Below are 67,920 nucleotides of genomic sequence, written 5' to 3' on the forward strand. Positions count from 1 at the left end.
TATACAAAAAATGTGTATAAAATGAATTGTATAAAAAAATTTATGTGTACCAAAAAAATTGTACAAATAAGAGCCTATATGTTCAGGGTTCGCTCTCACAACTGTTGGAAAAAATTTTCAGAGCATATTGCCGATGCATTTTTGCAATCATATTCTACTTAATTCTGATATTTTCTGATTGCAAAATATGCTCGATGTACCCTATCATGAACATACCGCAACTGACACTATCATTCTGTCGATGCACTTTAGCTTTTGGTAAATGAATATCCAATGACATCGACGTCAAATCCTGTCTCTTCCTACGTATGTTGTTGAAATAACCGGCTTGATGGCAGATGAATGGCATCATTGTCGTCAAGGGTGTCATCTGACCCGCACGAACTCCGTTATCCTTAGCATCTAAAGTTATTGCTGAGTCCACGACCTTGATCGTCCACCTCACCAAGTCGATCTTCGCAACCACCCAATGCCCACCAACGTTGCAAGGCGCGAGGATGAAATCAACGTCTTCCCCTTTTTTGGCGTACGTTGGCCTTTCACCCTCCACATAGCCCCGCAACTCATCTGAAATTTGCATTTTGGCTCGGGCATCTTCTATTGAAAATTCGGTGTGTAGCATACGGATGGTGTCCTGTGAAACATGTAAACATTAGCTTACACTTCATGCAATCAAAAACTTAGTATTTATAGAATTGAACAATTTTCAAATAAACTTACGAAGAATATTGTGTCAACCATGCATGCACGGGTAGTGTACAGCTTCGACTTCGGCCCTGTCATTCGCTTGCAGAGTAGGCTGAGGCATGCGTCGATATGTTCACTTGTCATTTCCTCATTGGGATCCTCTAAGGTTATGAAAAAGTCAGCCCCTTGATCCCCTAAGATGCCGACGTTACGCCTGCATATGTAAAATAATTAATTTCATAAGTCTTGGTGGATAACTGTTTCATTAAAAAACAATATTTACAATTTTATTTACGAGCTTACCTCGCGAACTCCTATTTCTCGAAAGCTTCGTAGTCTTCTACGATTTTATCCTTCACATCTTGACGGGTCACTAAGGGGTCGACGAATCGGCTTGCCATGTATTTGCTTGCCATTTTCAGCCGTGCCCGCTCAGTTGGGTCTGAAATTTCTGTTGCACCATGATGGACAACAGATGACTCTGGTGATGACAACCGTATCTCAACTGCATCAGGAGTGCTCTCACGATAAAGAACAATAGCTCCTGCTGCTTTGTCGCTGAATGCATCGGCCGAAGGAAGATGCTCTCCTTCAGCATCATCTGACTGAAGGGTGACATCCACTGCCACAGCTTCTTCGATGACGTCATCTACATGAGTTACGTGCTCTCCATCAGCACCAAGAACGTCATCGTCAATGTCAACACCAGGTTCATGATGCTGTCCATCATCAGCATCATCGTGCTCCAGACCAGCACCGTGAGATGGACCACCCTACAAAATTGGAAAAACAATTAGTTAGCTTATAAAATACCACAACCCATAAATAGTAAAATGTTTATAAAATACCAAGTAAAATGTTGTCACACGCCATACAAAACAAGTAAAGTGTCGTGACATGCCATGCATAACAAGATAAACTTGGTGACACGCCAAGGATAATGAGGAAAATGTTGTGACACGCCATGCATAACAAGATAAACTTGGTGACACGCCAAGGATAACCAGGAAAATGTTGTGACACGCCATGCATAAGAAGATAAACTTGGTGACACGCCAAGGAAAATAAGCAAATGTTCTGACACGCCATGCATATCAAAATCAAACGTTGTGACACGTCATAAATAACATATATAATGTTGTGACACGCTAAAAATGACATGGCAACAACTAACTATAATAGAAATGTCCTGAGCCGCTAATGAACAAAAACCAGTTAAAACCATCAAGAAAACACAATCTAAACAATTGCTAAACGTAATCCATCAAAATACAAGCGAAGATAGTATAGCGTACTTGTGATTTAAGGTGGTCAAGAATCCGACCAACGATATGGTCCTCAATCGTCTGCATTGCTACACTCAATGACTGAATTGAAGCCTTCAGCTCCAACATATCTTTTTCATGCTTTCGCATGATCCGTTGGAGCTGACGGGTTGTGACTGCTCCGTCATTGACTGTTCTCGATTAAGTCAACTACAATAACATATATAACTGTGTTATTCAATAATCATATATGGAATTGTTGAACATTAACAGTTACAACTTTAATATCCTCACTGGCGACTCGTTAGCAGTCTGCGATGGAGCCGGACCGATTGGTGCTTCAGGACCTATTGTCGATTTCGCCTACTGTAATTACATATTTAACTGTGTTATTCAATAATCATGTTTGGAATTGTTGAACATTAACCGTTACAACTTTAATATCCTTACCGCCGACTCGTTAGCTGTCTACGGTTGAGCTGGACCGATCAGTGCTTGAGGACCTGTCGTCGCTTTCGTAAACTGCAAGTACATAAATTACTGTGTTACTCGATAAATATATGTGGGAATGTAGAACACAAACTGTTAGAACCGATCTTATCGACGGGTCATTTCCACTCTGCATTTGAGAAGGACCGGTGGGTGGTTCTGAAGCTACCGACCCATGGTCCAACTGCAAACACAAAAATGTTATTCGATAATCACAAATAGAATTGGAGAACACAAAACCATTACAATTGTCCTTACCGGCTGTTCACTGCCTTGACCATGGTCGTCCCTTTCATCCATCAACTCATCAACTAAAGCAGCGGCGGTGCGCATCCGCTTCCTGCCACCAGAGGCTCTTTTATCCTTCAAGTTTCTCCTTTTTTGCCTCGTACCTAAGCCCCAAGCAGACCGATCCTCCATGTGCCCTATTTGCACGTACTCGTTGCCCTCTGATAACCGGACATCAAGGTCCATAAAATACTCCCGGAGGGCCTCATCCGTGGTGGGTTCCAATGTCTCCAGTGCCCACAACTACAAATAAACAAATAAAATATTATCATTATCGAATAAGAAAAATTATTTTACAAATATAACGCAAAAATTAGCAGCTGTTCACTCACTTGGTCAGATGACTCTAACTTCTGAATTGTCTTGTAGAAGTCTTTTAGCTTCTGATTGTAATCCCATCTGCACATTCGAGGGTGGACGTTGTCCTTCGAACCAAAGGGGGCAACTATTTTTTGGAGGGCCGGAATTACCTCCATTACCCAGAATTGCATGTCAAATGTAACCATTATCAGACCGTCAATCATAAACGACTGCACCCATAAATTTTTTGTTCGAAAGGAAACTGAAAAATGTTACGTTTTAATACTTGTATCACCCATGTGAATCCGTAAATGTTGTAGCGTAACCGAGTTTCCTTTGTCACGCTCAAGTCAGGAACTTCGAACCCCTTCAAAAGGTAGCCCAAGGTCAGTTTCCAAACATAGTGCCCCTATGGGAAGACATTCCAAGCATCGATGTCCTCCACCAATGACAGCAACCAAGGCGTCACCCGTCTACGGTAGTCTTGACCAAATACAATGTTATTCGCGATCAAGACGAGTGCCATATTGGTCGCGTCTCCTGGTCGTTGAAAGTTGCCCCCGCGAAAGGTATCAAGTAAAGCCTGCAGCTTAACGCTGTCTTCCCCGTTCTAGTATCTTGCATGAATTTCATCTGCAACAACCTCGTACGGTCGTCTAAACACATCGGGCATTGGACCAAACTTCAGCCCGGTGATGAGGCAGAACTCCTACTTTGATAGCCGTGCCTTGCTCTTGCCAATGGCAAACCATAGCTCGTGGTCCATTGACTGCCTCTCAGTGATCCGGCGAATCATGATGCTGTGCAAGAGACCGGTGCAAAAGTACCCCTGTGGATATACGTCCAGGAGCATTCCGAAGCAGGTACGCTTAACTGGATCGTACTCCCCCTTCTGTTGGAGAGTCTTTGTGATGTAATGCAGCTACGACCACTTACAGTGAGTGTTAATTGCGACATTGAACGCCCACTTCTCCCTCGACACGATCAGCAAACTCTCAAGATCCTCATACTGTCTGCGCTGGATCTGTAAAATATGGCACACATACACTAGTGAGTTAAGCATTCATGTGCAACAAGGTACACTGAACACATATGTAAGGAATAAATGTTGTGACACGCCATGCATTGCAATCAAAATATTGTGACACACCATGCATAACAAGTAAAATGTTGTGACACGTCATGCATAACAAGTAAAATGCTGTCAAACGCCATGCATAACAAGTAAAATTTTGTGACATGACATGCATATCAAGTAAAATGCTGTCAAACGCCATGCATAACAAGTAAAATGTTGTCAAACGTCATGCATAACAAGTAAAATTCTGTGACACGACATGCGTATCAAGTAAAATGCTATCACACGTCATGCATATCAAGTAAAATGCTGTCACACGTTAATAACTAACTATAATAACAATGGCGTCACACGGTAAACACCCAAAATCGCTAAAACCACTACGGCTTAACCACAACAACCATCAAACCAGCAAGAAAACACAGTCTAAACATTTGCAAAATAAAACAAAAAAACCAAACATATCAAACAAACCCAGGAAAAAACCAAAAAATTAACGAACACAAGAATATTACGAATTTGAGACTCACTGACCTCTTCATTCATGGTCAACATTTTTGCTGGTGCTGTGGTTTCGTTCCGCTTGCAAAGAGCCTTCTTGAACACTCCGGTACCGACGGGAATGAGAAATGACTCACACAGACGTTACGAATTTTGAATAATAACTGTTTAAAATGAAAAATGGCTTTCTAATATTCTTATTTATTCTGAAAAAGGGAAATTAATACAGTGAAAGTCCAAAGGATTATCACATTAACTGCCCATTTTTTTTTCTCTCTCTCTATTTCAAACCATGACGTGTCAGTTGCTCAAGCACTGTCGTGTCACGCACTCTAAACCATGACCATGGCGTGTAAGCTTTTCAAGCAATGTCGTGTCACACACTCTAAACATGACCATGGCGTGTCACCAACTCTTAACTCTGGCGTGTCACAGATTCCCTCCATGACGTGTCACCAACTCTTAACTTTGACGTCTCACAGATTCAATCCGTGGCATCTCACCAACCCTAAAAGCTGGCGTGTCACAGATTCCCTCCATACCGTGTCACCAACTCTTAATCTGGCGTGTCACAGATTCCCTCCATGGCGTCTCACCAACCCTGAACGCTGTCGTGTCACACATTCTCACCATGGCGTGTCACCAACTCTTAACTCTGACGTCTCATAGATTCCCTCCATGGCGTCTCACCAACTCTGAGCTGTGCCGTGTCACACATTCCAACCATGACATTTCACAAACTCTAAACCCTACCCTGCGACAGCCATCTAACATATGGCCTGCTATAGCAAGACCATTTCCTGCTTTGGATTCACATCTTTCTCCTTTCAATTTACCACCGTATCAAGGATTTCTGGTTTCACATCATTAGCCAAGCTTTTCATTCATCACGACCGGTTCCTCGTTCGATTTTAATATCCCTCTTCTCTTATTATCTGAATGTCATGTCCCAAATCTCTCAAAGCCCATCTCATGCAACATTATTTTGTTTTGCACAACCTTCAGGAAAAAAATTTGGGTACTTTGCACAATCAATCTTTGCATATTTATTTTTTTTCTCACATTTTTCGCCTGTTTGAGAGTGTACGCTAACGAAGACAGCTCATTAAGGGCATTTTTGTCCCAAAATCTTTTCTGATAGCTAAAAACAGTTAAAAGTATCCTATTGGACTTTTACAAAAACATGTTATTTATAAGGGCTTAAAAAAAATCCCCTTATTATTTTTTTCTTTCTAAATTGAAAATCATTTCATTTTCGTTTATCTTTGGATCCTTTCTAGGAGCAATTTTTTTTTGGTAGGCAACCACAAGCTTAATTAATTTTAATCCAAATTCTAAATCTTTTGGATGTGATTCATAGTTTAAATGTAAAACTATATTTGTTCTTAGAATCAAATACTCACAATTAGCCCATGATTTTAACTAAACAATTAGTATTGTTAGAGAAATATTTTTTCACTAATTAAGTTTTTAATTTCAACTAAATTTTCTATTTATATTTAGCTCAAAATGAGATATATTTTTCATTTTAAATAATCTCTCTTTCTTGAAATTCTAAAATCAGCTAAATGAATATACAAGACTTAATTACACTAAATTTACACTAAGAAAAATTTAAACTGACATCTAATAATAAAATTACTAAAATTTGAGTAATTAAGAGAATATGGATCCCAAAAATTTATGGGCATTGATAGTTACCAAAATATTCATATCCAATTAAATACATAATAATAATAATAATAATAATTCTCTATAAAAAATTCAAAAGATTCATTGATTAATTTTCATTCCTTTAATAAGCACCTTAGCTTTTATAAATACAAAAGGTATAATATTAGATGAAATTATCATTCTTTGATCATTTAGCAAGAGTATCACGGTAACACCAAAACATATATTTTTTTTTAATTTAGCACTAATACTTTGTCGCTATATAAATGTGCATTTAAATATCTTTTTTGTTTTATATAATTGTCAACGAAATACTAAGGAATAGATTTTACATTTTTTAATAAAATGATGGTTATTTCTAAGCGTATAAATTTGTATTAGAATGTAATGCAATATTAAGATTGAATAATATCTGTAACGAATATTCTTTTGTTATATTACAAAGTTGGAACAATAATTTGATTATATACTGTATGTTAAATTATTTTTTTAATTTATATTTTTAAAGTAATTTTAATTATAACTTTTAAATCATTAAAGATTGATAAACTTTTATGTTCAGTGCCTCACACGAGTTCAAAGCTAGTTATCTCATATATATATATATATCAACGGTGGAGATTTAAAACTTTATAAACGAGATTAAAAGATTCACACGTGTAGGGTCCTACCCAACAGGAAAATAGAAAGGCAAAACTATTTGGGTTTTGGGCTAAAAAACAATCCACTTGGGATGTCGGGCCGCAAAAGAGCCATCTTTATTTCTTCATTATCGAAACGAAGATGGTGCTTCAGTTCTTCCTCGGCAGCTAAAAGTACCAAAAAGAATACAAAAATTACCAAAGCATAGCAGTTCTTTTGCCTTCATTTTGAATTTCTCACACCCAGTAATGTTAAAAGTTAACAACTTTCTTTCCTCAACAAGGAAACTATTTCCAAATCCCCAAATTGGGCATCAACAATGGAGAAGTATAGTTAAGGTGAGGCTGAAATGGGTGAAGAACCGGAGCCTTGATCATGTCATCGACACTGAGACCGATCTCAAAGCGGCTTGCCTCTTAAAGGATGCCATCAAGCGGTCGCCCACCGGTTTTCTTACAGCCAAGTCTTTTGCCGATTGGCAAAAGCTCCTTGGCCTCACTGTCCCCGTTCTTCGCTTTCTGCGCAGGTAATTTTGCCTTCTTTGCTTGATTTTTGAATACCCTTTTGTTGTTTGTTTTTGATTAGTCAAAAGTTGTTTGCTTTTCTGTCCAGAGGCAGAAGCAAAATGCAATTAAGGAAGCAATAACCAAACTGTACCTGGGGGTATGAGAGTGACAATGTAGGATTTTGCATTGTTAGTGGATGATAATTAGTGGGTAATTACTGTACTGTTATGTACTGCTGGTATTAGGCACTGGGAAGAAAGTGATTTTCCTTGTTTTTGGTTAACTGGAATTGAGTTGAATATATGATATAGTGGTTTATAGTTGCCAAATGTTTTCGACTTTTGTTTCAGGTACCCTACTCTTTTTGAAGAATTTCCACATGCCCGTTATGCTAATTTGCCTTGTTTTCGACTAACGGGCACTGCACTCTTGTTAGATTCACAAGAGCAAAGCATACACCAGGCACATGAGAGTGATACTATAGAGAGGCTTTGTAGGTTGCTTATGATGATGAAAAGTAGGACTGCACCTCTTCAGTCCCTGCATCCTTTGAAATGGGATCTTGGTTTGCCAGATAACTTTGAGAAAGTGTTGATCCCAAAATTTCCAGATCATTTTAGATTTGTTAAGGCACCAATTGGAGTTGCAGCTGTACGACTTGTGCAATGGCGAGAGGAATTAGCCGTTTCAGCATTGGAAAGAAGTAATGAGGTTGGTGAGATGGGTGATGAGTACAGGCAATTTAAGAGGGGCCAAACCACATTGGCATTTCTAATGAATTTCCCAAGGGGTTATGGAGCTCAGAAGAAGGTGAGAGCTTGGATGGAGAAGTTTCAGAAGCTTCCCTACATATCCCCATATGATGATTCTCGGCATATTGATCCAAATAGTGAGCTTATGGAGAAAAGGGCTGTTGGTGTATTGCATGAGTTTTTGAGCTTGACAATTCACAAGAAGACCAAGAGGAACTACTTGAGAAGCTTGAGAGAGGAACTGAACATCCCACATAAGTTTACTCGATTATTTACTAGATATCCAGGGATTTTCTACCTTTCCTTGAAGTGTAAAACAACAACTGTGGCTCTCAAGGAAGGATACAGGCGAGGAAAACTAGTAAACCCACATCCTCTTGTTCGTCTAAGAGAGAAGTTCTATCATGTAATGAGGACAGGGCTTCTTTATCGTGGTAAAGGTGTGAATCTGATACCTCGGGAAGACATTTTGCTCAATGACTTGGAGAATAAAGTGGAAGATGGAGAAGAAGAAGAAGAGACAGAGGAAGTGGAGATTGGATCAGGTGATGAATTCTATGAGGAAACCTCAGATGTAGAAGATGAATGAGGTGAAGAGAAATGATTACCTGACAGAATTATCCATGTTGCAGCTACATTAAAAGGGGAAGATGATCAAAAGCTGAGGTTTTTACTGTTAATAGGATGCACCAAACATGGATTCATCTCTTACCTTAGTATGGGAGCAAAGTATCACGTTTTGATGATATAAGTTTATCATAGCATGTTTGACTTGTCTTGCTGCTTATGTCAGTTGACACGTTCAGATTTAGAAAATTTTCCAAATGTTTCAACACTAGCTTGACTTAAAATTAAGTCCTCTTAAGGATCAGTGGCCCTTTTTCTTTGATTAATTGGGTCAATTGTTTCGTATATGCTTGTTTTGCTTTCATGTTAAAGAAGTTAGAAATGAACAATTCTGCATGGAGATCCACATTAATGCGATGTTGCAAGAATTCAAGCCGTAGAACTAAGCACTGTCAGAGTGTAGTCAATTGAAGTTTTCCAATCTGAGAGAGGAAGGTTTTTTGATTCAGTTGTCAGGTCTCTTCTGTAACTTTTTGCTTAGACATTGTCGTTATGTATCTATAGGATCCGTTCGACATAGAAATGCTGTGCAATAATAGTAAGCATTAAAGTCCAGTTCATACTAGTGTAGGATTTTGGCATTGTCAATTTTCATGCCAATCTTTGTATAATTCGTTGTCGTTGTCAACGGAATGCAGATTCTATTTGTTATGATTTGATAGTATAACTGCGCTAAACCTGCTCAGGACTACAGTAAACAGCCTGCTTATTTCTGTCATCTGAGCAAATTCCCCAATTACAGTCACCTTTCGATATGCAGATATTTTACTTACTACTTCACGCTTGATGTGAGAGTTTCCAATTCCATGTCAAAGAAGCTTCTTCCTCGTCGTTTTCCAATTTCCACCCAATAATTTGAACATTATAAGTCAAGTTTTTAAGTAAACAAGGATTTGTTTGGTAATCCAAAATTAACCTGTTGGTGGAAAATTTTTTATAAAAAATATTTTATAGAAAATTTTAATATTTGTTATTATTTAGATAAATTATCGAAAATATTTTTTATAATTTGAATTATTCTGTGAAAAATATTTTCACATTAAAATTAAAAATGAAAATAAAAATAAAAAAAATCAATAATAATTATTTTCAAACATTTAATCACATATCATAATGAAACTAAGCTTTAATTTTCAAAAAGATTTTCATTTTATCATTTTTTTACCATAACACTACAAAAATATAAATATTCATTAATTTGTGTAAAAAATCCAAACCTTATATTTGTAAATGTGTATTCATTAAATAACCATCATTGAAATATTTTTTGTTATAATTATTATTAAGATTAATTCAATTATAAATAAAAATATTAAATTGTATTGAACGATTTTATTAAAACATATTTTTTAATTTTAATAATTTTGAATAATTTAAATATTAATATTTTAAGTTAAAANAATAATTTTGAATAATTTAAATATTCATATTTTAAGTTAAAAAATTTTTAAAGTTAAATATTAAGTTTTTTAATATTTTAAATTAAATATTAATATTCCTTAATTTTTAAACAAATATTAATATTCATTGAACCTATATTATTGAAGTTTAATATAAAAATATTTTTGCTACCACGTGATCAATAGGTGCTTGTATTTTTCCGTAAAATGTTTTATAACCGAATAAATTTTCAGTCCCTTAGTTTGTTTGACGCTACTGAACTGTGGCTAAAGCAGGACCATTTTCCCATGGAACAAGGAAACATCAGTGTCCTTTTACAAGAATCATTCTCAATTATTATATCAACATTTATACGCCAATTCCTGTAGAGTGTTGATTCCTAGTTACAGCTTTTATGCTATAAGCAAACGGCAGCCATTCTCATATTTATGTAGTTAAACACAAAATTCCTCAACTGATGTTTCAATAATCAATCTACGATGCAAGTCCAAGTTGCCTTTCAAGTTCAATTCAGCAGACGGTACGCATCCATGGGATCCTTATTGTTAACCAAGTTAATATCAGAATAAATCAAGGATACAATGGTATGAAGCACTCTTTTTATTTTCCAGCCAGCGGCTATACCTTATAGAACATCAGGAACATGGATTGAATAATAATATAACAACGGCAAATTTGCTTCTCTCAGAGCTTCACATCAATAGGACAGACATAACCAATGGGCGAGATTAAAACATGTTGAAGATGTCAGAGTTCATTCCCACCTATCCCAATCTCTGATATACATGACGAAAAAAAAAATTATCATTTTATCAGCAGAATCATGTTAACAGAAAGGCATGCACATGCCTATCTCTTCCTTCATCACCTTACCCTGTTATAATTGGGTTGCAAATGTACCTACACACACGTACTACTACATTGCATCCTAGGCTCCTAGCTATATTCCTCCAAAAGGAGCATGTGAAAGCGAAGATGCACCCACGCCTACATGGTTAGTTTCCTATATCACCATCCACAACCTCCTTCCCGGTGACCCGCAGACAGCTAACTGGTTAGTTTCCTATGTCACCATCCCAACCACATGAGTGCCTCCTTATCAAAAAATAACTCATCAATTCTACAGCCCTCCACAGAACTCATTAGTGTCCTATGTTAGAACCCATATGCAAATGGAAATAGTAAACGAGGAGACAAAATAATCCTTCAAATCTGATGGAAAATATATATACTCAAAAGAAACACAAAAAATAAATCCATATAAAGTGGGACCTAATCCCAAGCACTTGTCACGCCCGGAGCATATCCTCCACCATAATTGCTAGGAACTCCATATGCACTCCCACTATTCCCTCCACCATAGTAATCCAGATTCCTACTGAAGGAACCCTCTCTTCTGAAATCACGCCCGCCAAAACGCCCTCCTCCAGATCGTCGATTTTTGTTACCACTATAAGGCGCCCGGGATGCATAACGGGTGAGCCATGCAGGTACCTCTTGATTTGCTTCTTGCATTAGCTCAGCTAGTGGCCTTGCCAGTGACAGATTGCCCTCATTAAAGAAAGCTGTAGCCAACCCTGTTTTACCAGCACGCCCTGTCCTTCCAATCCGATGGACATAATCATCAATGTCATTGGGAAGATCAAAGTTGACCACATGAGCTACATGGGGTATATCAAGACCACGAGCAGCCACATCAGTTGCTACTAAAATCGGGGTCTTCCCGCTCTTGAAAGATCTCAATGCTAGCTCCCTTTCCTGCATACAAACCCAAAGCATTTATGTGAAAACATAGACCTGCCAAATTAAGGTAAATGTAAAGCATATGGCATGAACACTGCAACACAACTCAGAACAGCTTTCAACTAAAAAACCCCTGGTCCTACTAAATGGTGGATGCAATAACTTTTTCCCAAAACAGCTTAATCTCCTAGTATTTTAAATCAAAAGGATATAATTTCAGCTTGAACAAAAATAAAAGCCATCCCCAACAAGGATGGCTTAAATAGTCGTTAACTCCCTCTCAGCTCAAGTTGCTCAACTAGCTGGCAATTGGCATAGGCGTTTGTACCAGCTTAGCATCAGCTATTTAAAGACTCCTAAGCTAGCCCTGTCTAGAAAACCTATCCACAATGCTTTTGGAACAATGAATGGATCACTAAAGATGTGATTCAGTAGAAGAGAGAATGAACGCAAGATAATGTCATTAAAAGACATGGATTAGTATATTAAACAAATACAATAATGCAAAATCGAGATCATTTCTGTAACTCTGGCTTCCAACAGAGATCTTGATCTTCAAGATTGCATTCTAGAGTCATTGGAATGAGAGTAATGCTCAATAGAATACATCAGACTTCAATATAACATTGGCCAAGAAGAACATAGGATAAGTTGTCATATCAAGCAACACACTTAATGAACAAGTATATAATTCCACCCTAGCACAACAACCGTATTGTTTCACTTCTCTTTAGCAAATTTATTTCTTAACAATCACCTGTTGAGTCCTATCACCGTGGATGGTCGTTGCTGGGAATCCATTCATGCACAACCAATGTTCCAATGAGTCAGCTCCCTTCTTAGTCTCCACAAAAACTAATGTCAAAGCGTGCTGCAAAGTCAAAGACACACAACTATCAACAACTATTAATCATCTCCAACCTATCAATTCAATAAGACTAGATACCTGAATTAGCACCCTGAATAGTAAATACTCATCAAAACAAATACAACCAGTAATTAACTTCAATTGAAATATGTATGGACAAAGGAACTTCAATAAGCAAGTCCATACATGATGTCTCACATTACCTTGCCATGAATTCCATTTTCCCTCTGTGCATGCAGAAGATCCATGAGATGGCTTCTCTTATCCAACTCATGAACAAATTCAACCCTTTGAACAATCAACTCTGTACTTGAACCAACCCTCCCAACAGCCAAGAATATGTAATTTGAAAGAAAATCAGATGCAAGTCTCTGCACAGCCACCAATTTACAAATAAATTATGAGATGTACTTTGGATAGTCTTTTTTTTATTATTATTAGAACCCCTGCTATCATCTTAAATGCATTTGAAAAATTATTCTAAAGCAAATTTTAAGGCAAAAATACATTTTTACTTCTTTTGGATTAGTAAATTTTGAAAGTGAAATATACCAAGCCCAATCAACCATTTAGTGCTTGAGCAAATGCCAGGGCAAAATCAATTTTACCACCGAGTAAAAACAATTTCCATTTCTTAAAAACATATATAGAGGTAGCAAAAAGAATTCAAACCAACACCAAGATTACATAACATGAAATCAATTTACAAGTTGAACATTTTGCAATTTTAAGCGCAAAATATGAGTGAAATGTCAAGAAATACAGCTTGGACACCCAAATAACAGAGAAAAAGGAAATCAACAAAGGAACGATATTTGAAAATTATAACTAACCTGTATCTCTCTAGGAAAGGTAGCACTGAACAACATCGTTTGTCTCACACCTCGATTCGGCATGTCCATTTGTTCCACTATCTTTCTGATTTGTGGCTCAAAACCCATATCCAGCATGCGATCTGCCTCATCAAGGGCCAAGTACCTAATCATCTGCAATGACACTCTAGCCCTCTCTAGCAAATCAACCAGTCTTCCTGGAGTTGCCACAAGAATATCAACTCCTCTCTCCAGCTCTCGCAACTAAGTACAGAATAAAACATTAGTAAACAATAGAAGTAAGAAACAAAGAAATATCAGATATTGAGAGGTTGGAATTTGTAAGGAGACTAGTAAGCCAAAAGTCACTGGAGATATTTAAAAAAAGAAAAATTCCATAAGAACATAAAAGTGAAAAGTCAGGCAACACAATTAGGTACAGCACATGAACTAAGTTCCTTGATACTTAATCTAAAGAAGTTAATATCCCTCTTAGCACCATATTTGTCACCCACTCAACCTAACCACACCTTCCAGGGAGAATCTATCCAATACCTTATGAAACACAACAGACACCTTTACACCCCAGCTCAACGAGGATGGAACTGTAATTAGACAAAAACGTAAAGAAAACTTCAATCCATTTGAAACAAACCATGAACTAATTACATCAAAAACAACATTGTATCTGCACTGCTGCTCCTCTTCTCAATAAGTAGACCTCTTAAACTTATTAGTTGCATTTTACTTAAATTTTGTAGAAGATATACTAAAACCAAATCCAATTTTGTGATTAATCTCAAAATATAACAAATCAAAATTGTAGTCAAAATAGATATAATGTAGAAAAGTAAAATAGTCTAGCATTAGACACAGTTAACAACAAGAACCATACATATCAAATAATATACAGCAAGAATGATATGCAAAACCTAATTTGATGCAAAAACAACCTGTTGGTTAATTGATGCTCCTCCATAGGCAACTACCACCTTGACACCAGTTTGATAGGAGAACTTTTTGGCCTCTTCGTGTATCTGAAAATGTATTATAATCAGAACAAAATTAGATTAAACCATTCTAAAAGATTACCTGTTCTAAGAATCTCACCTGACCAGAAAGCTCCCTTGTGGGAGATAGAATGAGAGCAAGAGGATAAACAGTTCGTGCTACACGCGGTCTCTGTACATACTGCTCCCGCATAATTCCACTAATAATTGGAAAGCAAAAGGCAGCTGTCTTCCCTGACCCAGTTTGAGCACAAGCCATCAAATCTCTTCCTCCTAATGCTATAGGGATTGCATGACGTTGAACTGGAGTTGGTTTCACATACTTGCACCTCCTAATATTTTGATTCAACACTTCCCCTAAATCTATATCAGCAAATGTATTTACAGGTGGTGGTACATTTTCCCCACTAGTTTCCACCGGAATATCCTCATAAGCATCGAAATTGATCCCCGTATTCTCTTGTTCATTAAAAGCCTGTTCCGTATTATCAACTACATCATCATCACCAAATGGGTTTACTTCCCTTTCTCTCCTATCCCAACCTCCACTTCTATTATTCCAACCGCCGCCGCCGCCGCCGCCTCGTCCAGCTCCAGCATACCCCTGACCCAGACGCCCAAATTCGGGCTTAGGCCCACCGCCGCCGCTCCATCGGGACCACTGGGACCCACCAGCGGTGCCGCTAAAACCAGTCCTTTCAGTGGCCGGACCTGACAGGATGGGTGCGTCGGAAGCTGGGCGGTTACGAAGGTGGGGTGGGACATAAGTGGATCGAGTAGGACGAGGTACGGAATTGTTGTCTGAAACTGCAATTTCAGATGCAGAGTTTGTTACAGAATCTGCCCATGAAGTTCTCATAATTTTCTCAAACCTAAAAAACACCCAAAAAAATCCTAACAAAAAACTAATCCAACCAAACCAAAAATAAAATGAAACCCAAAATTTTAAATCCTCCAAAAAGTCTTCTTATCCTCTCCTTTTTGTAGATCAGGCCTGAACAATGAAAATGCCAGCAGAGTCAACAGAAAAGAATTGAAAAAAATGCAGTTGAAATAACCCAAAAAATTGCTAGGGAAAATACCATTTAAATGCAAAACGACTTGCAAAGAGAAAGATTATTAAAATAAAAATCACGAGAATTGATGAGAGAAACAGCAGAAACCTTTGTTGGAAGTTCTTTTGCCGATGGGGCCAGGAAGCGGAAAAATCGGGTGTCTCGATATTTTTGCTGTTTGCTAACTTTATGGTTTTCAAAAATCAGATCAAAGCTTTTCCTTTCGTGGTATTTTCTTTTCTTTTCTTTGCTTTTTCTTTGGCTTCGGTGTTGCGTGCAGGGTGCAGCAAGAAATGAGAGAGAGTGAGAAAAAATCTACAAAAGCTAGTTTGGTGACCGTACAATTTGGGGCTTGCGTCATAATTAATAGCTACCCCTCAACGGCGTCCTAAATCCGCGTTTCGTTATCAATAGTAATAAATTAATATAACAATTTTAATAAAACTCTTAATAATAGAATTTCACTATAGTTTTTTAATTTCTTTAAGTTTTTATCCTAAAATTTTTATTTTTTGAAATTTTTATTTTTTTTATATTTTTTTCATTTTTGTGTTAAACTTTTTTAATTAACCATGTTATGATAATTATTAAAAATATTTAGTAATTAAAATTATAATACAATACTATATCTAATTAGTTAAAGGTGTACTACAATATTGTTAATTAGAAATTATATACAAATTTTAGTAACTATAATTATGATACAATACTATTATCTAGCTAGTTAAAGTTATACTATAATACTTTTAATTAGAAAGTATACAAAATATCTAATAATTAGAAGTATAATATAATATTATTATCTAGTAATACTGTTAGTTAATTAGAATTATATTATAGATATATAGAGAGCTCTCATTCATTTATGTAATAATACACAATTAAAATTTTTATTTAAACATGTACAATTTCATAATACAAGATTTTTTTTAATAAACTTTAAATGTACTATTTGTTGAAATAAGAAAAAATCAACAACAAAAGTGGAAACAATTAGAAAATAAAATGATTTGTTGAGGATTAAAAGATTTTAACTTTTCTTTTACTCTCTTTTATTAAAAAAATTTAGATTTTTTTCTTTAAAGAATTGTGATTTCAAATAATTCAAATATAAAAACATCATAATTTTATAATAAAAAATATTAACCCAAGCGGATTTCCTAGTAATAAAATTAAAGATGACTAAATATTCTTTAATAGTTCTCTAAATTGTGGTAACTGGCAATTACTGTCGGTGGATTGCATTTTTCCGCGCGTGTAAAGGACGGATGATGATGATTCGCTTTAACCTTCGTGTGGGTACCACATCAGTTTTGTTAATTCTTGTACTTCACTCAGCTGTGACTGCCGACGACAGGACAACTTGAAAATCTTTGCTAAATCTCCTCCGAAATTAACTTTTTGTTTTTCATTTCGATTTATGCAAAATTTTGTCATCTTATATCAAAAATTTTTTTAAAAAAATTATGAGAAATGACATTTCATAATAAAAATATTTTAAAAATAACCATAAAAATAATTTAATTATATTTAATCACGACTTGATAAAAATATCCTTTAAACTATTTCAAATAAATTAAACCATTCATTACAATTTCTTTCCATTTGTGTTTCGGATTTCTCTCTCACCATCCTACTATCTCAAATTTTATTGATTTCTCTGTTCGGCATTCGTCTGCTATGCTTTCGATTCTCTCTTGCTATTTCAAATTTCTCTTTCTTATGTTTTCGAGACACCAAGAAATGATTTTGACGTACTTGGGTGGGTAGCTATTTGGGAAATTCGATTTTTAAGTATTTTGAATAAAACTAAAATAGTAGAAATAATCACAAATGTATGAAATAACTTTTAATTGAATCAATTTGGTACCTAGACACCAATAAACTCAAAATTTTAAATTTACAAACTTAGGTTTTCAAAGAAAATTTTTTTATTTTTAGTCAAAATTGGTGTTTTAAATAAAAAAATTTATTTTTTGATTTACGAAAACATGTTAGAAATACTTTAATAGGTGTCAAATTGTCAAGAAAACAAAAAAAATGAAAAGAGTTGAGAGGATTTGAAGTTTTAGTTCGTAAGTAACAACAATATTTTAAGCATTAAAGTATAACAAAATGTTTTTGAATATGTCGTGTAACAACAATATTTTTTCAACATGTAACAACAATAGTTTTTTTTCAACATCTCATGTAACAACTGTAACGATCCCTCTTTGGTCGCTATTGGCGTTCGAGACTTCTAAAAAATTTCAACTAAGTTGTGAATAAACCTCATTTAAGACTTCCACTAGTTCATTAAATACATATAATCAAATCATGTGTGTAAGCAAATATTAATAATTAAATTACTATCTACTTCATTCAAAATAATAATAACAATTCACGTTTATAAGTTAATAACATTTTCAACATTTGACAATTTTCGTTTTGACACAACCCTAAACAGCGAAGCGATTAACAGCGAGGTTAGGAGATGCTTTTACCTATTCTGCTGTGGTCTGTATACATTGATAGTTACACGTTAGACTGATATCTATCTGCAAAAAGAAAAAATAAGAGGGGTGTGAGTCTTATAGGCTTAGTGATCATTATTGACCCCATGAACAGGCGAGGCGTGGAAACAAATATAAAGGTGGAATGTTTATAAACCCAAGTAAGCATAGAAAATACATTCCATAAAACCAAGAGATTTGTTTTTATACCTTACAATTCTTAAAAATAATAATTCTCAAGTAAACATGTATGAAAGCAGTTGTATTTAAGATACTAAAAAATCTTTCAACCCCGACATCCAGTCAACATTAAATTTAATGGCAAGTGAAAAAAATGAAAATTCTTAAATATAAAAAAAGATGAATTAATTGATCACCAATAAATAGATAAATTTCACTTGCCATTAAATAAATAAAAATTTTCAAGTATTAATATCATACATAGTAAAATAAAAATCCACAAGGGAACATCATCCTCAGGTAAGTTTAATATAACCCTTAGGCTTGCTATCTCAAACATCATCACCTACTCGTGGGAAACTGCCCACACCACTATTTATAAATCGGGGCTTCAATTCCCTCTTTTTGCCTACTCGTGGGATCTGCACACGCCATCATATATAAATCGGAGTTTCAGGTTCCCCTTTGCCTACTTGTGAGAACTGCCCACGTCACCCAATATGAATCGGGGCTTTAGGTCTCCCTTTTTACCTACTCATGGGAACTGCCAACATCACCCAATATGAATTGGGGCTTCAGGTCCCCCTTTGCAATCAAATATCGAAAATCATTGCAATTTAAAGTATTTGCAAAACATAATAGTTTGTAAACAATATAATCATAAATCAATGTTATGCATATTTTATCTCAAAGCATGGTATATTTACCAAATCAGCTTGCTAAGTAAAATAAATAATTTATCATCAAGCTTTATGAATCGATACAAAGACCATTGGCCTAAACATCACACAAACTTGCAAGGTACGATTTTTGAAGTGAAAACCAGTTAAAGGTTTATTTTTTCGTATTTAAAAACATATAGATATATATATATATATATATTTATATATATATTTTAAAGAAAAGCGTATATAAAACCCTTGTCACAAACCCAAACAACCTAAAACTTTCTATCAACTCATGCTCTCCACAATTTCGTCAACTATCAAATGCAATATATATAATATATTATAGAGAAATAATTTTAAAATCTAGCACCCACTCACCTCACAATAGCGGAACGCTACTTCGCTATTGGTTCTTGCATATATTTGGTTTTTCTTTTTTTTTTCTTTATTCTCCTCTACCGCTGCTCATTCTCTCATTCTTCTTCTTTTTCTTTCTCTTCTTTCTTCCTTCTCCTTCTTCTCCTCTGCCGCTGCTCCCTCTCTCTTTCTTCTTCTCTTTCTTTCTCTTCTTTCTTCCCTCTCCTTCTTCTCCTAGTCGTTGTGCTCCCTCTTTTTTTTTTCTTTTTCTGCTCCCCGAGATGCTTCTCCCCCTCTTTTTTTTTTCTTCTCTTTTTCCTCTTTCATTTCTCTCCCTCGAGCCCCCCACTCTCTTCCTTCTCTTTCCTCTTCTCTTTCTTCTTCCCTTTATTTCTTGTCTTTTCTCCTTTTTGGCAACTTGACTTTTCTTTTTCTCTTTCCTTTCTTCCTTCTCCTTTTTGGCCGGCCTCCCATTTTTCCTTCTTCTTCTCTTTGTCTTTTTATGAGTGGGGCATCACAACAATCTTTTTTAACCATGGCGTATAACATGTTTTTGTACATAGCGTGTAACAACAGTATTTTTTTCAACATGGCATGTAACAATCTAACCATAGCTTGTCACATGTTTTTGTACATAGATGTAACAACCTAACCATGGCGTGTAACAAGCTAATCATAGTTTGTCACATATTTTTGTACATGACGTGTAACAACCTAACCATGATGTGTAACAAGCTAACCATGACTTGTCACATATTTTTGTACATGGTGTATAACAACCTAACCATAGCGTGTAACATGTTTTTGTACATGATGTGTAACATCATAGCGTGTAATTTCATTAAAAGTAATTTTATCTAACTTGACTAAAAATAGTTAAAATTATAAAGAATATTATTTTTAAAAATATATTATATTTAAGGGTTATTTTTTAAAATATCCTTTTTTGAAACCTCGATAATATTCAAATACTGAAATATTAGAATTCGTTGGCGTATTATTTTAAAAGATAAATAAAAACTATTAAGTATGATAAATTTAAGAGTTCTTTTTAAAAATACCCATCATACATAAAGTGTTTTTAAAAATAACTTTATTTATAATTTTAATTATTTTTAGTTAAGAGAAATTAATTTTGAACAAAATTACTTTCAATGAAACCGACCTATATGTTTAGGTCCAACTCTCAAACCGACTCATATTCTTTAAGTTTTTCACACCAGACCATTTAACTTTGAAGTATTCCTTACCAAAAAGAAAAACGTTTAAGTATTTTGAGCATTTTGGAGTAATTTTTTGAAACACGAAGAAAAGCATTTAAGCGTTTTGAGCATTTTTAAGCATTTTGAAGTGATTTTTGATACATGAAGAAAAATCTTTAAGCATTTTGAGTATTTTTCGTCAAGTAGGCATATTCGTTAATTATGTTGTTAAACGGAATAGAGTGTATCGTTTGAAATTGTTGTTTTTGTTAAATAAAATTCAGTAGTTTTTGTGATTTTTAGGCATTACGTAATTAATTTTTGGGCATTGTGTGACAGTTTTAAGGCATTGCTTTACTAATTTTTGGGTATTACATGGCTAATTTTTAAGCATTGCGTGACTAGTTTTTAAGTATTACGTGACTAGTTTTTAAGCATTATGTGACTAATTTTTAAGTATTACATGACTGATTGATATGACATTACGTGACTAGTTGATAGGTATTGCGTGACTAGTTGATAGGCATTGCGTGACTAGTTAGTAAGGAATTGCGTGACTATTTGCGTGAATTGTTAGTAAGGCATTGTGTGCTTAAGCATTGCTTAAAAATCAGTCACACAATGTCTAAAAACCAATCACGCAATGCCTAAAACCAGTCATGTAATACATAAAAACCAATCATGCAATGATTAAGTCACGTAATACCTAAAAATCAATCTTGCAATACTTAAAAATCAGTGACACAATGCCTAAAAACCAATAATGCAATATCTAATAACTAATTGATTTGCCTACTTGCAACTAGATTTAAATTGTCAAAGTCATACAATGTTCTAATATACATATATGTTTAATCAATTTCAACTCCTTATCTTTTGAGTTCTATGAATAAACCAATCAACCAAAGAACCTAAAACATATATTTTTTTGTTTTTGCTAAGTTAAGAAATTGTGCATTTCATAAAAGAGAGATTACAAAATTCCATAATCTTCCGAAGCAAAACAAAATATATTCTTATTGAGAGGGCCTTACTCATTCCCCTTGTGTAAAAACAAAATATACTTCATTTACAAAGTATTATTTGAACAATTCTAACTAAAAATCCCATAAAAAGAAATAAAATCCTTAACAAACGTGCTTAACAATCATATCAATCTCAGATACAATAAAACAGTGAACCACTATAAAACCCATCAAACATGCTTTAGCTGTTATTTATCCCTGAGCCCATCATCTTAGCCAATCTAATCTAACTCATCAACACAGACATCTCCATCGCAGTACACATTTTAAAGCAAGTCATCACTGAAAACATCCAGTTACCACATTCATCATGCTGACTGCAATCACCATAGAAGAGTAAAATCACTATTCATCACCCTTGAGAAACCCAAGATCCACCATCCAAAAAAATAAAACAAAAAAAGAAATAGCTTGATGTCATCTCTGCTCTTTGGGATGGTAAGAAAGAGCTGGATAGCGAGATAGATAATATTTGGCAATAGAGAAATCGAGATTTAATTTTGAAAATTTTGTCTGGATGGAGGGATAGAGAAAATTAAAACTATTTTAATTTGTCTGAAATTGTTTAAATGTCATTGTTATCAAGTCATGTCAAAAATTAGCTAAAAATATAATGAATGATATTTTTGAATTAGACTTATGAAAAATGTTACCTCTCACAATTTCCTCTAAGTCTAATGTCAAAAATTATATTATTTATGTTCCTTTTGATTAATACATTTTTATAAAAAATGAGTAAAAACCCAAAACCAAATAGTAAAAATAAAAATATTAATCAAATAAAACTTTAATTAATTTTGACAACATGATAGTATTATCTACACTTCATGTGAGAAAATGAGAAATATTTTTTCCTTAAGCAGGGGAAGGGAGTATTTTTGTTAATTAAGAATAAAAGATAATGCAATAATATATATTCTTCTTATTTAGAAAAAAATAAAAAGTAACTTATATATATTATAAAGTGTTTTTGCCTTTGTGAGGGTAATCCCTTGACGAATTGCTAATCAAAGCAATGAAAAAAAAATTGTCATCAACAATAGTTGTATTTGATTTGAGTTTTTTTTTTTTTTTGAAAAATACATATCTTTATTTATTTGAAAGTTTATAATAATTTGTGTAAATCATTTACTTCAATAGTAAATCAAATAAGTTCTTAAACTATTTAAAAAAAGTTAAATAAATATTTTTTATTATATTCAATCAATTTCGTATATTTTTATTTTGATCAAATAAGTCTTTATTACTATTAAGCAAAATAATATTAAGTCAAATGATATTGATATAAAATGTGAAAAATATCATATGGTCATATTTTCATATTAAATTAACATGTTACATCATCATCAATAATGATATATCAATATGTTACATTATCATTAATTATGATATATTAAAATATCATGTCAGCGTCACGTGACATATAATAACAAATGACATTTTGACTAAATCAATAATTAATCATAAAAATTTATTTAATTCAAAATAAAAAATATAAAGCTTAATTGATACAAAATAAAATGTAAGGATTTGATTGATAAAAACTAATTTGAATTTTTCTAAATAGTTTAGGAACTTTTTTTTATATTATATCAAAAATGAAATTTGAATATTCTTTTCCTAATTCAAGAATATATATATAACAACTTGATTACAAGCTTTTAAAGTAATAATTGAGTAATAGACTCTAAAATTTCAAGTCTTAAGTGACTTAAATTAAGGTACATGTATTTAGAATAATTCTTTAAAGCTCCTCGTTTGGGCGTGGAAAATAGTATAAGTTTGAAAACTTATATCCCACACTTTTTTTATTAATTGAACAGTTATATCCCACTTGTTCTAAATTTAAAACTAAATCAAACAAAACAAGTACCTTTGAAAATGTCTTTATTATAATTTCCAATCATCATATATGTGTTTAAATAGCAAAGAGTCATAAAGTCCAAAAGTAAGCAATAATTGTGATTGTAGGCGTAGGAGCACATCCAACTAGGTAGTTTCATAAATCCCCAGGTCGGTGAAAATTGGTAGCACTGAAAATTTTTGGTAATTTCCTTTCAAACTCAATTGGGAGAAAATGGGCTTTTCCCTTCAACCAAATCCTACTACCAATTGGGCTAAACCCCTTCAACAAGTCAGAAACACAGAAACTCGCTCGCATTAACATATTGCAAACAAAGCCCAAGCTTGGCTTGAAACCCAACCCATATTATATTTATATATTTAATTACACATACTTAGACATACATAAGTTTTTTTTTTGGAGAGAATAGGCTCACATAAGTTATATTATATATTTAATTAAGAAAATTTATTTACATTGAATATAAGAATATTTATGTTCGTATTTCTTGCGTCACATAAGCTAAAAACTAACTATTATATTAGATCATATATTGAAACTACTTTGAAAAATTATGATAAATAACTTTCAAAGTGTAAACAATAATTTACTTCTTTATGCATTTCATAAACAAATTCAATAAAATATAATTTGATTTTTGTTTATGTTCATTTTTTCTTAAAAGTTTTGCTCACAACTAATGTAAAAACACTTTTCAAGATTATTATATTAAATAATATAAATTGGAGAAGAATTTAATTAAAAGAATCGAAATTTTTAGATTGTGAAGCGATTTTTCTTGTTTATTTTGCCCGCTGATTGCACAGAGGCCCTCACGAATCCAAGTACAAGTGTCCATTGGAGCGGTGTCGAAGATTCATTCACTTTTTGGTCATTACCGTCCCTCGCAAACATAAGAATTATATTATTTTTATAATAATAATTTAATATGATTATTACTATGCCTTTTTTGTTTCTTATCATATTTTTATTTTTTATTGTTTGTTGCAAATTACCATTATGCCATGCGTGATTTTTTTTGACAAAAAGTAAATTGGGAGGATACAAATAATAGGACGGAAGAAATTCAAAAAGTTATTTCTTCTTGTTTTTTCGTTAGTCCGAATGTTATTTTTTAATATATATTTTTATTTACTTTTGTCATAATTTCTTGAAATAACTTAATTCCTTAAACAAACACTTTTAAAATTAATTTTTTAAATTTTCTTTTATTCCTTTTTTTGACGCCTTAAATTTTGTAAAAAATAAAAAGATAGACAAGATTATAAAAAAAGTGCATGTAGCATACAATTAGAGAATCCTACAAGTGGTATTTTTTTGGTACTAATCTCCAAAGAGAAACTTCTGTGAAAATATGGCACATTTTATCTTCATTTGAAAATTAAATAATTTATTTATTTTTAAATTTTATGTAAAATAATACAATGTGACTGATGTTTAATGAATGTATACCTTTATCTTTTAAAAGATTTTTGATACATATAAAATATTATTATATTTTGAATTATACAATAGAATTTTCATTTTATGAAATGTTCATATTGTTCATTAACGACGATAATGAGTATCTAGTATAAGATATTTTACATTATTCTATTTAATTAAGTATGATTAAAATATCTTATAATCAGAGGTTGAATAATGAAACTATTAATCACCATAGGTTTGGATAATGATTTTGACGTATCCACTATCTGTATTCAATTATAAATAATAATATTTAATATTAAATTATAATTATGTATATTAATTTATATTTATAAAATTTTTATAATTAATATAATACTCACTAAAATTCATTAATTGTTGTAATTATAATTCTAAACTTTGATTTTATTTGTATGAATTAAGGTTAACTTATTAATTTATTTTTTATTAATAATATACATAAAAATTAATTTTAAATTTATTGTAATTAAGTATTTAACGAATTTAAGTATTTAAGAAATAGTATTTAGGATATCTAAAAAAAAAAGAATAGTATTTAGGATAGTGAGAGATGAGTTCAGGCAATAACTTTAAATTTTAATAAAATATTTATAAAATTTAGATATTCAATCAAATAATAGAATTTGACATAAGATATTTAAAAAATAGCAAGTATCTTACACATTAACATTCATATGTTTCGACCATTTACAAATAAAAGAAACTAAATACTAAATTAATTATATTAACCTCTAAAGTGCTAATTAAAAAAAAAAAACAGTACGTAGTAATAGTACTATCGATGCATTGCGTTTACCTATATATAAAAAAAACAAAGGCATTTCGAAGGTTCACATTAAATTTTTAGAAGTCGTAATAATGGCAAAGCCACTGGGGTGATAAGGTAATTGAACCTCAGATCTACGCCAGACGCTCCACTCGCTGCTTCAATTCACGCGCCCTCTCATTTCGTCTTCGTGACAGGAGCAAAGAGAGCCAGAAAGGTAGTGTAGAGAGAAAAACGAAAAAAGAAAATATTTAAAACCCAAAAGAAAATTTCCCAATCCAAACTAGGGTTAGGGTTATCCCTAATCCGTATAACGGTTCTCACGCTTGATTATTCCAACTGGTATATCAAAGATGGGCGCTAATCCCTCACCAACAGACTCAACCACCGATCTCGATGAGCAGATCTCGCAGCTCATGCAGTGTAAGCCGCTTTCGGAGCAGCAGGTACCTGTTCTTTTCTCACGATCTGTTTGTTTTCCAAGAAAGCACGGAAATATTTTAGGAATTAGCTCAGTAGTGTGTGTATATATATATATATATATTATTTGTGAATGATCGATTAGGCTCTGTTTCGATGCGAAATGAATATCAAAATGATTTTGAATTAAATTTATTTTAATTTTTATTTTTGCAATATTTAGTAATAATTCTGATTCTTTTTAAATTTTTAATTAGAGTTACTACAGTTAATGAATAAATAAAAAGTGCATTTCCTTGTTCATTTCGAAGCCAAAAAAAAAAAAAAAATCAAATTTTCGATATATTCGACGTAGGTAATTTTGAAAGAACTCGGGATGTTTGCAAAAAAAAAAATGTTGTGTGTTTAAACTGCTCTTACTGCCAGATTTCTTGTTTTATTTGAATTATGTCATTCTCAGTTTGATCAATGGAAGTCCTTTTCTTTTTCCCATCTTGGGCGAATATAATTGTTAGTAACTGTATTAGCTTTCGTGTTGCCTTCTTTAGGTCAGAGCATTATGTGACAAGGCAAAGGAAATATTAATGGAAGAAAGCAATGTCCAGGTTTACCATTTTATTTTTGCTCGCCTTAGTCTCTAATTCCAGTCGAAATCTTTGTTTTCCAGGATCTATATGTCTTTATTTACTGATGTATTTTGGAGATGCTGAGATTTCTCATCCTTGATATGGCAAAATATTGATTTTCTTTTTAATTTTTGTATCACAGCCTGTGAAAAGCCCTGTGACAATTTGTGGTGATATTCATGGGCAGTTTCATGATCTTGCAGAACTTTTTCGAATTGGAGGGAAGGTACTTTTTCTGACTGTGACCTTATTTTGGTATTCAGTTCTTCTGTTTCAGCTGAGGGAATTTGTAAATAATTAGTTGAGACCTCAATGCTTTTGAAGATTGGAGCTCTACGAAGGTTTCTTGATTGAGCGAATGTCAGTGTAATGATGATATCTTTAATTTAGGGTTAATGTCACATTTAGTCCTTGTACTGTAAGAAAATATTTAATGGGATACCTTGTACTAAGTTCAATATGATACTTGAGCTTTAGTTATGTGAATCAATTTACCCTAACATTTAACATTGTTTTCAAAATCTATTTGTGTGACTAATCAACTAAATTGTGACACATGGCAGGAAAAATGTGACGTCACCCAATGAGATCATCTTAAGTTGCATGCGTGGATAACTTTGAGTCCTAATTTTTTTAAATGAAAATTTTTAAAAATAAATTATTATTTTTTTAAAAATAAAAAATTGAAAATCTTTTCAACAAAATTTCTTTTTCTTTTCTTTCCTTCTATCTTCTCACTCTCTCGATTGCCCATCTTAATGGCTGAATCCGGCATCAGTAGGCTGGAATCAGCTTGAAACAGGTTGATCCGCTTTAAACATGCGGTGGATCTGGTCTGTTTTCATGCCTTTTTTGGCCTATTGATGCCAGATTCGGCCTTGGCTGGCCAGATTTGGTCATTTATTGGTTGGATCTGGCTTTTAGGTGGGGGGATTGGGAGAGAGAGGAGGAAGGAGAAGAGAGAGAAGGAAAGAAAAAAAAAAGAGAAAGATTTTTTTAAACAAATAAATGTTCTTTTTTTTTTATTTTTCAAAAAAATAAGAACGTCTTTTTTTAAATTTTTAAATTTTCAATATTTCAAAAAATAAATTAAGTTGTAGAATTTTGATTTTTTAATTCTTCAAACAATAATTTAAATTTTTGAGAAAAAAGAAAGGAAAATTTTTTGGAAGTTTTGTTTTCATTTTTTTAAAATAAATTTTCTTTTTTCTTTTTTTCTCTTATTATATTTTTCAGAAAATAAAATGTATTTTATAAATTTTCTATTTTTTATTTTTCAAAGTATAAAACTATATTTTTAAATTTTTATTTTTAAAATAAACAATTAAATTTTTTAACAAATGGGAGTATGGCATGTGTCTTTCCTAATTATTGACCTAAAAAGTGAATTGGCATTTTTTGACCAAATGGTGCATTTTGGTTGGTCCACTGACACGTCATATAATTTTCTTAACGGCTTTAGACGTTGGCACTGTGATAAACGGAATGAAAGTTTGGATACCACATTGAACATTTCTTTATATAGATATCATATTAGACTTTTAGGTAAACTATAGGGGCTAAATATGACATTATCCCTTTAATATATCTTCTTTGGAATGTGTTAACTACGTGTAAGCTTTTTTGCTCTGGCACTTTATGCTTTAGAGTTTTGTTTTGATAACAATTTTCTATTTAATATTTACCTCTTATAACTAGATAGTGTCCTTATAAATGTCATTCTGGTAATCTTAGGATGTGTTACAACTTATATATGCTTGCTTTTCCTCATCTATTATACAGTTTTGCTTTGTTTTTCCTGTGCTTAAGATCAGGCTTTCCCTTGAGCTTATGCCTTACAGTTGTTTTTTTTCTTAACTGACAGTGTCCGGATACAAATTACTTGTTTATGGGAGATTATGTGGATCGTGGGTACTATTCTGTTGAAACTGTTACGGTATGTACATGATAAATCATAAAAAGCCTTTGTCTACCCTTTTTCATGAAATTATGTTTTCAGTTTCTTCTAAAATATGGTCTAGAGGCAGAAACAGCACACATTGTAAAGAAATTTGGGCAAGACTTTTAAGGGTTTTGGCTGTTAGCTGAGTGAAATTTGGCCAGATGCTCCCATCACCACCAGAAGACAAACACCTGACTTGGTTTGATATCAGTGGCCCTTAACACTTTGACTTTGAGATGCCTTGGCCTTTTGGAAGATTTCTTTTGTTGTTGGGCGAATAATACTGGTTAAAGAGATGGTGAGCTCATTAGATTTTCCTTTGGAATGGAGTTTTGGGTTTAGATTTACTGCATTTGCTCTTATCCGTCACTTTTGGTTCCCTATCTAGTGGAAGCACTTTAAATTCAGATGTAATTCAGGAGGGAAATGATGGGAAACTTATTACTAGTGGTTTTTTCACTACTTTCCACTTTAAGGAGAGTATACTCCGTGCTAGATTTATGCTAGATATTTTTCAAACTCTGGAGTCAAATGGTGTTGCCTGCTGTTACTTTTTCTGTTCATAAAGATGCATATTATTATGTTCATAGAAAGTTTTGCATTAGCTAGCATAATCTTTGTAAATTGAGATCAGCAACTTTAAAGATCGATAGTAAAACTTAAACCATTTATGCATTCCATTTGGATGATACTGATTTTTTGCTCTTTCAGCTATTGGTGGCTTTAAAAGTCCGTTATCCACAGCGGATTACCATTCTCAGAGGAAATCATGAAAGCCGCCAGGTATGAAGTTTGCATCTTCTTCCTGGCCTTCCCACACATGTGAAAGTTTGACATGATATGATGTTATATTTTGCATATCTGAGTCTTAATTCAGAGTTTGTCCAACTATAATAGTGAATGTCAAGCTAATTCTTGATTCATTCCCTTTCTTTTTGGCAGATCACTCAGGTTTACGGGTTTTATGATGAATGTCTGCGAAAGTGAGTTCTATGCACAATCTTCATTTCAAAGGCTGTAGTATTATGAGCCATAGATGTACTAGCTTTCACATTACTATATGCTATTCTTTATCTTTTCAATGATATTTTTTAAACTACTCTTTATCAAGTTAAGAAAATAAAGATGTATTGCATTTGCTTCGATTGATATGATATATAAAACTAGTAGATTTGAGTTTCTGGAGATATGCCCTTCAGATAAATTGCAGTCATGTGGAGACAATATATTTGCTTCTTCCTCTTGCAAATCCATGATAATATTTTTTTATGGTGATTTACATACAGGTATGGCAGTGCTAATGTTTGGAAGATCTTTACAGACCTTTTTGACTATTTTCCATTAACTGCTTTGGTGAGTAGAACCAATATATGGTGCATGCTAGGAAAGAAAGAACTAAGGACATATATATCAGCCCTTTTGTTTTTTTGATATTTGACATTTATGTTTTACTGGGCTTGTATTTCATTTGGCTTTGTGTGTCGACATTGTTGTCGTTCTCCTTGCAGTTTAGTGTTGTGGTGCTATTATTATACTATAATATTAGTGTAAAATATTTATTCCTATTTCAGTTTTGGAGTTTGAAGAACTGTCATTTTGGTTGGGCAAGAAAAGTTGGGATTTAGAGCTTGCTATATATATTCTCATTGTTAAAGCATATCAAGATCATTCTAAGCAGAAAGTAGAAGTCTCTTAGTTTCTACTTTAAAAATTGGCATTTATTTTTTTCCAGAATGTCATGGAAGCGATTGGCTGTATCTTGTATTTTTGTTTAAGGTAGACTGAATGCGCTGCTAAAAGAACATACAAATATGGTTTTCACTGCAGAAGAAGATAAATTATTTAATAATTATTGCAAAAATCAAAATTACCAACTTTATTACTATGTTGTTTTAGTCCTGCCTAAAAATATACACAGCCCTTGTAATTTTCGCGTGTTAACTTTATACCTGCTAGATTGAAGTGAGAATGATGGTAGTCAAAATGGTTTTGTTGTCTCCATTCACTGATGTATTGACGTTTTCTTCTTTTTAGGTGGAGTCGGAAATATTTTGTCTGCATGGAGGACTGTCCCCTTCGATTGAAACTCTGGATAACATAAGAAATTTTGATCGTGTTCAAGAGGTTCCTCATGAAGGGCCCATGTGTGATTTATTATGGTCTGACCCAGATGATAGATGTGGTTGGGGTATCTCACCGCGTGGTGCTGGATATACTTTTGGCCAGGTAACATATGTCCAAAGTGACCAATTTTTGACACTTTAGTGTTGCCTTGGCTTTTATTTCAGTTTTTTAATAACAAATGTGCATTCTTCTCTTCAGGATATATCTGAACAATTCAATCACACAAACAGCTTAAAATTGATTGCTAGAGCTCATCAACTGGTTATGGATGGATTTAACTGGGCTCATGTAATCATGATTCTCAAAACTTAAATTATTATTATTCTTGCTTGTATGTCCAGTCTAAAGTGCTTCGGGTTTTGAATTCAAAATTATTGTTTTGGAACAGGAACAAAAGGTGGTTACTATATTTAGTGCTCCTAATTATTGTTATCGTTGTGGAAACATGGCTTCTATCTTGGAAGTTGATGATTGCCAGAGTCACACATTCATCCAGGTCTGTCTCTCTCTTCTCCCCCCCTTGTCCTCTTTCTTTCCCACCCTACTCTTTTCCTTTTCCTATCCATGTATGCACATTTGTACACAAGTAATGTAAAAGAGCACTAGCTAAATTTTGAAATCGGATGCTTGGATGCTTTACTGTGCATTTGTAAAGTTGTTAAGTTCATCTTGCTGCAGTTTGAGCCGGCTCCAAGGAGAGGAGAGCCAGATGTCACTCGTAGAACGCCAGATTACTTCCTCTGAAGCAGCTGTGTCATAACTGATTCAAGTTACTCTACTTTTCTACCTCTCCTCCATCATCTTACATAGTCAGGTAGTTGCCAATCCTTTGCAGAAGTCTGTTGCATCTACTACCTGCGAGTTCTTACATGGCATGTTTTTTTGGTGATGGTGGGCACCAAAAGCATGTATACTAGGCTAGGAAGGTGGCCTTTAATCTATCATACACTTGGATATTCTGTCAGAGAGATTGCATAGCTGATGAAAGACTGACACTATCAGAATGTATTAATTATGTAGTTTTTTTTTTTTTTTTTTTTTTGTGTTTGTTTTGTTTTTTGGCTCATTCTATATTTTTAGCGTCTGTACTGGAGACGGAAAAGTTCAAATATTTAGTTGGTGTTTTGACCTTTCCCTTTACCAACCCAAATGAGGCTAGGCTAGTTAATGGCTATTCTGTTCTATTGTCTTATACCTAAGCTGGATTAAATTTTGAATTATGGGTCTGGTATTTTTCTCCTCTTTTGAATTATTGTTGGATGCTGCGCTTTATCTTGTGTCTGTATGTACATCAGAAGACCGTCCCCACAAGGTTTGGAGGTAGTAAATCATTCATATTTATCTCAGAATAGGCAGCGAAGCTACCTGGGTAGAAATGAGTTGGATTTCATCTTCAGATTATTCCATCGCCATGAAGCTATTGTTTTTGGGGTGAAAGATTTCTCTCTAAAATACAAAAATGGCAACGGGCTTTAGTTATAGTGGAGCATCCTATAAGCGAGTTCAAGTACCAAAAATATAGCCTGCATCGAGTTCGGGGCATGAAGTTTCCTACTTGACCAGACCTCATTCATACAAATATTCTATTCACTATAATATACATTGCTTTATGGTGTCAATTTTATCACACTTTGAGGTTGGCTTCTTGTGTCATTTCCAAGCAAGTGACATGTTCAGGGATTGCCCTAGGCAATTTGACAAGAGGAAGCAAAGCCCCAATTGTATATCAATAGGAAGATTTTATTCATTTTTTAAGCCTGCAGAGATGCTTAGGATAATTTAATATTACACATATCCATCCGCTGTCATTCCGATTTGATGAAGGATCACTACATGGTACGTTATATATGTAATTGCAGATGATCTTTCATTTCATTAACATATAAAAAAATGGACAATTCAGTCACTAAACAAAAATGTGAATTACAAACTAGCAGCATGCCTCCCCCTAAAACGTGCTAATAATGTAGTACCAAGGACAAGCATCACAACCTCAGGTAAGAGAAGAGAGATGGAACAAGATCTACCACGGACCACGCTAGCCCTGCGTATTGAAGGAATCTAATACCTGTGTCGACATCAAATAAATCTTGGCGAGAGAAAAATAACATCTTTTGGACGTAACTTGATTGCTTAATCTCACTGGACTTCTTCTCAATAGCTGAACCATTAAGCATTGGGATGTAGCTGGTTGATTTTATAGGGATACCCAATGTATTTGATACTACAGGAAGGATCCATTTTGCAAGAGCCTTGCTACAGAACTTGACAATAAGGATTGTTGGTATCCCAACAAGCATTCTTCCCAAAAACGCAGGGATTGTGAGTTGCGAAGTAAATATTCGCGGAACTGCTTCATGGTGGAACTGGTGGTACGTCTGCTGGATCCCAGCAACCTGGTTTAACATTTTCACTTTAGGTTATATGGATGAATGTGAAAGCATAATATTTTTTTTCACTTAAGGGGGAAATCTATAGATTTTATTAGGTAATGCGTATGAAAATAACATAAAAATTTTGTTTCTATATGAAATTTGTTAAACAAGTCATATTATCTCAACAAATGATGTTCGCTTATCAAGTAACATGCACGTCTTTGCAGTGCTACGAATATTTTGAGTTCCTACAAGTACAAGGCTCAAAGCAAAGGCCTAAGGCATGATGCTAGTAGTAAAGCACTTAACCTGTTTCATCTGCTGGATGGGTGCCTCACTGCCTATGCAATGGCAGAACTGAACCCAATACCACTCAGATGAAGCTGATCTCGCTCAGTCACTTGATCTAAAGGTATCGCACTAGGTTGAATAGGAAGCATTGCATTGCATAAACAGATGGTATATCCATAACCACATTCTATACCAGTAGTAAGGGCACAAAATTTACCCCCCAGTAAATTTTCAAATCATGAAGTGATTCACTATTATAATGGTATCAAACAATATGCAGAATGTTGGGCAAGCACCAACCACATCACTTTAATAACTTCTTAGATACTTTTCCTCTATCCCAATGCATTTGCTCAATCTTTTCTGTGTTGGTGTATATGTAGAAATCTATATATTCATACTAATAATATTTGTCAAAATACAGAACCCTAGCTTAGAATTACTCTTGATGCATCTTCTAAATGATCAAACAGCTTCAGAAATTTTCTTTGACACAACCAGCATTTACATGATATCTTACTGCAGTCAGGAGTGCAATAAAATAGTGACATTCCAATTTGCCATCTAACTAGGCTTTTTGAAGGAAACAAAGGGAAATTCTCTTCTGTGTGTTAAATCATGCAAATCCTAAGTTCCCAAACGAACTTGAGAAGCCAAAAGCTAATCTTTATTGTACTAATAGATAAAGTCTAATATGGTAATCCCATAACCTCTTATATACCTTAAAACTGCCCCTATAACATTAAATATTTACCTCTGAATATCTCTATTCCTAACCATAGATGCCAGGGTATCAGTTGTTTGTCAAGCATGAAGTTCCTATATGCATAACAGTACAGACCACTTTTGACTTTTTCAAGGCACAAGCAACTGTGGCTATCTTATTAAAACAAGATATTATAGTTTTTTCCCAGAGACATGCACATATTTCATATTTTCTTCAATGAAAACAATGCATCTCACAGTTTTATTTTCTTGTTTCAAGAGCCTATGATCTTAACTTTTTGCATTCAATAATGTTAATAGATTTTAAAGACAGTAATTAGTCAAAGATGCATTGCCAACAAGAATTCAGGTTATAACAGAAAATAGCTTAGAATAATTTCAATGCTATATGGTTGATCGATTACTTACAATTCCGAATGCAACACCGTTGAAGGCAGTGTGGTACTCAAAACTTGGAGTTGGAAGCTCGGGAGTGGGATAAGCAAAAAGTAAGAGGAAGCTCAGTGCAGCCCAAAAGGATGTAACTGCAACAGGAAAAGTAAGCATAAAAAATATAGAAAGTATATCTTACATTTCAACATTCAAATATTCAACTAGAACCAGGAGTATATATTATGTTTCAAGCATTAGAATACCAATCATACTTTGTGAGCTAAAAAGCCACCGCTCATATTAATCAACAGAACCAAGGGCATGGAAACAGAAGACTGACTTAACTATTCCTAAAAGCCCCATCTTTACAGGAATTACAAATACGCCTAAGTTATGGCACACAGCTTGTCTCCTTTATTTACAGAGATTTCAGTCTTCCAAATCGAGTCCTGATGCCTACCAGGCCAAATTCTACAGTTGGTTTGGACCCCTATTCATCTAATTGGGTAGGTAACAATTCAACCTGCTCAAACAGACTCTTTTTGCATATGAAAGCACTAAATATGCTGACTGTAAGTTTACTTACCGTTTTGTCCTGAGACAATAAAACCATCCACATATTCATGGACTGTTAGCCAAAACGCAAGAATCACCAATCCAACAGCAAGTCCACCAATGATATCAATCAAGCTATGCATGCCAAGATAAATCCTTCCTAGCAACGAAATAAAATTTGGTTGAACATTTGCAGTAAGGAAAAGTTAGAACTCTAACAAGAACTTTCTAATAAAATTAAACTTACCAACTCCAATGAGGCCCACAAGCAAGCCAGCAAAGGCAACTGCAGCAAGTTCCACACAAGCATCTCTACTCTGTGCGGAGGATAGAACATAGTATAAAAGGTATCTGGATGCAAAGGCATAGCAACTCAGTAATGATTTCAATTCTCAACCAAATACAAACTGATGAATTGACAAGTAAATATAGAAGATTTCTTTATTCATTATAAAGGGTTGGCAATCCATCAGATCCAAGGCTTTTCTTTTAGTTTTTCCTTTCTTTTCCTGTCCTATCAACACATGAGAATTGCTTTGAGCTTGATAACAATGTATATACTTTATTCCTGTGATTCTTTAGGCATAGGACTTCCAAGGTTTCTTGACCAATATTGAAGGGTTAATGAGCAAGTCACACTCACACCTTGTTGATATCCTTGAAGCACTTTTGACCACAATTTAATAGTTGTCTCAATAACACTATTTCTCAAAAGAGCCATTTATGAGAACAAAGTACTGATAAAAGGTGAACCGTATCAGCTAGAACAGAAGCACGTAAAAAAGTTAATGTAAATAGGAAACTTCAATACCCTGATAAGCATACTGTGTTGAGAGTATGAGAAGAAGGCAATCCATATTCCAGCGCATTATCTTCTTCATCTTTTGTGGCCGTTATCCTTCTAACAGGTGGGCAACTGGGTCTAGGAGCTGACACCACATCCTAGAAACAATACAGACCACCAAGCAAAAACCAAACAAAGTATCAACTTTATGGATTCATTCAATACATTAAACAAAAAAAGAAGATAAAAATATGTAAGGAGGAGAAAAGAAAAACCTTTATGCAGTTGCCCATATAATCACAGAAAGCCATCAACAATGTCATCTGCCTAGCCAATTTTCCATGCCCACTCTAAAAAACACCATCCAAGAAAAATACCCAATATGAACAATTACATATCAGAAGTAAACACAAAGAGAGTGAGAGAGAGAGAGAGAGAGAGAGAGAGAGAGAGAGAACCAAACCAGAAAAGCAAAGGAAGGAAAGCAGTGTAAAAAGGCACAGAAACTATAGAGGACAACACAGAAAAGAGACCATCCCAGAGTTTATGCTGATGTTTCTGTCAAAAAAAGAAACCCACAAGACCAAAGACAATTAGAATCACCCAGAAAAGCTTAAAAGCCAACAAAGAAACAAAAAAAAAATGACAATCTGGTATAGTTTCTTTTGGTCCAAACCTGGATCTTGAGGATGATAGAAGTGCCTGTTACAACACGGTGAGCCACCCGAGGTTGTAGCAAAGATCTAATCTTTTTGGTTACATTGAAATATGTAGATATAACAATCCAAGAAAAAATTCCACATAAAGCCACCCCTTGCCACGCTGCTATGCTCTCCATTTAATCTCTCCTCCTCTTTCCTTTCCCTTCCTTTCCCTCCTCCAAATGGGGGATCAGAAGAAGAAACAAAAGAAAACAGAAAACAAAGATTCCTATTTCCACAGTCTGTAACTTTCAAACTACTATTAAAAAGACTTGGACTTGGGGAGGAAACTTAGGAGGCAATTGGCTAAATTTTGTTGTTTTCAATGTCCGTCACACGCTCAAAAAAGAAAATTACTGTAACCAAATTACTATTTGGTGTTCATTTTTTTTTTCTTTTTTAAAAATTGACATATTTTCCTTTTGGGTTCATGGCTTAGTTGGACTCTGACTGGCAGAGAGAAAGGTCAGCAACAACACGGAGTAGAACATTCTAATGAAAAAAATATAAAGAAGGGAAATTGAGACCATACATTGGAGCTTCGCATCAAAGTGGTGCTGCTACCTTTTAGGTTCCCATTTAATGCCGGCACAGCCACTCCCATGTGCTTTGTTTCCAAAGGTAGTCATGTGTTTGTTTGTGTGAGTTAGTAATGATATGTGGATTTTGATTAATACTTTTTTTCACCTCTTTCTTAAGGACTAATGTAATTATAAATGTTTTAATATTGAAGCTTATTATAGTAAGAGTCCTGATATTGCATTTCACATTGGTTTTTTTTTTTTTTTAAAGATTTGCATTTCATATTGTTGAGATACTTTTTTTCTTTTTCCTTTGTGAGGGGAAAAAGTAACGGGATGATGCATCACATGGAATTAGTGGGAATTGCCAATTACTCTATTTATTTATGGAATTTTTTAAATTTTATAAATTTAGATCTTAGATGGTATTTGGTATAAGAATGTGCATTCATATTTCTTATAATGTGTCTAATTAAATTATATTATAGTGTTTGTTTTGAAATAAACCAATGCGGTGTAATATTGTAATGCAATTAATATAATATAAGATTGCAATACAATTAACATATTACAATGCGATCATATTACAGTTCATGAATGTAATGAGACTGCATTGAAAAACTAATGTAATCTCATTTTATAACTTATTCTGTAATATTATCAAACTTGATTTGATATTTTTGTCCATATTCAATCAATAAAATTTTACAACTTAATTTTATCACTTTGAAAAATTTTTAAGAATTAAAAATACTTTTAAATTTTTGAAAAATAAAAATAATTTTTTAATTTTTAGAAATTATAAAAAATAAAAAATAAAAAATAAAAATAATTCCTAATTATTAAAAAATATAAAATAATAAAAATAGAAATAATTTTTATTTTTAAGAAATTATAAAAAGATTAAAAAATCCATAAAATAAAAAATATATTTAGAATTTTTGAAAAAATAGAATATATTCTTTTTTATGCTCATAATTTTTTAAAATTATAAAAATTATTTCCTCTTTGTAATTTTTAATGAACTTTTAAAAATAAAAANTTCAATTTTTTTTTCAAAAAATCTCTTTTTGTTTTTTATTTTTTGATTTTTTTCTAAAAAGAAATATTTCTTTGTATAATGTTTTAGAAATATTTCAAAATAATAATAACAATAACAATATATCTCAAAATTTTCAAAATTGCTAACAAATAAAAAATTATTTCATATAAAAATTTACAATAAAAAAATAAAAATATACTAAATTTACATTTTAATATATAAAAGTAATTTTGAAATTAACATTACATTTTCAATAAAGTGTTTGTAACTCAAACATTGTAATGATATCTTTCTAGCATTTTAATTACACTTTCCCTAATATACCAAATGCTACAATATTATCTTCTCAACAATCACATTTCTTACACTGTAATTAATATCTTTTTTTTTTTATCTTATACCATGAGTATTTTTAATCTTTGTTTGAGATTAATATCCTCTCCAAACGATTTTAAGATCGTACTCCTCCACATCTATCTAGTATACACAAGATTTTACCCTTGAAGTACTTTTCAAAGATCTCTACAATGACCAAACCCTAAAGAATAGGATCCTATATGTTATTGTTTGATTACATTCTTTATCTTACAAAAATATTTTCAAATTTATTGCAGTTTTATCAAATGTACTATTATGATTATTTATAGCATTTATCACAGTAGCCAACTAGGTTACAGAGTGTCAACAATTTTACTTTCTTTTTAATTATTTCAATAAATTTGTAGGTTGCTTGACTTGCTTCATTAAAGATTAGACTAACTTTGCGCAAAAAGAAAAAGACTAGCCTAAATTGAAATCTAAATTGCACAGATATTTGGGTTTTTATTATATTTTTTTCAACTCTTTCTTACGGACTAAAATAATTGTAAATGTTTTAATATTGAAGCTTATCATAATAAGAGTCTTAATTTTGCATTTCATATGGTTGAGATACAGTTTTGTTTTTCTTTGTGAGGGGAAAAAAAATAATGAGATGATGCATCACATGGAATTTGTGGGAAGTGCAACTAACTCTGTTTATTTATGGATTTTTTAAAATTTTATTAATTTAGAGCATAATGCAATGCTAGAAAATTGAAACTTATGCATGTCTACATATGTAGTAATCTTGATTTTTCATGTATAGAAAAGAGAAAGAGAAAAAAAAAAGACTATGATTTTTTTTAATAGGGTCAAAGATATCTTTATATTTTGTGTAGATCTAATTTTTTTTCTTAAACAATTTTAAGAGTGCGTTATTTCATATCGATTTAGTGCATTATAAATTTTATTCTTAAAATCGAATCTTAAATGATATTATATTCTTGTCAGTTTTATCTTAGGTCAGCACTCAGCAGTATCTTTATTAGTCTTTGTTTGAGACTAATCCTTTCCGGACGATTTTAGGACCGTACTCCTCCACATCTATTTAGTACACTTAGGATTTTACGCTCAGAATACTTTTTACAAGGATCTTTACAGGGACCAAACCCTAAACGATAAGACTATGTTATTGTTTGACCACTTCTTTATCTAACAACAATATTTTCCTATTGACTAAAGTTTGATTATTGCATAAGGTAGGTTATATTAAATGTACTATTTACGATTATTTATAACATTTATCACGGTAGCTAACTATGTTAGAGAGTGTCAACAATTCTGCCTTCTTTTTAATTATTTCAAATAATTTTTTAGGTTGCTGTATTAAAGATTTCCCTAATTTTGTACAAAAAGAAAAAGATTAAATTGCCTATCACGACAAAGGTTATTTATAAAGATTAGTGTGGTTGGTAAGCCAAGAGCATTGTCAAGCTGACTTGGTTGTAAGCTTTGGCTTTAGGTGTTTGATGCACATTTGAGGTCATGTTTCTCATTCGACACAATTGGTTTGGTCTAACTCTGTGCATTTTCGATTCTTTTTTCAAGTTATATTGAGCTCTATTAAGGTTAGACCGACTTTTCACCCTCATATTGGTCATGACGCTTCTATCGCTAAAATGAACTTTTGTGTACTTTTTAGTAGAACAATTGTAATAGGTTGGATTTGAACTCTGTAATTTTACTTTTTTTTAAGATATTTGTAGCAATTTTTCAGATATATAAGAGAAATGAAAGAAAGAATTTGAATTATAAATTTCAACCTTCTTAAAAATGGAAAATGTTATTAGTTTATAAAAAATTAGTAAATTACTCTTCTTGAAACTTAATTTTTGAAATTTTTTTTTAATCAATTTTAAAAAGTAACATATGTAGTGGTTAGGTCAGCGGTGGCTTGTTTTGATAACAAAGGACGGATATGGTTTCCATATATTTTAGTTTTACATGTAATTATTTTTTGTTTTAATTTTTTTTAATTTGATTTCTTAAAATATTGTGAAACTTATACTTACTAGCTAAGCCTAACATATCAATTCTAATCCAATATACTAAGCCTATCAAATTAAAAAAAAAAAAGAGTCTACTAATCCAAATCTATTAAGTCTTAGTATAAATATAAATTTATCATAACAAGTTATATCTCAGTAGTTTAGCCCAATAGCCCGATATACTAATTAACAATTGAAGAAGCAAATAGAAAATCAAAAGAAAGCTTCATCAGGAAACTACTTATTTCATGCAGAACACATTAAGTAAAAAGGTATTTTATTTGAGTTTGAAAAATTATTTTCTTTTTCACTCCTATGCATAGAGAGTGTGAGAGAGACTCATTTCATAATTCCGTTCAGTTATATTTATATATGATACCAATGGCGGAGCTAGGATTTCGCGTTTGGGGGGTGAAAAATCGAAGACAATGTTTATAAATTAATAGTCATACTAGAAATTTAATGTTTAATAATAATATAAAACAACTTAGACAAAAAACGTTCATATGAAATTATACAAATAAATTCTGAAAATTATTCAAAAGAATCAATCATAATAATTTACTTAAAATAATTAACTAGTATAATAATAAATAATTTAATAATGACAATAATATCAATTTCTAGATAAACTTAACAACAAATAAAAATTAACAAATATAATAACAAAAATCTCAATGGGAAGCAATGCCCTAAAAAATATTAGGGTCTATCAACAAATAATTCAATGGAGAAGCAATTCTCTAAAATTAATGTCAAAAATTAAATACAAAATAAACAATTCAACCAGGAAGTAATCCTCGAATAAAAAACTTAATTGTTCATAGGAATTTAAGCACAAAAAAAAACACAACTNTAATTTGTAAGAAAACAATCAAGCAATCTTTAAATAAATAAGTAATAACTAACCTTAAGTGTTTAATCAAATTGCTTTCAACAAAAATTAGTTAAGACAGTAAATCCTAAATCAAAATCATCAAGTAGAAATTATTAAATAAAAAATAAAAAAATAAAAAACATTAAAAAAAATAAGTAAATAAATTAATCTTACCAATTATCATGATATGAAAATTGAGCTACTGACTAAAAGTTTTCTATGCAGAGAATGCTGACAAGCAGAAAAGTGTAGAAAAATGATTTTTTTTTTGTTTCTACAGCATTTGGTAAAAAAGAAAAGAGAGCAAGTGGTGGTTGTGAGGTTTTAAAGAGGTGGGGTTTGAACATAATTCAATTGCAATTGGTTTTTTTTTTTAAGAAAATGCAATTGGTTTTATTTTAATCTTATTAAAATTAGTTGTTAACTAATTGTTATGGGATATTTCACTAAATAAAAAATTATTGTAGGTGTAAAATTATAAATTTTTTAGAAAGTAAAAATATGTTAGAAAAATTTTAAAATTTTTGCTGAGGGAAAATTATAAAATTTCTAAAAAGCAAAGGCAAGTTATAAAAATTTAAAAATTATTGGAGGGGCAACATTATAAAATTTTTAAAAATAAAAAAATAAAAAATTTAAAAATTGTAGGGGATGGGGGCCCCCACTACCTCCCCTTCCTCTCCATCTCTGTATGATATCATAATTATTGTTAATGTGATTTTTTTTTTGTTTAATGTCTTGTAGATTTTATTTAATTTTTTAAAAGAGCGAGAATTAGATGATTTATAAAGTTCTTATTAACTATTAAGTGTCTCTTTCTTATGATTAACCTCCTTAAAAATACTCTAGCTTCACCCTGATTAATTACTAATGTACATAAATGTTACTGTTTTAGTTATTTAACCGTTGAAAAATAATGAATCTCCCACTTTGTTACGTGATTATATCCATGTGATAAGAATTTGAAAAGAAAATAGAATTTCTTTTACAAAACACTGGTTTGTTATAATTTTTTATTTTCACGAAAACATGATTAGGTAATAGAACAATTGATTTGGATGATGAGGTAGAATGTTAGATGGGAGGTTGTATTATTTTTTAACTATTGAGTAATAAAAATAATAAATATAAAAATTAATTATTAATTGTCTAAAAGTTGAGTAAATAAAACAGAAAATTTTAAATTAAATGATACAAAATTGATTTACTGTAAAAGAAATTGAAAGTTCTTTTGTGCCAGCCATTCAATATTGACCAGCTGCTCGGGTCTAAACCAGAGGGGAAGGAAAGAAAGCATTGACCATCCAGGCCTGTTGTTTGATGTCATATGCAATGGGCTTCAATGACAACTGCTCGGGTCTCAATCAGAGGGGAAGGAAAGAAAACATTGACCATCCAAGCCTGTTGTTTCATGTCATATGCAGTGGGCTTCAATGACAATTATGGAAGATTTTTCCATCTAAAACTTAGTTTATGTAATCTTGATTTTTGACAATTTGGCTTTTATAAATATTATTTTCGATCAATTCAAAATTTTGGATTCTGATAATCATTGAATAAAAAACTACATTAGAACATTTGATCAAATTTATTTAATTGATAATTGATAATATGTTTGATCCCATAATAAAATTTAAACCGAATGAATATTGATAAAACATTTAGTTGCATCAAATCCACATTAAATCGATTTTAAGTAATTATTTTATTATTTAATCTTTTAAAAATTCTTTACAAGTGGTGAAATTTAAACTTGTAACAACTTACTTATTCATTAACAATCTTATCATCAAATGTTTTGTTAAGTATTTACTGCATTTAATATCAAAAGCAACTATAAGATCATCTTTGAATTGGATGGGACTGGTTGGTTGAACCAGTCCTGTTCCATTATTAAACACATTGCTGGTAAAGGGTCACATGCTATTATATTCGCATAAAGCCAGATTTTTTTTTTTGAAAAGCACATGAAGCCAGACTTGTCAATTTATCAGTTTGAATATGATAGAATCTGGCAGTATCTCTATGAGGAGTGCTACGTAAAGAAGAAGGATTAACAATTTCTTATTTTTCTAGAAAAATCCTATTTTTTTAGATTGAAATATTCTAAAGAAAACTAAGTTGCTTCAACCTTTAAAATTGGACCCTCGTATTAGTTACAAATACAATCATTCCGTTTTAATATTTATTGTTTTTTTGGATTTTTTAAAAGCAAAATGTTAAAGGTGAATATGGATATAGAAGTGAATAAATAATAATACTTTTGAAGCATATAAAGTTAAACAAAAAAGTTTTTTTTAAGATATACTTTTGTATAGAATAATTATGTTAAAATTTATGTTTATTTTTTTTTATCATTTGCATATTTTTAATCAATTTTACTACATACCATTTTCTTTCACTATATAATAATATGTTAAATGAAAAGGACCAATAATAAAAAAGCAATTAAGAAAAACAGAGAATGCATAAGTATTTATTTATGTTTCACTAATTAACAATTTATTGAATAAAAGAAAAAAATATCACATCTTGCGACAATGTGCGAGCAGGATTGCTTGTTCGTACTAAAAGCAAATGTTTTTTGGGCATGAGGGGTGATAAAAGAATAATCAGTGTACTGTTTTTTGGTTCAATTTTACTAGCTAATGACGATTAAGCTTGCATTGCAATTGTTTGCAGCATCACCATGAGTCAATTCCAAAAAATTAATTATTAAATCAGATTCTAAAGTGGCCCTTGCGCAAGTGGGCAATGAACAGCCGTGAACGTGAAATTATTGGAGCATTTTCAATGAGATCCATTCACTTGTATTGACAATTGGAGTTGTTAGTTTTATTTATATTCTTAGAGAGGTGTCAACTCCCTAGCGGATTCCTAGCCAAATTTGGAGTGGTAACTTGTTTGCTACGGATGCTGCTTCTTTGTGCTTTTTTCCAGCTGTAGGGTGATGGATGAGTCTGGCCATATGCTGAATTTTTCTGGTGTCTCTGTTATGTGCTGCGTAGCTGTTCCTCTTCTTGTTGATCTGTCTTTGGGTGAATATCTTGTAAGGTTAGTGTTTGTTGTTGTATAATGCTGTGTATGGTCATGTTTGGGCTCTGATTTGAACTGAGCTTCAGACGAGTGTGTTTGTAAGGGGATGTCTGATTCGGTGTACGTATGGCGGGTTTAAGGTGTGTAAGCACTTTGACACTAAACCATATTGGCTATAAGTGCTCTACTGCATTTTCTGATCCTGTTGTGATCAGGTTTTTATCCCATAAAATCAGTGATTGAGATAAAAAAAAAAAAAGCGAATGTAGCACAGACAAATTGCAATAATAATAATAATAATAATAATAATAATACCCACGATGATAGCACAGGTATAGGTAATTATTTGATGTTATCTACATCTTAGATAAACCTTTCTCTTTCAGGATATGCCTCCTTAGACCAGGAATATGCACATTTACGATGTAATCCTTCCAATCTACGCTTTTCACATCGCATCCAAATTTCTTCTTCTCCTCTTCCGACATGCTTTTAAACAATCCTTCAAGATTGCTAACATCAAACCTGACAGTTATTATGAATTATATATATTGTTATGATAGAAGCAACAGAACCAACATCGGGATATACAAGTAGAGTACAACAAACACAGCGTAAGAACAAGAACAGAAGCTATTAGAAACAAGATAGCAGCAGCAGATGAGAACAAACCGGTAGCAGAAGCAGCATAAATGAAAGCTGCTCAGCTGCAACACAACATGGGCATCACTTAAAAAGAACGCTGGACAAACACAAGCATGCATCAGCAGTTAACAGAGCATGAGGAATTAACAGCCAAATAATCATGTGAACAGTATTTTAGCAGAAACTCAAGCATGGAACGTTGTAATTAACCATAGCCAAGGATTGTGATTTAATTAGATTGATGCACTTTAATCCATAAATTACCGTTAGAAGAAGTTCCTTTCTACAGAGCTTCTTCGTTCAGTGTACAACCTATACACAGCGTGAAGAGTTCTCTCATCACAATCACACAGTGGAAAATATAAACTCATATATTTTCTTCCTTCTCTTCTTGATCTAAGAATATTGTTATATTAATAAATAATATATTTTATTTAAAATTTAAAATATTAATATATATTTTAACAATAAACTTAACTTAAATGGATGAATCAAGCTCGAGTTTTCAAGGATTCAACTTGACTTGGACTGATTTATAAAAGACAATGCCATTATTGTATTTATTGTTTTTTATTTGAGAAAAAACAATTCGAACTCAGTTTTTTTAAGTTGCAGATTATGCATCTACTATTGATACATAGGCTCAGGTGCCATATTTATTGATTTTAATTAAATATGAAATAGGTCAAATTATTGTAAAATTAAGTAAATATGGAACTGCTGGTATTTTGTAACTTTACCAGTAACTATGATAGCTGTACGGCATATAAATGGTCCCCAGATATTCTGCATGTTCCTTAGACTTTATAATTTCTAACAGCTTCGTGTTTGAAACAGTCGTTGCTGAAAATTGATTTAGCAAAGCAACTTCTCTCCAGAGTGGAGAAGAGAAATCTTGTATTGAGTTATAGAACTTCATTTCTGAGACTTGGATCGGTCTGCCATTTGGGTCGATGCATTGAAGTGTTGATAGACTAGTGTTAACAAATCCTCAAAAACTATTGGTTTTGAAATAGAAGAAGCAAGTGGTAGATATTGATGTCTGCTTTCTTGGCCAGTAAAACATGCTTTGTCATTGCTGCCAGGGTTGCATTAACAACTATGTCTGCTGGAACCTGCAATTTCTCAAAGTAAAATGGCAGCAAAGTTGTTTTATCACAATTCAAGTAAATTTCTCTTTGGATAATTGACATTTATTATTAGTATTTTGATGCTCAGCCAATAATAAAAAATTAATTAACAAGGCACAAGGAGAGACCACAAGCTTTAAGAAAACAGAGCACAAAGAAACAATATAATTTCGACACATTTTAGCAATTTAAGTTAATTTGTATATATCAACACATGAGAGGTTTTATATAATCTTCAAAAAGAAAAAAGGATAAAAAAGGAAGAAGAATTAATAGTACTTACTATAGCAACGACACAATTGGGGTTTAGTGGAAAAACAGTTAACTTCCCTTTTCCATAGTACAAAATTACAGGATCAACAAGCCTGAAAATGAGAGATAATATTAATGTGTATTAAAATATCAACATGGTTGAATAGTTTCTTATTAAGTGTTAAATTAACAAGAGATACGTACTTGTTTCCTTCAATCCAACCAGGAAAAGGGTCCTTGTATGTGCTTAAGATTCCACTTGGTCGTAATATGACTACTGGTACTTTTCCTCTCAAGTCGTCAATCAGCATTACCGTCCATATTCTTTTGCCCTGTTTAATATATTGATTGAAAGGGAAAATCACTAACGTTACTCAATTAGATTGAAAATCCTTGGTTATTCAAGTCAAAATCCTCATTTCATTTGAAAGATTTCATAGTTGAGATATATCAGAGAAGAAACTGCAATTCCTTTTTTTTTTTGGTTGAAAAACCTTTTCTTTTTTTGGTTAAATTTTTTTTTATGTGGATGTATATTTATATATATATATATATATGTGTGTGTGTGTGTGTGTATATAGATACATCTTTGACCTCATCTTCCTAACCAGGGCTAGCAACTAATAAACCAAGCCTAATTAGATTTTTGGAGAAATTGCTTTATGAACACTGACCCCTTTATATGTTCACTTTGCTTTTGATCTCATCTTTGCTCTATGGTGCAATATATATTGCACTTACCCCTTTATATTTCACTCCTTTACATTCCATACAATTATTCGAGAAATTTAATGATGAGCTACTAATTCAAAAGTGAGTCTTTGAATTCCTAGTTAAGCTGTTGGAATTGGGCCAATAATTATTGTTAGGTCATGTAGGAAAAATAATTGAGATAAAAGTGTCAGAGACAAAATAATATGTTTTTAGTTAAAATACTAATAAATAAATCTCTGAATTTTTTTGTTTTATTTAAAATAACCTTCTTTTTTTATTATGTTCAAATAAATTTCATATCTTATGATTTGCACTTAAATAGGTTTGTATATTGATGAAAGATGTCATATGACCTTAACGGTTGTTTGACTCATGGCATCCCTAGCAAATATGGGTGTTGATGTGATTTTCTTTCGACATGGTGAAATTAGCTAAGTGGATTTTTTTTACTTGAGACACATTCCAATAGGCTAATTTCATTATGTCAGAAAAATTACTATATCTATTATAAGTGTAAAAAATGTTAGTTAACAATGAGCCTAATGACCATTAAGGGTGTTGCCATATGATATCTTTTCTCAAGCAGAAAGGTTTATTTAAATAAAAATAATAAAATATGAGCTTATCTGGATATAATAAATGAATGACAGTTTTTCTTAAAAAAATTGACAAAATTTAGGAATTTATTTAACATTTTAGCCTAATGTTTTTCATTTTACTACTTCTCAACAAGGACAAAAATGAGATCAAAGATTCGGCTATATATTTTTTTGGGTTTTTTAACAGTAAATTACTTGTTTAATGTTATTGGTTTGGCATCGAAGGTATTCATAGCTTTGGACAGGTCGAGTTGGGTGAAGCCCAATCAACATCTTGAAAAGTCAATGACTTGAACCCAATCAAACCATTTAATTAAGTTAGGTTTTTTATTAAAATTGGAATTGTACTCCTGCGATATACACGGATAAAAAAATATATATCGTAATAGTTCGAATTGGTTATAATTTAATATGAATTTTGTACACATTCAAATATATGATAAAATAATTGATTTAAGAATTTTATGTTAAAAAGTAAAAATTCTAATTTTTTAAATAAAAAAATGAATTTTGTATAAAAATAAAACTTTAGAAATGAAATTATGAATTTGGTCATCCAAATTTCAAACATTGAGAGAAGCACAAACTGATCAGCAGCAACACCTCAAAGAACGGAAAAAAAAAAATAATGCGAGTTGAAAGACAGGAAAGAAAGATATGAAAGGCAAAAATAGGTTGAAGGAATAGTGTAATATAAAAACAGGAAAGCCATGATGGACAATGATACAGGAGACACCATCTCTCAAGCCAAATAAACAAAAGTCAAAAGCCATTTCAAAGCACAGATTAAATAAGCCGTATAGGGAGATGTGAGCTTATGACAGGTTATTCTTTGAGAGCGGTAAAATTTGTTTATGACTTTTGTATTTTCTTAATCATTTTTTTATCTTAATTATTTTCTTTATTTTAATATTTGACCGAATGAATTTAATTAGTCATTTCGAAAAGGCCAAAGACTCACAACAATTCTCTATTCATTATTTTCACAACTCATCACATGGTAGCTTAATAAAATCATAACGTGACTAAATGTGGATCGAGTTTTGGATTTTTTTTTATTTGTTATAAATATATTTTAAAATTAATAAAATGATATTATAACATTCTTGGGCCGAACCGAGTTCGGCTTGAACCTAAACAATCATATTCAAGGCCTACGAGTTGGATTAGACTAGTAAGTCTGGCGGGTAGACACCTTTAATTGGCATACTAATAGATTAAATTATTCTTATAATTAAATAAGCAATTTTAAACCCATAGGGAGAAACAGTCATAAACTTTTTATGCCCAACTCTTTCATTTTTTGAGCCACTACATTGTCTTTGAAAATTTTCTTGTAATCCGAAGCCAACTTTATTTCATTCTTCAATAAGGTAGGGAGAAATTCTTTAGAGTTTCCAGACCTGAAAGTTTCCCTTCCCATGATATCTCTTGTGCGTACCTTTTCCTCCATAAATCTTCCCTGTCTTGAATCTCTTTTAACAGAATCTGCAGAAGAAAGGACAAAAAACCTAACTGCCTAAGGAAAAATATAAAACTAATGGCTTTACTTATTTACTGGTTGACACAGTAATTTGATGTTAGCCACACATCTTATAATATTTAGCATTATTATTTTATATATTGATAATGGAGTCTTAAAACTTTCCAAACAAGATTAAAATGTTTTCACATATTTGTTTAGATATTTTTATTAATTAATTTATATTTTGAATATAACTTAACAGGGCATGTGACTATCTTTTAACTCTATTTATATAATTTAAAAACTCTTAGTGATGGTTTATAAGATGATAATATTTTTTATTTATTAGATTAATATTAGAGTAAATTGCACAAGACATCCATGACTTTTGTGCAATATTTTATTTCACTAACGATTTTTAAAAATTAAAAATATTTCATATATATTCATTTATTCTGTCAAACTCCATTAAAAAAAATGAATTTAGAATATTTTTCAAAGTTGCCTTTCAAAATTTTTTTTTCAGAAGTTGTGATTCAAAATGAAGTATTGCACACAAGTAAGGATGACGGCTGCATTTTGCTCTTAATATATTTTTTTGGTAAACATTTTGCTCTTAATGTTGATAAAACATATTCTATTATTTTATTTGACTTGAAACAGAAGTAAATCTAGATTAAACTATAATCCGGATTTTTTCTTTGAACTTCAAAATTCCCTTATAATTACGCTTATTCCAATCGTGCTTGTTGATATATGCACGAAAAGCTAAAGTTTTTGGCACTTAGTAGCAAAATCCATTACGTTGCAAAGTCCTATTGCTTTTATTTCAAGAGCAACATCGTATCTGCAAAACATTTAATTTATCAGAATACGACTCGAGTTGTATCAAATAATTTTTTTTTTTTTACTACTGGTTTGGTTGGTGAGACTAAAAAGTTCCTTGGTGAAAGGCACCTTAACCTTTGATCTGCAGAATTAACAATTATTTGGACGTCTTGCTCAATTTCAGTAGCCTAGTCTTCTTACATTCCTAGATTAGAATCGCCAACATTTTCAACCACAGGAACCAACTTATTCCACATGAAAGCTTCGTAATGTTCTCCGTATGCTTCCTTCAGACACTTGAAAAGCTCTATATCCACAATCTGATTAACAAACCAAATTATATGATGATTTCATAAACATAGGAATAACTAATACATTTTTGAACAATTACTGAAGTGATACTCGAGATTTGAGTAGATGAACGAACAGACTTCATTTTTCAACCTTTGTTTTGCAACTTCCTTATCTTTTGCTCGGATCACGAGATAAATCTTAGCCACACCGGGCATTGTTCTTAAAACCTTCTCTACGAGAACTGCGCATTTGAAACTCATCAATGTCATAGTTGACAATTACCCAAAGAAAGATCATTGAATTCTTTAATCCATATAAATAGGGGAAGTAAGAATGTCCTGAAAAATGTATATGGGGTAGTATGAGAATGAAGGAATTAAGTATATACCTTTTCCAAAGAATCCAGTCGCACCAGCGACAAAAAAAAACCTTTCCTTGAAGAAACTTTTCGACTCCAACACCATCATTCTTCACCTCTGGGTCTATGAATATTCCAGCATCAAGAGGTTTTTCCTTAAGTGTAACTTGTTCCTGGTGTTTCTCATTGTCTTGACGATACAATGCAGTGCTCTTTTCTCCCTTAAGAATGATTTTTTATTTCAGAAAAAAGGTTGCAAATATATAGTTATATTTGTCTTGTTTATGGTTGTTGATGGCGAATGGAACAAAAGTGATAGATATTTACAAAAAATTTATGGTTGTTTTATCAATATTTATTTTAGAAATAGAGGTTTGACTAGTTTCAAACATACTCCAACTCTGACGTAGAAAGAATAGTGCCTTCGTGAATGGAGTAATAATTGCACATGAATTATTATGCAAAGAATTGCATAATTTGATTCGCCAACTAGCAAGTGTGGAAATAAAAAATTTCGTGTTTGTTAAACTAAAACTACAGGTGGCATAAATTAACTTTATCCTTTATCATTATCAAGGGCGAAACTAGTCAATTTTTATTGAAGAATTAAAGACGAAGAAAAATAAAAATAAAAAATTTTAAAATTAATATATTTAACTTAATTAATAATAAAAAAATTTATAATAAACAATATTTTTATATAACATGTAAATCAAAAGAAATAAGAAAAGAAAGATTTAAAATAGTCTTTTAAAAAAATTGTGTTATGTTTCTTGGATTCAAATTTATCAATTATTAACTTTGCACTAAAAAGCTAATAATGTCTTTCTTAATATAAAAAATTAAATTATCTATAAAAACCTCATAATCTATTTTGTTCAAGAATCTTGTTTTCATAATTTTTATTATTAAAAAAACTCTCTCTATAGTTGTTGTAAAAATCGTAAGAGTCAGAATAAGATAAATTAATCAATCAATTTAGATTAATAAAAAATAATACATTGATGAAAGTTTAAGCAACAATCAACAGTGCAATACCACAATTTATATTTGAGAATTACATAACAATTTTTTAATTCTTAAAAACTGAAACCATAAAAAATAAAATTCACATAAAAAAAAAAGAACATGAAAAATAGAAGATAGAACCCACATAACAAAAAAAAAAGAACATGGTTAATGGATTGTAGAAAATTTGAAAAAAAAATCTATAAAAACTTAGAATATATGAGCAAATAGAATAGAAATGAAAAAGATCAACAAATAGAAATAATAATAATATAAATAAAAAAAATAAGACAATCACATAATGGTAGTAAGTGGTTCCCGTTATTCCTTGTCCAAGCTGATAAGCTCATAAATCTCTCTTTAAGAATGAAGTGTATTTTGGTAGTGAGTTACAGAGAACGGAATAAAGTAAAAATGAAAAGATAAAAGAGAATAAAAAGAGAAAAAAGAAAGAGGGAAAAGAGATATGAAAAAACGTAAAAATTAATGTAAAATTGAGTGAAGCTTGTGAGATCATTTTATTGTTTTTTATTTATATTAATTATTTTAAAAAAACATTAAAAGAAAAAGTATATAATACAAAAAAATTTTAAAACTTTTGGAGGCTATCAATGCTACCATCCATAGATGATCATTATCATGATCATTTTTCAATAGTTACTTTGAAATATCAAGTTTTTGTTATCATATTATATATAGATTTTGTTATGAAATAAATCTTAAAAGAACAAATAAAGATAACTTGAAAGAATAATTAAAGAGAAGAAAGAAAGTGTTTAGGGAGGAGAAAAGAGATCTTATTGAAGTGTATATTTACAAATGAACTGAGGGGGCCTATTTATAAGCAAATAACCCCTTTATATTGATAGAACTTACAAGATGAAGATAACACTTAGAAATTAGATGGATTAAATCTTAATCCAATCTAATTTACATCAAATCTAGATATAGATAGAATAAATGGATATTCACAAAAATATTCATAACACTCCCCCTTGAATATCCATTGTATTAAGAATATATCTCGTTAAAACCTTACAAGGAAAAAATCTCATGGGAAAAAAATCCGAGTGAAGAAAAAAGAGTACATAATTCTTTTCAAGAATGCGCTTATGAAATACTGCCTCATTAAAAACCTTATCAAGAAAAACCCAGTGGGAAAAATCTTGATGAAGGAAAAGAGTACAGTGCGTATTTTACTCCCCCTAATGACTGCATTATAGAGATCTTTAAAATGATGCATTCCAACTTTTCAAATGTTGCAATAAAAAGGGCTTTAGTAAACAAATTTGCTAGATTGTCACTTGAACGAATTTGTTGAACACTAATATCACCCTTTTCTTAAAGGTCATGAGTGAAGAAGAATTTTGGCGAACTATGTGTTTTGTTCGATTGCCTTTAATATATCCTTCCTTTAGTCGTGCTATGCAAGCAGTATTATCCTCATATAACATTGTTAGAATTTTCTTCTTGGTTGACATGCCACACGTTTCTCAAATATGTTAAGTTATAGGTCTTAACCAGACACATTCATAACTTGCTCATTAGTTGCTAAAATTTCTGCATGGCTGGAAGAAGTAGCAACTATAGTTTGCTTTATAAAATGTCATGAAATAGCCTTACCTTCATATGTGAATAAGTAACCTGTTTAGGATCCAACTTTATGTGAATATGATAAATATTCTGCATCTGCATAACTAATTAAATTTTATTTTGATGCATTTGAATAATATAAGCCCATATCCATTGTTCCTCGGAGATGTCGAAGTATATGTTTAATTCTATTCCAATGTCATCGAGTTAGAGAAGAACTATATCTTGCTAATAAATTCCAGCAAATGAAATATCAGGTCGTGTATTACTAGCAAGATACATTAATGCTCCAATTGCACTAAGATATGGTACTTCAGGACCAAGAAGTTCTTCATTATCCTCACGAGGTCGGAAAGGGTTTTTTTTTCACATCTAATAATCTTACAACCATTGGTGAACTCAATGAATATGCTTTTTCCATATAAAATCATTTTAGCACTTTTGCTATATAATTAGATTGATGGACAAAAATGCCATTTGTCAAGTGTTCAATCTGAAGACCCAAACAAAACTTTGTTTTTCTAAGGTCTTTCATCTCAAATTCATTCTTTAAATAATCCACGACTTTTGATAACTCTTCAGGAGTTCCAATAATGTTTAGATCATCAACATAAACAACAATTATCACAAATTCAGATCCGAATCTTTTTATAAAAACGCATGGGCATATAAGATCATTTTTATAGTCTTCTTTCGACAAATATTCACTAAGGCGATTATACCACATGCGTCCGGATTGTTTTAATCTGTATAAAGATTTATTTAATTTGATCGAATAAATTTTTCGAGATTTCAAATTTTGTGCTTTAGGCAACTTAAATCCTTCAAGTATTTTCATATAGATATCACTATCAAGTGAGCCATATAAATAGGCTGTAACTACATCCATCAAACGCATTTCAAGCTTTTCACGTATTGCCAGACTAAGTAAATATCGAAATGTAATTGCATCCACCATAGGAGAATATGCCTCTTCATAATCAATACCAGGCTTTTGGGTAAAACCTTGTGCGACAAGCCATGCTTTATATCTCACAATATCATTTGTCTCATTTCATTTTTGCACAAATACCCATTTATATCCCATTAGTTTTACACTATTTGGCATGTGGACTATAGGTCCAAAAACTTTACATTTTGCAATTGAATTCAATTCCACTTCGATTGCGTCTTTTCACATTGACCAATTATTTATATGTCTACATTCTTCAATAAATATAAATTCAAGATCCTCGTTTTTCTTTGATAATAATGAGCTCTATATTATATACAAAATATCTTCGATGTTTATTTACCGGTTCCATCTTTTCCCATCATGACATAATTGATTGAGATCTCTTTATTTTCAATGATTTCAGGTACCTGAATTTCTTTTGAAAATTTTTTTTTCAATTATGTCAGAGGTCTCTTCTAAAGTTTCTACTTCCTCTTTCTAACCATCTTAAATATCTGCTCCTTTTTCATTTCGAGGATTTTATCTTTGGAACCAATTGATTTCCACGCTTCTGGCGTGCCTTGTCCTACAGGGACATCAATGCTAATAGGAGCATTTGCAGTTGGTATATTAGATTTAGTTATTTCCTTTAGGTCAGTAAATACGTCTGGCAACTGATTTGCTATATTTTGTAAAATAATTATCTTTTGAACTTTATGTTCATATTGCTTTGTGCGAGGATCAAAACTAAATAATGATAATTCAGTCTAAGAAATTTCATCTTTTAGCTGCTTATTTTCTCCCCCTAATGTTGGAAAAATTATTTCATCAAAATAACAATTGACAAACTTTGTCATAAATAAATCTCATATCGATAGTTCTAAATATTTAATTACAAATGGAGATTTGTATCCAATATATATTCCTAACCTTCTTGAAAGACACATCTTTGTGCATTGTGGTGGATCAATTGAAACATATACCGCGCATCTAAAAAAATTATTAGATGGAAAATATTTGGTTCCTGACCATAAACCAATTGTATAGAGAGAATTTATAATAACTCGTTTGGCCTGATGCATACAAATGCTGCTGCATCCAAAATAGCATGCCCCCAAGTCAACATTGGGAGTTTGAATTTCATAAGCTTGCAATCAGTTGGAAGTATTTAATAAATAATTCTGCTAGACCATTTTGTATATAAACATAAGCAACAAGCTGTTCAATAGTTATTCCAACTAATATGCAATATTATACGCTTGAGATGTAAATTCACCAGCATTATCAAGACAAATAATCTTGATTATATAACTAGGAAAATATGCTTGCAAATGAATGATTGTAAATGCCAAATTGCAAGCTGATAATAAGCACACATGTGACCATTTAGTCGATGCATCGATTAAAATCGTAAAATATCTAAATGGTTCACATGGTGGATATATGAATCCACATATAATCTTGAATATTATTAAAAAATGTAGAGAATTCAGTCCCAACTTTAGTTGGTGGTAGCCTTATAATTTATTTGCCTTTAGAGCAAGTAGCACATAAAATTCATTAGATTAAAATTTTTTTGGTTTTTCAATGAATGATCATATAAATTTTTAGTCATTTTTTGCATCATTATTGATCCGGGATGGTCTAACCAGTCATGCCAAACATTAAATAATTAGTAAACTTCTGGTTTACTATGAGTTTCAATTATTCTAATATTTGTATAGTTTAATTCTAAGAACAAAGCGAGTAATTTTTTTTCAACACACACTTTGTACTTGAGATAATAGATGTAATATAGAGGTATTAAATGTCTCTTTCATTCGTTGTCTTAATATGACATCTATTCAGACAAATATTTTTTAAACTTAATAAACGTCTTTGAGACTTAATAGAAAATAATACATCCTTAAGGTAGTAAAATATTAGCTCTTCTGGAGCTTTCAATTAATCTTGTACTACCAAGTATTGAATTGACATTGATTTTTTTTTTCGTTATCAAGTAGGAAAAATATTTCTTGTTTTTAAATATAGTGTGTGTTATAGCAATGTCTACTAGACATATATTTACATCATAGATCTTAGATCCAATAATATGAATATCTATAAATATATACAATAAGAAACTTACAAGTTAACATAAAAGAATATTAAACATAGAATAAGAACATATCATTTAAACATAGTAAAGCGTCTTTATAATATAGTTATACTAAAACATACCAATTAGTATTAAGTTCATTCTCAAATATTCCCATTACTAATTAAATGATCAATTCCTTCTATAAGACAAGAAAATCAACCATGAATATTTTCGTTACCAATCATATAATCAATTCCTCTTTCAGGATGGATAAATATCTTAATGTGCTATATCAACTTGGCCATGATTGAAATCATCACAAGATGTTTTAGTTTTCAGTGATGCTTGATACAATTCAAAATGTACAATAACTACGTAACCAATGGTCTTTCATGCCACATCAATGACAATATGTTTTCTATATTCCTTTTTTTTTTATTTTTGTATTTTCATTATTCATCCACTTCTGATGGGTTGAAAGTATTCATCCACTTTTTGATGCATTATTCATTTTTGGTGAGTAGTGGGTTACGGTATTCATCCACTTCTGGTGGTAAAATTATCCATCTACTTTTGGTGGCAAAATCATCCATCCACTTCTGGTGGCAAAATTATCCTTAGATACTAATAGTAAAATTATCGATCCACTTCTGATGGTAAAATTATTATCCACTTCTGGTGGTAAAATTAGAATTAAAATAGTAATAGTGTAAATTATTATAACCACTTCTTTCATATCTATGATCATAATTATTAAATAAAGTCTCATTCACTTCAAAGAATAGATAGATTCATGACCATGACCATGATGTCGCATTCACTTCAGGGAATGGATAAATTTATAATTTTTTTTATTAGTAGCTCATTTGTCACATTCACTTCAGGGAATGAATATTATGATTTTTCATTAATAGCTATAAAATAGCAAATTCACTTTTCAATCAAGGGACAGAATAAAATATATACTATATGATAGTAAAATTCATATTAAAGTTGATTTTTAGATAATAAGAATATTAAAGAGATATCAAATCACTTGATTTATTACAACCAAAACAATTAAAGATCAACCATTGTAATTCTTTTAAAGCTTGGAGATGATGAAAACAAAATAATAGCAACGCTTACCTAATTTGCTAAAACTATAAATCAAAATCGAATCGTTGAAATCCTTTTGAAGTTTGAAGATGATGAAAACAAAATAATTCCAAAACTTGAGAGATCAGAGAGGATTGTGCCGATAACGTGTTATGAAATAAATCTTAAAAGAACAAATAAAGATAACTTGAAAGAATAATTAAAGAGAAGAAAGAAAGTGTTTAGTGGGGAGAAAAAAGATCTTATTGAAGTGTATATTTACAAATGAACTGAGGGGGCTTATTTATAGGCAAATAACCCCTTTATCATGATAGAACTTACAAGATAAAGATAACATTTAAAAATTAGATGGATTAAATCCTAATCTAATCTAATTTACATCAAATCTAGATATAGATAGAATAAATGAATATTCACAAAAATTTCATAACAGATTTGATATTTTTTTTGGAGTGTGTAAATTGAATTAAGAATTATATCCGTATTAGTTACGCTTTCGACTTACAATTATAGTGCCAGCTTGGTCAGAGTCTCAAATTAAATATCTAATACTGGAAATATCTATGTGATATGTAGTGATCTGAAACTCAATAGAGAATAAATAGTCTTAAGCTCTTGCGGTAGTACCTGAACATAACGTACTACATTGTTTAAAGATCCCAAAATTTATAATCTTGTTGCAATAATGATTAATTAATAAATGAGAGATATATAAAGCCCGTTAAAAAAAATATAATCACTAAAAAATGATTTTTTTTTTGGAACTTTTATTGTGATTGTTTCTACGAGCTTGAGTGAAAAGGATTGCCGTACTATATTTCTCTCTCTCTCTCTTTTATACACACACAAATACAAACACATACACATACATACACATATATAAAAATGTGGTTATAGAAAGTTATATGAAAGTAGCTCTTCTAATTACAGCCTATTTATACCAATAAAATCACAATTTATCCAACTTTCAAGAAAAAATTTCATAATTTATCTAAATCAACGAAATTAATCTGTCTTACAAACAATAAATAAATAAAATGGATAAATAGATGGTTAACATTGACATGCCCTTCAACAAGTGAAACAGAACTTAGAACCCCAACAAGAGATATTGGTAAATTAAGGATCAGAATCATGCAAAGATAGTCTCTTTCCACTAAGATTTTCTTTTGATCAATCTTTCGACTAAGATTTTGTATCTTCACAGCTTATTTGTTTCATATTTTTAATCGTTGCTTACTTGTTTCAAGTAAGTTACAACAGATGGTAGAGTATCTAAAAGATTTTATGAAACTAAGACAAAGTGAAGTGAAGTTGAAGTAAATTCGGATAGTTGCGATCATATTTATGGTCGTGTTTTGGACGAAAAATTTAGAAATGAAATTATTTTAAAATACATGGATTTAAAATAAAAATATTTATATTTGCATTGTTTGGATAATTATTTGTTAAAATGATATTTTGAGTAATGAAATTTAATGAGATAAAGAAAATAACTATAAAAGAAGGATAATAATATTAAAGATAAAAAAAAGAAAAATATGAAGGAAATATGTAATTCTAATGTCATTCAATTTGTGAAAATGTGTAAAGTTTATTAGTGATATTAAAAGATAACAATTATGTTTAAAAATGAGTTTTTGTAATTAAAATAATAGAACATAAAAGTTACATAAGAAAAGAAAGAGTATAAAAGTTAATATTGTAATGACCCGAAATTCTACATTACTAAATTTGTGCGAATCTACTATGATATATATAATAAAGATTTAAACTTAAACTTAACGAGGTGATTTTTATAAATAAAATTGTGAGATAATTCAAATTAAAATAGGTATACCTCGGTAGTTGGTGCAAGTGTCCATAATACCTCACAGAAAGTCTAAAAGATTATAAAATTAATCTTGCCTAGTTAATCTCGAATTTGTAAAATTTTTTTCCCAAAGTTTTAGCTTCTCTTTTCTCTTATAGAGTTTCTTTATTTTTCTCCGAGTTTTCTTTTATCTGAAAAAAAAAAAACTAAAAGCGTACAATAGGTTTCAATTCTAAGTGGATGCTTTTGGGTTTGAATCCAAGTATCCAATTTTTTTTTTGGACTTTTCTATGATCCGGTGATATAGATATCTTATTAAAAAACTAAGGAATTTTAAAATTGACACCTGAAGCAAGAGGCATGATTCAAATTAGAATTTTATATAGTTTCTAAATTATGTAAGATAATTTAAACAAGTCCTTATTTTTTTATTATGTTCAATTAAACCTTGTACTTTCACTTTGGGTCAAATAAGCCTTTATGATTAATGATTGACTAATTTTCATTAGTCGAAATGTCACTTATCATTTTATATCCTGTGACATTGACTCGTGTGCTGATATGCAGGGTAAAAAATGCAACATGAACATGTCACTATGCCACATCAACATTATGTGATATAAAATGACAAGTGGTACTTTGACTAAGTCAATTGTCACAACTCAATCCCGTACCATGACCAGTGCGAAGACCAAGAACACAAGTCCCTTAACCCAAGCAAGCCTCACACTCGACAAGTACACATATACATGGTACAATCATAAGTACACTCGAATGTCTGTAAACTTCAACTACAATTGCATAGATGTACTCTCATTCATCAATAAAGCATCGAGCTCATATTGGCTCTTACATATATATCAAGTTATGATGTCTTACATTTTGCACAACTTGTGTGCTCATGTGGGCCCTCGAACCATCGTACTAAACCATATGCCATACATATACATATGCATGACCATACATATGTGATATCAAGTATGTTGCCATTCTTGGCTACAAGGTAAGAGTGTAAACTAACAGTCGTAGTTACATAACCAAAATAAACCCGTTAGCGAAGCGTAACTGACATAAGTAGGCTTCATAATCGACTGTTAAGCATACCTATCAAACGAGACTTGACAATCCTTCCTGAGATGGCAATCCAAGCTAAGTCAAGTATCTAAAAACTAGAAGCATGAGATTTAAAAATGTGAGTATAACTCAGTGAGTGAATAATGTAAGGGAACAAGTTAAGCATGATTTGTTAATAATACATTGCCTTTATTTGTAAACATTGCAAATTTGTTTTCAAAGATAAATCCCATTCAAATCATGCATGAACAATGTGTTGTGCATTAATTAGGCGAACTTATACATGTATGAAAACTCCTTTAGAAGTTGGGAGAAACGTACTAACCAATGGCCTTTGAAAAACACTCAAAAGGAAAACATAACTTAATTTTGGTATAAAGGGATCGACCTTTCTTACCTTGGGGGTTGATCACTAGCACATGGAAACATTTCTGGAGGTTCTAGCTTTCGAGGATCGATCTTTTCTAACTTTAAGGGTTGATCCCTTATGGCTAGAAAGCCTTTACACAGTTATTGGATGCTAGGGATCAAATATTTTTATTTCGAGGTTGATCCTTCATGGCCAAAAGCACTTAATAACTTTTGGATGACAACGATTGACCTTCTGAGTTTCAGGGGTAGATCCCTGTTGACCATAATGCAACTTTTGAGTTCTTTTGAACTCTAAATTTGGTCTAACAAAAGGGAATCCACATTCCACCATCATACATTTATCTCAAAAGCTCATTCCATCAAATATCCAATCTTGTTACATCTCAAAAGAAGGATCGCAATCCAAACCCATAAATAGCTTAACCAAACACCATTTCAAGAATCAATCCAAGTGTTGCCTAAGTGGACCTTTGAATTAAAAACCAAGTTTAAGCCAAAGGTCTTTCGACCAGTGGAGTAGTGTCATAACCCTAAATTCTTAGGGCATCAAGCATGTGTCTTACTCTCCACACATGTCTAGCATAAAGCCTTACTAGACACACATGTCTAGCATAAAGCCTTACTAGATAGGCATCAAGCATGTGTTTTATCCCCACCACACATGTTTGGCACCAAACCTTGTTAGCTAAGCTCAAGCATGTGTCTTGCTTCAGCATACATGTGCAACACGATACCTCTTGCTAGATAGGGATAACAAACATGTGTTTCATTGAGCACACATGTCTAGCACCAAACCTTCATAGATAGGTTAAAGCATGTGTTTTACTCAAGCACAAATGTCCACCATCATAGCCTTTGCTAGATAGGGATAACAAGCAACTGTCTCATCGAGCACACATGTCTAACACCATGGCTTCTGCTAAATAGGAATAATAAGTATTGTGCACAATGACTAATATCCATTGTTGCTAGCTATAGTTGTAACAAAAGAAACTCTATTATACTTATAACACAACTATTTGAGTGAAAGCATTCACCTTCACAATATAAGCATTATTAATGCACCTTTACCCCATATCATCAAGAAGGGTTTATTGTCATCAATAGCAAACCTTACTCTAAGGTTGCACACATAGATAGTGAGCATTGCTCTTACATTTGTTTTTGATCGAAAATATGTCAAGTATAGCCACTGACTGGCACACATTCTATTCCTACAAACATCATTTTGAAGAAGAAATCCTTAAAAAGGCTTGTTCCATATGCATTTTCAAATACCATAATAGTATGCGTGTGTATACACACACACATATACAATAATACCAAAACACATTTAATGGACAATTTCATCACAAATTCATTTTGGAACTCAACATTGAAACATGGAATCTAGTGAGCATGCAAAACATAGTTTATGCATATTTACATAACAAAGTAGTTTAAATGCAATTTACTCATCTTTAATGCCTCCTTGCTACACTCACAAAATAGCTCAACACACCTTGCTCCAAATTAATCCTTGGAGTCTCAATGGACCCTAAATTGACCACATTTCATATAAATTCCTCTTAAATTTCTTAATTTGAAACTAGCTGATTAAAATCTTGACTAGTTCCTACAACTTCATTCAATTCATTTTCACTAACCATCTAATCTTCAAAGTTACAAATTAAGGGAGTCCTTATCTTGGTGAGCTTATGAGAGAGAATTTCCACCACAAACCCTTAGGTTGGAGACAAAAACAAAACTAACTAAATTGAAAGTTGGAAAGTCTTAATCTCACCTTAGATTCAACTTTTAGAGCTTCAATTTAGCCTAATTTGAGAGGGAATTGAAGGGGTGAAGGAATTGGAAGAGTTGAAGGTGAAAGGAAGAAAGAAGAATGAAAAAGCTTAAACAAAAATGAAAGGGTAGATAGGCCAATGGAGGGTTGATCTCTACTAAAAGGGGGTCGATCCCTCTAAGACAAATTACAGAATTGGCTTTCCTTTGCTAAGTTTCTTGTTTCCTTGTCCTTCAGATGCCTTTTTTCACTTGTATTAATAAGTTTAAGGGTAAATTCTAAGAATATTTGGGTTGGTAAAAAGTGTTTCCATGAGCTCACCAAGTGAATTCCCTATTTTGCCCTTGTATGCTAAATTGTAGCTCTACATTCTCTCCTCTTTAAGGAAATTCGTCCTCGAATTTATAAAAAGATTACTCACCTAAATCGAGCCTTATCATGGGTGATCAATACAGACTAGAGACCATGGGATAAATACCAAATCTTTAATGAGATTGATGCTTTGTGGCAATCACTTGGTGTGATTTTCTTTATGCATATTCTAAAGGAAGGCAACTCCTTTGTAGATTCCCTCATTAAATTTGGAGTTAACAAGCATATTGATGTTGTGGTGCAATAGTTGGGGCATAGCGTGGGTCGCTCCTAAAAAGGCCACAGGTACACTTGTTACATGGAATGATACAAGCATTAAAATGGAAAATCTAAGCATGTGGAAAATGACCTTTTTCGTGATTGTTTGGTTGATATGGTTGCACCACAATGACATGGTTTTTAATGGAAAAGTTTGGGATAACGAGCAAGTTTTTGATATGGTAAACGCCCTTGTGTGGTGGTTGCTAGTTACAACTAGTGATTGATTACCCTACCAATGTAGGTGAAATCAATTGTAGTTCCCTTCCTACATTGGTAGGGGAAATCAGTTGGTAGTTTCAACTAGCAACTACAATTCTATGTCATTCATTTCTACTAGGAAACTATTGGTAAGAAGAAAACTAATTGCATTGTGTTGATAATGTTGTTGCCTTATTTTTGCCATAGAAAACTACACAACATAAAAAAAAAAAATCAAAGTCATCAGCTACTGATTTGCTAGATGTTGTACTGTTAGAAAAGTCTGATGATGTTGTGTGGTTGATATTTTGGTTGATTTGCCATATTGGTTGTTGTTGTTGTTATTTTGACTATTGCACTAATTATTTTTTGTAACTAAATGGATATTAGAATTCTTTTTGTGTTTAAAGTTTGTATTTTTGCAAGTAAACTTGATCTTTTTGTAACTAAAGTTGATATTTTTGTAATTGGTTTGTAACTTTAACCAAATTGTTGCATTTTCTTGGTTTCCAGAACAAATTGGAAATTCATACTATGATGTCATTTCATGGTATATTTTATCTTAGATTGCATAAATGGATCAACAAAACAAAAGATAGCAGGGTTTCATATTACAAGTAGAAATTGCATTTAACTAATGGGGCATTTTAAATAACCCTTAAAGATAACATGTTTTCAAAAATAACCGTTTTTATAATTTTAATTATTTTTAACTAAGTTGAACAAAATTACCCCTAATGAAATTACACGCTATGATGTTACACGTCATGTACAAAAATATATTACACGTCATGATTATGTTGTTACACTTCATGTGCAAAAACATGTGACACGTTATGGTTAGGTTGTTACACACCATGTATAGAAACATGTGACACGCCATGTACAAAAACATGTGACATGCCATGGTTAGGTTGTTAAACACCATGTACAGAAACATATGACACGCCATGTACAAAAACATGTGACATGCCATGGTTAGGTTGTTAAACACCATGTACAGAAACATATGACACGTCATGTACAAAAACATGTAACACGTCATGGTTAGGTTGTTACACGCCATGTACAAAAATATGTTACATGTCATGATTAGGTTGTTAGACGCCATGTGCAAAAACATATGACACGCCATGGTTAGGTTGTTACACACAATGTACAGAAACATATGACACGCAATGTACAAAAACATGTGACATGCCATGGTTAGGTTGTTGCACACCATGTACAGAAACATGTGACACGTCATGCACAAAAACATGTGGCATGCCATAGTTAGATTGTTACACGCCATATTGAAAAAAATACTATTGTTACACGCCATGTACAAAAATATGTTACACGCCATGGTTAAAAAAGGTTGTTACATGCCATGTTGAAAAAAAATACTGTTGTTACACGTCATGTTGAAAAAAATATTATTGTTACATATCATATTCAAAAACATTTTGTTACACTTTAATGTTTAAAATGTTGTTGTTACTTATGAACCAAAACTTCAAATTCTCTCAACTTTCTTCATTTCTTTTTGTTTTTTTGACAATTTGGCACCGATTAAAGTGTTTCTAACATATTTTCATAAATCAAAATATAAATTTTCTTATCTAAAACACCTATTTCAACTAAAAATAAATTTTTGGTTTTTGAAAATCCAAGTTTATAAATTTTAATTTTTTGAATTTATTGGTGTCTAGGTCCCAAATTGATTCAATTAAAATTTGTTTCAAACATTTGTGATCATTTCTACTGTTTTAGTTTTACCCAAAATACTTAAAAATCAAAATTTTCAAATAGTCACCCACCCAAGCACATCAAAACTATTGCTTGGTGTCTTAAAAACGCAAGAAAGAGAAGTTTGAAAATGCGAGAGAGAGAAATCGAAAGCATAACAAACGAATGCCGAAGAGAGAAATCAATAAAATTTTAGAGACTGGGATGGTGAGAGAGAGAAATCAGAAACACAAATGAGGAGAAATTATGATGAATGGTTTAATTTATTTGAAATAGTTTTAAGGGCATTTTTATCAAGTTATGACTAAATATAGCTAAAAAACAGTTAAACTTATTTTGATGGTTATTTTTAAAATATCCTTATCAAAAAAGATTATTCCTCATAATTTCCTCCAATGTTAAATATCAAGTAATCTTGTTATACATTTATTTTTTTTATTAAATTATTGAGTTGAAATTCGTGCTTTCAATTTCAAAGCTTATAAATACAAGCCGCAACTTTGATCATCTAAAACGAAAATTGCAACTGTTGCATCAAAGAATATACTTATTAATTTATTTCGGAGAAGATCACGATGGAAGTTCGAATTACTTCAAGGGAAACTGTTCAACCATCTTCGCAGGAAGTTCATCTTCTCAAGCCATTCAAGCTCTCATTTTTGGACCAACTCATTCCAGCATTCTATGTTCCACTCATCTTCTTCTACACCCAATCCAGTAATTCCCATTTCGACAGCGCCCAAATCTTAGCCCGATTGAAAGAATCACTCTCAAAAACCTTGAACCAATTTTACCCTTTATCTGGCCGGACAATAGATAACTTTTGTATTGATTATTATAGGGAGGGAGTGCCATACATCGAAGCTCGAGTTAATGGCTACTTATCTGATTACCTTCAATCCAAAGAATTAGAAAAATTGAACCACTTGATTCCCTGCGAACCCTTTTGCTACTTTTCAGACCCAGCAGTAATTCCCCAACTAGCCGTTCAAGTGAACATCTTCGATTGTGGGGGAATAGCACTAGCTATGTGTTGTTCTCACAAGATCATTGATGCATCTACTGTATCTGCTTTTCTTAGAAGTTGGGCAGCTTTTTCTCGAGGTTCTAACGGTGAAATACCCCATCCTGATTTGTTAGAGGCATCTTCACGACTTTTTCCTCCTATGGATTCGATGCCACCAAATTTTTTATCTTCCACAAGAACCCTTTGGTTCAAAGAAGAAAGGTACAAGACAAGGAGATTTGTGTTCGATGCCAATGCAATAGCCACTCTAATGTTTAAAGCGAAAAGCAAAAGTCTGGAGAATCCTTCTCGAGTGGAAGCACTGACAGCATTCATATGGAAATATGCCATGTTGGCTTGTGCATCAGCATCAGGAATTCTAAAGCCTTCTGTCTTATGCCAAGCAGTGAACTTACGACGTAAAATGAAGCCACGGTTACCGGATTATTCAATCGGCAACCTGATTTGGTTCGCAGCTTTCGCATATAACCCCGCTGACAAAGACATAGAGTTACATCACTTGGCCTATCTATTGAGAGAAGCAGTGGAGAATTACAACACTGATTACTTGCAATCTCTGCAAGGTGATGAAGGTTTTAAGGTTATAAGTGAGAAAGCAAATCAGGTAGCAGAATTTGCCACAAAAGGAAACGCACAAGTCTATGGTTTCTCTAGTTGGTTGAATTTTGGGATGCATCAAGTTGATTTTGGATGGGGAAAGCCAAGTTGGATTGGTATCCCAGGGGTAGTATCTCCTGCTTTTACTAATCTTACTTTTCTCAAAGAGATTGGACAGGAGAAGGCAGTAGAAGCATGGGTTACTTTAGATGAAAAAAAAATGACTATATTCGAACATGACCACGAGTTCCTTGCATTTGCCTCTCCTAATCCTCACTATGACAAGGTCAAGATTTAACAACATCCAAAAAGACATTCTTAAACAGTGAAACCATTCATGTTGTTAAGACTACGTTAGTTTCTTTCATATGAATGGTTTGAGTTGGGTCTAAAGCGCCAGATATCTGGCAATGAATTGAATCTTGTATGAGATAGAGAGCTGCAGTTCTGTTATAATTATGTTGCTGAATTGAGTGTGTTTGGTGGTCATGTGTGGTGCATAAACACATAAAATGGCCAGAACACATACGTTAATAAGTATGTATAATGAAGTGTTTTTATATGATGATTCAATGAATTCGAATAAAACATATGTTAAGCTTTGGTGTGTGTTTTAATCCAATAATTATCCACACGTTGATCTTCGCTTCATGATTTTAGAAAAAAAGGTAGGTGATTTGACTGCTGATAAAATGGGACCTTGTCAAATAAATAAAGCACATTTTTTGGGGGTTTGATTCAAAACTTTTTTTTTTCTCAGTCAATCATGCAATTTCATTAATGATAAGATAAGCGTTATAAGCTTCACATCTCATTTACTAAGATGGGCAATCCACAGCTATTAACATTTCATCTGAGTACATAATCACCTTCACAAAGACATAAAGTACATACACATCAATATGACTATTATATACCCTGAAGTCAGTATAGAGATTACAACAATTAAAGCTCATACCATCAAGCATAGAACAACTCCAAACCATCAACACCCAACTTTGCTAAAGAGTCCGCAAAATAATTTGCTTCCTTGGAAATATGAGTAATAATCACCCTCCTGATTTTTTCTGTAACCTGTCAATCTCAGAGAAAATCTTCTACTATCCCCAAGGCCTCAAGGATTCTTTCCTTACCCATGATACTACAGCAAGAGAGTCAAACTCTATCACTAGAGGTGGTTTTATAAAGTGCTGGTGGTATTCTATTGGTGATCAGCATTGTGCTGTGGCTGACATCTTATTTCTGGCACTATG

General features: G+C 32.0%; 5 protein-coding genes across 5 annotated transcripts; 3 read left to right on the forward strand and 2 right to left on the reverse strand.

The window, feature by feature from the left end:
* On the forward strand, window positions 7,019-9,460 carry LOC18599176 (protein ROOT PRIMORDIUM DEFECTIVE 1). Its single transcript, XM_007029026.2, has 2 exons — window positions 7,019-7,450; window positions 7,781-9,460. Exons 1-2 carry the CDS (start codon window positions 7,173-7,175, stop codon window positions 8,769-8,771), a joined length of 1,269 nt encoding a protein of 422 aa, XP_007029088.2. The 5' UTR covers window positions 7,019-7,172; the 3' UTR covers window positions 8,772-9,460.
* LOC18599177 (DEAD-box ATP-dependent RNA helicase 37) lies at window positions 11,037-16,037 on the reverse strand. Its single transcript, XM_007029027.2, has 7 exons — window positions 15,807-16,037; window positions 14,744-15,637; window positions 14,587-14,670; window positions 13,655-13,897; window positions 13,025-13,192; window positions 12,711-12,824; window positions 11,037-11,968 (listed from the first exon to the last, which is right to left on the reverse strand). The coding sequence occupies exons 2-7, from the start codon at window positions 15,500-15,502 to the stop codon at window positions 11,483-11,485; spliced, it is 1,854 nt and encodes a 617-aa protein (XP_007029089.2). The 5' UTR covers window positions 15,503-15,637; window positions 15,807-16,037; the 3' UTR covers window positions 11,037-11,482.
* LOC18599178 (serine/threonine-protein phosphatase PP2A-3 catalytic subunit) lies at window positions 25,793-32,052 on the forward strand. Its single transcript, XM_007029028.2, has 11 exons — window positions 25,793-26,147; window positions 26,670-26,726; window positions 26,890-26,973; window positions 28,612-28,683; window positions 29,401-29,472; window positions 29,632-29,672; window positions 29,976-30,042; window positions 30,724-30,915; window positions 31,012-31,101; window positions 31,202-31,309; window positions 31,492-32,052. Exons 1-11 carry the CDS (start codon window positions 26,055-26,057, stop codon window positions 31,555-31,557), a joined length of 942 nt encoding a protein of 313 aa, XP_007029090.1. The 5' UTR covers window positions 25,793-26,054; the 3' UTR covers window positions 31,558-32,052.
* On the reverse strand, window positions 32,658-36,908 carry LOC18599179 (lipid phosphate phosphatase delta). The gene is made up of 8 exons (XM_018121573.1): window positions 36,593-36,908; window positions 36,379-36,474; window positions 36,192-36,266; window positions 35,944-36,074; window positions 35,380-35,483; window positions 35,164-35,292; window positions 34,614-34,729; window positions 32,658-33,209 (listed from the first exon to the last, which is right to left on the reverse strand). Exons 1-8 carry the CDS (start codon window positions 36,752-36,754, stop codon window positions 32,799-32,801), a joined length of 1,224 nt encoding a protein of 407 aa, XP_017977062.1. The 5' UTR covers window positions 36,755-36,908; the 3' UTR covers window positions 32,658-32,798.
* LOC18599181 (vinorine synthase) lies at window positions 65,545-67,276 on the forward strand. The gene has a single exon (XM_018121169.1). It carries the CDS (start codon window positions 65,619-65,621, stop codon window positions 66,963-66,965), a length of 1,347 nt encoding a protein of 448 aa, XP_017976658.1. The 5' UTR covers window positions 65,545-65,618; the 3' UTR covers window positions 66,966-67,276.

This window comes from Theobroma cacao, chromosome 5 (genome assembly GCF_000208745.1).
Source record: "Theobroma cacao cultivar B97-61/B2 chromosome 5, Criollo_cocoa_genome_V2, whole genome shotgun sequence".
Taxonomy (NCBI): Eukaryota; Viridiplantae; Streptophyta; class Magnoliopsida; order Malvales; family Malvaceae; genus Theobroma; species Theobroma cacao.

What these genes read in the sequence shown, in the direction of transcription:
- LOC18599176 (XM_007029026.2), top strand. Translation starts at nt 7,173, where the DNA reads ATGTTAAAAGTTAACAACTTTCTTTCCTCAACAAGGAAACTATTTCCA. An exon ending in GTTCTTCGCTTTCTGCGCAG is followed by an intron (nt 7,451 to 7,780) that starts GTAATTTTGCCT and finishes CTTTTGTTTCAG; the next exon opens with GTACCCTACTCTTTTTGAAG.
- LOC18599177 (XM_007029027.2), bottom strand. Translation starts at nt 15,502, where the DNA reads ATGAGAACTTCATGGGCAGATTCTGTAACAAACTCTGCATCTGAAATT. An exon ending in CAAGGGAGCTTTCTGGTCAG is followed by an intron (nt 14,671 to 14,743) that starts GTGAGATTCTTA and finishes ATACATTTTCAG; the next exon opens with ATACACGAAGAGGCCAAAAA. An exon ending in CCTTTCCTAGAGAGATACAG is followed by an intron (nt 13,193 to 13,654) that starts GTTAGTTATAAT and finishes GTGGCTGTGCAG; the next exon opens with AGACTTGCATCTGATTTTCT.
- LOC18599178 (XM_007029028.2), top strand. Translation starts at nt 26,055, where the DNA reads ATGGGCGCTAATCCCTCACCAACAGACTCAACCACCGATCTCGATGAG. An exon ending in TTTTTCGAATTGGAGGGAAG is followed by an intron (nt 26,974 to 28,611) that starts GTACTTTTTCTG and finishes CTTAACTGACAG; the next exon opens with TGTCCGGATACAAATTACTT. An exon ending in CTGGATATACTTTTGGCCAG is followed by an intron (nt 30,916 to 31,011) that starts GTAACATATGTC and finishes TCTTCTCTTCAG; the next exon opens with GATATATCTGAACAATTCAA.
- LOC18599179 (XM_018121573.1), bottom strand. Translation starts at nt 36,754, where the DNA reads ATGGAGAGCATAGCAGCGTGGCAAGGGGTGGCTTTATGTGGAATTTTT. An exon ending in TGTGGGCCTCATTGGAGTTG is followed by an intron (nt 35,293 to 35,379) that starts GTAAGTTTAATT and finishes TTTCGTTGCTAG; the next exon opens with GAAGGATTTATCTTGGCATG. An exon ending in ACGGTGTTGCATTCGGAATT is followed by an intron (nt 33,210 to 34,613) that starts GTAAGTAATCGA and finishes ATGTTAAACCAG; the next exon opens with GTTGCTGGGATCCAGCAGAC.
- LOC18599181 (XM_018121169.1), top strand. Translation starts at nt 65,619, where the DNA reads ATGGAAGTTCGAATTACTTCAAGGGAAACTGTTCAACCATCTTCGCAG.